The following is a 72,089-nucleotide window of genomic DNA, read 5'->3' as shown; positions in this document are numbered from 1 at the left end:
CAAAAAGATGGGCCATGGGCCCCAGACCGAGGAGTAGTCAAATTAGTTTGTTTTGGGAGGTTTGTAGCTTGGTCTTTAGTGTCATAGGGATGTTTGATAACCAAGAGGTACAAGCATATAGTCAAAGTAGGGCTGAATTAGGGCTCCCGCTAGAGTCTTGAGAGCACTTTTGTTGACAAACGAGGAAATTCTGCCCAGAAATGTTGTTCTTTGGTTAACTTTTTTGATTACCCATTTCACCTAGTTTGTTGTGAAGAATACAGCCAAGAGATTACTGGAGATTACTATGTCGTCAACTCTGACCTTGACATAATTTCCATTTACTTTACTGAGAGCATGTTTGGACCCAAAAATAATGGATTCAGTTTTTCCGAGATGTAGTGAGAGTTTGTTATCAGTAAACCAAGTTTGGAGTTTACGCTCGTCTAGGTAGCTGCTGATTTGTTCGTGAATGTATCTCTCTATAACCTTTGAGGTGGAACAAAGGATGGAAACAGGGCGGTAAGTTAAAGTGGCAGGTTCTAGTTTGTTTCCTTTTTTGTACAGAGGTATTATTACTCATGCCACTTTGAAATCCTGTGGTATTTGACACTGACTGATGGATACATTTGTAATGTGGGCTAGTATTGGAGCAATAGAGGCTGCCACTTCTCTGAGGAATCTGGTGGGGACGTTGTCATGGCCGTTGGCTTTGTTTTTTAGTACATCATCAGTTTTCACAGGTTTAAATGAGAATGCATGTTTTTGAGCTCCTAATTTCTCATAGTTAGTTTGGATGTGATCAGAACCGTAAAGACCTGGATGCAGGGGAAGTTTGCTCACCAACTGGGTGGCAATGGTGGTGAAGAAACTGTTAAAAACAGTTTCTCTCTACTCTACTCTACTCTACAGGAGATGCATGAAAATTATAAATGTGATCATTTCATTGGGAATGAAGAGCAAAGAAAAGCATGAGCTCACTGATGTGGTTAGTGTGTGTGTGTGTGTGTGTGTGTGTGTGTGTGTGTGTGTGTGTGTGTGTGTGTGTGTGTGTGTGTGTGTGTGTGTGTGCGCGCGCGCGCGAGTGCGTGCGTGTGTGTGTGTGTGTGCGTGCTGGTACTGATGACTGCCTGGTATCTCACTTAACACCCAAAAGCAACTAATAGCCACAATTTTCCAGGACTACACACACAAAAACAAACATGCACACGCGCGCACACACACACAGATTGTATATAGTGTATTTTGGGGCCAATTAAGCTTTTAGTGCTAATTGTCTTCAAATTGAACCTTGTCACTTCTTGTATCTGAAGGACACTCAATCAATCCACGCATGCGCACGCACGCACACACACACACACACACACACACACACACACACACACACACACACACACAAACACACACCTGTGTTGTACATTGTCGTGCAATTGGAGGGTTGTTTGAGTGGCAGGTGTAAGACATTTCCTGTTTAGGTTTCATTAACACACATTTACATGCTTCTGCATGGTTACCATGGAGACCGGCGTGACGCACCAAGCTGTCTTTTCAGGGCGAGTGTGTAAATGTGAGTATTTTATTTGATTGGGATTTTAATGTGCATATTTTATTTGGCTGTGAGTTAGCCCCATCTGTGACCTCACCCTCTGCTGTAGCTCCGGTATTCTGTTAACACTGCATTACCATCTGGCATAGAAGGGGACTATAGAAGGGGACTGGCGGAACTGTCTTTTGGTTGTTGTTGTTGTTTTTACGGATTTCTGAACATCGCATAACAAATATGAATGTAGTTCCGGGATCATACAGGTGTCTAGTTTCGACAGAGTCGTAAACATAACCACTTAAACCCTCGGAGTCCCTTAGGGCTCTACAGTACTGGGGTCTTTTCTGTTTTTTTGTTTTTTTACATACTGTGGAGGCTAAAGAGGGTTCAAAGAGGTTTCGCTCTTTGAATAGCGTGAACAGGTGAAAACAACCCGTTTGAAAACCTTAGACAGAAACAGTAGTTTGGAAATTGGCCTGTAATTGTTCAATGCAGAGGAACATGTTTTTTTTAAAGCAGGGGGAGACTATAGTGTAGTTTTGAAAAAGGGAGGAACACCTTGAGGACAGGAGTGAGGCAAGGTTTGTCACCTCCAGTGGACACCAATTGGACACAGTTAGATGACCTTGAGTTTGCTGATGAAGTGGCCCTTGAATTCTTTCCCACACTCATCGGCAAATGCAAGAGAAACCCAACATAGTCTCGTCAAACTCAATCTGAGAATCCCATCGTCAAATATTCGGGAAAACAGCGACCCCTGGGCAACAGTCATGAGAGACTACATCAAACTCAACACGCTTTGGCCTCACCATCCACAGAGGAAAGAGCAAGGTTCACAAGTTCCCTCCTCCTGCCTGCATCTGGGATCTCTCAGGCAGAAACGATGAACCCGGAAGCAGCGGGACAAAAATCTGATATCTCCATAATAAATTCGAGTTGTAGTCTTGTTAGGTTGTGTTTACATTGCGCTGTGGCACAGCTTAAATATGTCATAAGTCTCGCGTTGATCCCGCCTCTAGCGGCCCCATACAGCCGCATATCGCTCCGGACAGAATTGGTCCGGAGTACATCTTCTCTGCCTGAGAGATCCCAGACTCACCCTTAGCTGGCAGAATGCAAATGTTGTCCAGCAGGGGGAGTGGTTCTACCAGGCTAGCCCAGGGGGGCAGTCAGCCAGATATTTCGTGAAGCCTCATTTGAAATCGGTAGTTCATATAATGGCCTGTTGTGGCGCTGGACTGGACCCAAAAAGCCCCATAGCTCCATAGAGGCCCATGTATTTTGGCCCAACTTCACCTAGACTGTATTACCTTAATAAACATGGTCATGAATACTTTCTTCTTCCAGTCACTAGTTTAAAGTCTCATTTCTAATGTCATAATATTCTTTTTGGAAAATTATGGTCCCATTAATTAAAAAAATGACCATAAAGTCGCGTATGTTCTGAGGGGCGTGGCTACCGTTACAGTCTATGATCGGGATTCCCCTCCCACTCAAGAGTCTTCTCCTCCCACTCGAGTCAAAATAAAAACCAACGGAGAAGAAGGGGGGAAGTCCCGCCTCGTTGTCTGGGCAGCCAGTGACCAGCTGGTACAAAACGGAGCCAGCTGGTACCAAAAGATGGCGACTTACATCAGGAATTAGCATATCATTACAGGCTTCATTTTACGTTCATGTTAGACCCGGGGAACGCTTTGTCCATATTTTTTACAGTCTATGGGCTAGCCACACATACGGACAGCTGGAGAATCTGGCCCAGGACTGGGATGTCTGGAGAGCGCTTGTTCATGGCCTATGCCTAAAGTTGGGCTATAGGCGTAAGTAAGTAAGTAAGTAAGTAAGTAAGTAAAGAGGAGAATTTCATGTTTGAGGATCTGGGACATTCTGTGGAGCCCCAATAACCTGCTCAATGGTCCTATAAACAGAGTTCTGGAGTTGCAATAATTCTCAGAGATGAGATTGGAAAAGCATTTCGCTCTGGCTTCCTGAACTGCAACCGCATCATCGTTACACCTTTTCATAAGGTCTTTTAGCAGCTCATAAAATAGCCTACAAGTAGATTCGGAAGATTTCCATTTGGCTCTGATTTTCCTATATGCTCTGTGGTATTGCATTGTATTCTATTTCATTGTGCTGTTCATGCTGGTTCTCTAGGGATAAAAGCTGATTTTGGTTACTTTGGGATCAGCAGGTGGGCTGTGTGTGTGTGTGTGTGTGTGTGTGTGTGTGTGTGTGTGTGTGTGTGTGTGTGTGTGTGTGTGTGCGTGCGTGCGTGCGTGCGTGCGTGCGTGCGTGCGTGCGTGCGTGCGTGCGTGCATGCGTGCGTGCGTGCGTGTGCATGAGCGCTTGCATGCATGCGTGTGCAAGGCAATCCTCACCTGCAGATTGAAGTGATTATCTGGGGAGATCAATTCACTTCAGAATTTTGACATGAAGACAAAGACAGACAGATAGTATTACAGTAGTTGTACTTGTATGGCAAGGCTTGTGTGGTTGATCATTTTGTGTTATGTGCGCAGACTTTGCATTCTGCATCATTAGCATTTATTGTAATGAAACTCTACAGGAGATGCATGAAAAAATTATGGGAGAGACAGCAGCAGTTTTATTACTGTATTAACTGCACTTTAAGTTTGTGCGTAGCCTATGTATGTATGTTCACTATTAAACTCACACTGTGTATTCTGTTAAATTCAACATTAAACAAGTGATTTCTTTAGTCACGACTCACGAGTGTCTGAACGTTTACAAAGTACTTCCCAGACATAAAAGTACAGTACAGTACAGTAAAATACAGTAAAAACATGAAAGCAAACTCTAGCTTTCCATTCCTCCAGTATTTGCTTCTGTTACTAGTCTTGTCTGCGGATCTAAGATTATAGGGAGGGTTCATTGGAAAGGGTCAGACAGTTCAGAAATGTAAGGGTACAAAGCTGTTCAACAAACCATACCATTTTAAAATCCATTTTGAAAACCACAGGTAGCTCAGTGAGGAGGCAAGAACTGTGGAATGTGGTCAGATTTTCTGGTTCTTGCATCTATCTATCTATCTATCTATAGTATCTATCTATCTATAATGTTGCAGGTTCATTAGTCTCTTGAGACATACTGTATAAGGAAAAGAGGGTACTGTTTTCCCTTTGTTTTGCAGATGGGTTCCCAGATTGTGTATATATTTACTATGGATTGTACTGAACTGTTGCACTATACCTTTACAGGGAATCAATTATAGAGAGATAAACTATACATTATGCAGCCATCACTGCACTCACGTTGCACGCATGCAGTTGATTGGCAATTCCCCTGTGATTGGTTGGTGAACATGTTGTTGCACAATGTCCCACTCAGCATGAAGCACAACACTGGCTGTGTGTGTGTCATGACTTCAACTGAAAATTAGCCCATTCACTACAGGGGCCATGCACTCACGCACACACACACACACACACACACACACACACACAGTAGCATTCTCAGACCTGTTGCAACAGATTATGAGATGGACCAAAATCTATACGTCACCCACTTCCGGCATGTATTGTGTTCTGTTGCATCACACGTTGACGTGACCAGGCTCCCGTAAGTTACTGTGACTCATAGGTTGTTCATTTAACTCTGAGGCCCCTCTAACCCTTCCAACTATTCCAACTAAACATGTGGTTCTAGGAACCAGTGCAGTGCCGTTCAAGATTATTGGAACCGTGGTGCTTTCTGGCTTGGGTTTCCACCATTTAACCAGAGTTATTGTACTCTGGTTCAGTTGATGGTGCTAATGTGCCTAAACACCAAATAAAGAATACATCATACACTGAGGTCATTGCACAACACAAACAAGTAAACTGTATCCCAATGAGTTGTCCTGCATCCGTGAATGTGACAGCTGCCTATTTACACATCTGTACCCTTTTCACAAGTCTTGGTTTTGGTTGGATCGTTTCATTTTTGCTTCGGCAAAGTAAACGTATGTTTTTGAGGGGCGCTAGCCCCTCCTATATACAGGTTTAATGTTTGTTTTTAGTTCAATGTTTGTTTTAAAAACGCCATTGACAATAAAGAGAATTTAATGTTTGTTTTGTCACCTTTTGTTTTACATCACCGTTACAACACCTAATCAACATGAGTTAGACTTTCATATATTAGCGCCCCTCACTTCACACGGGTGTGATTTTTTTCATGCTTATAAAGCTATTTGGGTTTAATTAAGATGGCAGACCGTCTCTATATTACCTCGGAGCATTGGCATTGCTTATGTTTACATATTGCATCAGTGTCTTCCCTTTTCCAACCTGCTGATTATTGACAGGACCATGTATGTTTGTTATTGCCTATAGGCATTTGGGACAGACTGACTCAGAGGTGCTGTTTTTGAGGAGCGGCTATGCCTCCTATGTCCAGCTTTTGGTGTGTAACCCAAATTTTGTCCTAACGCAAACATTAAATGCCATTGACAATGAATGGACAATTCTTTGTGTTTGTTTAAACACAAACATTGCGTACCAAAACAACAATGACAAAGGTGAGGATGCAAATTGTGATTGGCCGGAATTAGATGATGTGTGATGATGTGTGATGATGTGCGCCCCTCACTTTACACGGGTGTGATCTTTTATTCCTTGATTTTTTTGCAGATGGGTTCTCAGATTGGTTCTATTAATAACAGCTTCGCAAGGCTGCTCACTTATGGGAGTTGACGCCCCCTGGCGTAAACACAGAAGCACTACAAATAAACTCACAGACTTTAGGCTGGGACTTTAGACGTGATGACGTTGAAGACCCCGCCCGCCGGGTGCACTTATAAGCGTCCCTCAGCGTCACGTCTCCATTCGTTTTTCTCTTCTCACGTGTATAACACGGCGCTACGAAGTCTCCCTCACGGATGAGTATCTGATTTATTTCCACAAGGACGAGAAGCCTTCTCGGTACCGCGGAAACTGCTTATCCCAGAGGCTTCAAGAGGAAGAAAGTCGGTGAGTCCACTTTCTTTAACTAAGTTAACATTAACTTGGAGGTAATTCAGTCCGTTAGTGGCTCGCGGCCCTAGCTGGTTTCTTTATTACCTGTGTGACGGTCTGTACCGTGGCTAGCAACAGCCAGGTTTCTGCTTCCACACAAACCTTCGCGGACCTAAAGGTCTCGAACGTGTGATGAGCCAGGAGCGTTACACAACCCTTCCTTGGTTTCCACACGTGTGGCGGCTTAGCGGTGGCTACTAACAGCCCGCTCCAGCCACACACTAATAAATTATTCTGTCTCGAACGTGTGAGAAGCCGGGAGCGTTACGCAACCCTTCCTTGGCTTCCACACGTGTGGCGGCTTTAGCGGTAGCTACTAACAGCCCGCTCCAGCCACACACTACGTCCCGCGGCTCCTCCAAGCCCCCGACGGTGATTTGAGCAGCATCATTTTATTCTGTTTGAGCTTTCACGCTGGGTGACGGTCTGATAAAGCTATCTTAGCTTTCTTTCAGCTTCAATTTACAATTTACAATTTAGGCATTTAGCAGACGCTCTTAATCCAGAGCGACTTACATTTAGGCAAGAACAAAAGCATGGGAATACATCACATAAAAGCATTTATCATGAAACATGCGTAAGCTAAGAAGGTAACAGTGGAATATCTATATGATGAAACTATACATACACTATACATAATAAACTATACATATTCACTACTATGCTATACATATGTACTATGGCGTGCTATGACTATATACAATACAATTATAGTGCTGTCTACATAACATGCTATAAGTCTAAGTCAAATGCTATCTAAGCCAACAGAAATTCTATCTAAGGGGTTAGGGTAAGTGCTATGGGCCATGATGGAGTCTGAAAAGGTGGGTTTTCAGGCTACGGCGGAAGATTGGGAGTGATGCTGCAGTTCTGACTGCAATGGGAAGTGCATTCCACAGTTTTGGAGCCAGAAGGGAGAAGAGTTTGGGACGTGTGGAGCGTTGTCCCGGCGTTTTTAGTGAGGGTACTTCCAGTTTCCCTGCGTTGGCTGATCTGAGTGCGCGGGAGGGTTTGTAGGGTTCAATCATACTTGTAAGATATGGGGGAGCCATACCTTTGGTTGCTTTGAATGCCAGCATCAGAGTTTTGTATTCTGTGCGGGCAGCGACCGGGAGCCAGTGGAGTGAGCGGAGCAGGGGGGAGACATGTGAGAATTTTGGCTGGTTGAAGACCAAGCGAGCTGCTGCATTTTGGATCAGCTGGAGAGGCTTAAGTGCACATGCTGGTAGGCCAGTAAGGAGGGAGTTACAATAGTCGAGTTTTGACAAGACTGTTGTCTGGATTAGGAGCTGGGCTGATTCCTGGGTGAGGAACGGTCTAATTCGTCGTATGTTATAGAGTGTGAACCTACATGATCGAGTGACAGCTGTGATGTGAGCTTTGAACGAGAGCTGACTGTCCAGGACAACACCAAGATTCCTGGCTGTTGGGACAGACGTTACCAGGGCGTTGTCTACGGAAATAGTTAGCTCCTGCATAGGGCAGGACTTAGCTGGGAAGAAGAGAAGCTCAGTCTTGTCTGGGTTCAGCTTGAGGTGGTTGGAGGACATCCACTGTGATATGTCAGCCAGGCATGCAGTGATGCGCTCTTCCACCTGAGTGGCAGAGGGGGGGAAGGATAGGAACAGTTGTGTGTCATCGGCGTAGCAGTGATAGGATATATTGTGAGCAGAGATGATAGTGCCAAGGGATTTAGTGTACAGTGAGAAAAGGAGGGGACCAAGTACAGATCCCTGTGGGACCCCAGTTTGGAGGGTTCGGGGGGATGATAGCAGACCTTTCCAGGAAACCTGGTAGGTCCGATCGGTGAGGTAGGAGGAGAACCACTTTAGTGCCGTTCCACCGATGCCTAGCTCCGCTAGGGTTTCTAGGAGCAGCTGGTGGTTCACTTCCACACTTACGTCCCGTGGCTTTCATAAGCCCGCGACCGCGTGGCCCTCGAACGTGTGTGCGTGTGCGTGTGAAGAGCTAGAAGCGGTGCAACCCTTTGTTAGCCTCCACACGTGCGGCGGCGTTAGCGGCGGCTACTACATAGCGGTGTTTACTAACAGCCCGCTCCAGCCACACACTACGTCTCGCGGCTCTTCCAAGCCCGCGACGGTGTTTTGAGCAGCTTAATTTTATTCTGTTTAAGCTTCCACGCTGTGTGACGGTCTGATAAAGCTATCTTAGCTTTCTTTCAGCTTCCACACATACGTCCCGTGGCTTTCATAAGCCTGCGACCGCGTGGCCCTCGAACGTGTGTGCGTGTGAAGAGCTAGAAGCGGTGCAACCCTTTGTTAGCCTCCACACGTGCGGCGGCGTTAGCGGCGGCTATTAATAGCACGCCCTTGCCGACACACGTACGTCTTGCGGCTTTTCAAGCCCGCGACGGAGTGGTAACCTAGGCAGGATATAGTAATATTTCTGTTTGGCCACCACTTTGTGTGACGTCTCTGATGTGTGACGTCTCTGATAGAAGCTAACAATAGCTCTATTCTCAGCTTCCACACGCACTGGCGTCCTATGCGGTGGGTGGCAACACCCACTGCATCACTGTAACGTGACGACCTACCAACTCGGCGCCTACAGGCACACAGCCTTGTAGAACTGGTTATTGGAATTTGAGGTTACGTACGTAACCCGGGTTCTTAAACCAGCGAGCCTTGTTCGTGGCTTGTTTGTCCACGTATTTCTTGGCTTTACAAGGAAAAAGTGACGATCCATTCGCAGCAGCTAGAGATAGCCCTGTCCTAGCTTCCACTTACGTGGCTGCCTACTAACCTGAACAGCACTTAGTGATAATACTGTTTGGTTTCCACGCTGTGTGACGTCTCTGATAGAAGCTAACAATAGCTCTATTCTCAGCTTCCACACGCACGTGGCGTCTTATGCAGTGAGTGGCAACACCCACTGCATCACTGTAACGTGACAACCTACCAACTCGGCGCCTACAGGCACGCAGCTTGTAGGACTGGTTATTAGAATTGGAGGTTACGTACGTAACCCGGGTTCTTAAACCGGCGAGCCTTGTTGTAGCTTGTTTTGTTCACGAATTTCGTGGCTGCCTGCTAACTCGGCCCCTCTTGCCTCGTTTTTGCTTCCACGTGCATCTTAGCTTCTAAGATGTCTGAGTCTCCGACCAAGGCCCGTCGTCGACGCCGTCGCGCCCTAGCGGACGCGGCCCACGCCGCTGCAACATCTATTGCACGGAGGGCCTACAACAACGCTCTGAGACAAGGAGCCAGGCAGTGGTCCGCCGACATGGACGCTCCACTCCCCGACGCCCCTGACGTTGTCATTCTCGCGGATGACAACGCAGACGTGGTGCAGGCTCCAAGAGTGGACAACGCTGAGATGGACTCTGGGGAGTCCTCACCTCAGGACTCAGCATCCTCCTACACCTCCGATGAGGGGGAGGATGATGAAGAGAGCAGCGACGAGGACGACGCCGAGGTGGCAGAGCCACCTCCGGTCGTCATGGCCGCTCAAGCGGCCGTTGTCGCCGCCCCCATTGCAGCGCCAGTTGCTGCTGGAGTTGCATCGGCCGACACCGTTGCAGCTCCGACGGCTCCAGCTGCTCCGCAGCTCCACTATGACAACACTGACATAGTCGATCTGTTCAAGAAGGCCACGATCCGCTGTGGTCTGGTCTGGCCAGCCAGTCTTGAACCTCCGGTGGCTAAGGACACCCTATGCGAACAGTTTCGCAAGAAGATTCAAGGCAACCCAGCGAAGTCCCAGGCCAAGGCTGAGATCCCCGTCGATGACGGGTTCCTGAAATCCCTCATGCTATCCTGGGGACAGCCTGGCCTCGAGGCCATGCCGCCGATGGACAAGTCCTTTGCCGGATGGCTCATGGGTGTCAACCCCAATGTCTTCCACGAGGACCCGGACTTCTCCTTGCCTTCGGACAAGGACGACTCCAAAATTAATAAGGCTGCCTATAAGTGCGCCTCAACTGCGGCCAGAGCACTGAACGCCGCGACCCTTCTGCAAGGGTCCGCGTCTCATGTCCTGTTGGAAGCGGGAGACGAGCCTACCCCCGACCACATGGCTGAATTGAGGCGCCTGCACCTTGAGCTCCTCCGTCTCACTCAGGCCCAGACGGAGATGGTGGGCGGAACCATGGCGAGACTCCTGGTCCTCGAGAGGGCCAGGTGGCTGGAGCTGTCCCCCAAAGTGGGACGTACCCCTCTGAAACAGAAAGTTTCCACATCGACACTCTTCGCGTCCATGCTCGAGGAGATGCGCTCCCGCGACGGACAGACGAAGAATGACACGGAGGTCATCGGCGCCTGTCTCCCGGCGTCTGGAGCACGACCCAAGCAGGCTCAGCCCTACAGGCCGACCTACGGGCGCACCATGGACAGGGACGATCGTTCCAGGTCCAGGAGGAGCGCCTTCAAGGTCCCCGCTGCTCAGAGGGCTCCGTCAGCAGCGTCCTCAGCTTCCCGCCCACCTCGCAGCCGCAAGAAGACCGACAGGCCCAGGCGCCCCTCGGCTTCTCCGGCCGGCGGCCCCCGCAAAGGGGCCAGGGCAAGAGGGCCACCTGGCGGGAAGGCGAAATAACCAGACCTGCCCCACGGGGAGACATCGGACACTGTCTCCCCCACCCTTCCCCGAGTTTCTCTGAAGCGCAGCATAGTGGCCACGGGCCTCATGCCGGAAGCGCTTGGTGTAGGCGGAAAGAGGACTTGTTTCTTGGAAATAAATGTCTCTCCAGTTTTTTCCGTGCCACCACTTTTCTTAATAAAGCAGTGTTCTCTACTGGAAACCGGTCTTTTGAATCGTCACTCGAAACTCAAGGGGATGGGCCAGCAGCCCGGGCCCTCGAGAGGGCCCAGGGCTGTCGGCCGAAACACAAGTGTAACTGCCGTGGTCACAGCCCCAGAGCCCCAGGTCCATATTGCAGGACAGAGGCCCCAGGCCCGGGTTCTGACCGAAGGGGGCGCCGCTCCACCACAAAAAGGTGCAGAGCTGGCTTCAACCCCTCTGGCACTGTGTCTACAGGAGTGGAATCGTTGTGGTGTTCATCCGTGGGTGTTGAACACCATCTCGAAGGGTTACAAACTACAGTTTGCCAGAAGACCTCCCACTTGTGGGAACGTTCTCGCAAGCGAGTGGTCAGGCAGCCGAGGTTCTCCAGGGCGAGATAACGTCTCTCTTGGAGAAGAAGGCTATACGTGTGGTGCCCATGGAGCAGAGCAACACCGGGTTTTACTCCCGCTACTTTCTCGTGAAAAAGAAAGGGGGGGGCATGCGGCCCATTCTAGACCTACGGGCTCTGAACGGCTATTTGAAAGCGTTTCGCTTCAAAATGCTCACGAGCAAGGCTCTGCTGCGCATGATGCGTCGAGGGGACTGGTATACAACTCTCGATCTCAGAGACGCGTATTTCCACATTCCCATCTACCCACCACACAGAAAGTTCCTGCGGTTCGGCTTCAAGGGACAGATATACGAATATCTGGTCCTTCCGTTCGGACTGTCACTGAGTCCAAGGACTTTTGTGAAGTGTACACAAGCAGCCGTCGCCCCGCTGCGTCAGAGGGGCGTTCGGATAGCAATGTACGTGGACGACTGGCTGATTTATGCGGACTCGGCGTCAACACTGCGACTACACACGAGTTGGGTGGTAGATCACTTGACGTCTCTGGGTTTCAGCATAAATTACGCCAAGAGTGTGTTGGTGCCGACGCAATCGATAGATTACATAGGCATGACGTTGAACGCTGTGTCTTTCACGGCGCGTCTATCCAACGAGAGGATCCGCTCTTTTCAGTCGTGTCTGGCGCTGTTTCGGACGGGCAACAGGGTCCCGTTCCGAACCTGTCAGAGATTGGCGGGTCTCATGGCCTCTGCAATATCCGTTGTTCGGCTAGGCAGACTGTACATGAGACCATTTCAGAGGTGGATGCAGTCACTGGGTGTAAGACAACACCGTTGTCATCATCTTGTGTCCGTGTCGGTGGGTTGCTTCGAGGCATTACGCCAGTAGAGAGGCGCTCAATTCCTCTCGGAAGGCGTGAGTATGGGGATGGTCGTATCCCGGAAAGTACTCACGACGAACGCCAGCCTGTCTGGGTGGGGTGCCACCCACGAAGGCAGGACGGCCAGGGGGGTATGGAGTGGCAGCATCAGGTCTGCCCACATAAATTACCTGGAGCTGATGGCGGTAATGTTGGCATTACAACATTTCGAACGTTTCATCAGCGGTTCCCATGTCCTGGTCAGGACGGACAACACAACTACGATGTGCTATATCAACAAGCAGGGGGGCCTACGGTCCACCAAACTGCATGCGCTAGCACACAGACTGACGTTATGGCGCGACGAGCACCTTCTTTCAGTCAGAGCCTCCCACATTCCGGGACTTCCGGGAGCGGATCTGTTGTCCAGGGGCCGATACCTCTATGCGGCTTGGTCACTGCACAAAACAGTGGCCAGACAGTTGTGGGAGAGGTTCGGCGAGCCACGGGTGGATCTGTTTGCGTCGGAAGAGAACAGCAAGTGTCCTCTGTTCTTCTCCATAGCAGGGACGGCTCCGCTAGGTTTGGATGCCTTGGCACATCGTTGGCCCCAGGGCCTACTTTATGCGTTTCCCCCGTTGTCTCTCATCCTTCCCACGCTGGAGAGGGTGAGGACACAGCGCCTGTCAGTAATCCTGGTGGCCCCAGGATGGGGCTCTTGGAGGTCAGACATAGTCCCTCTCCTGTACGGTCGGCCCTGGCAGCTTCCGTTGCGCAGGGACCTATTGACCCAGGCGGGAGGCGAGATATTCCACCCACGGCCGGAAGATCTAGACCTCTGGGCTTGGCCCGTGAGAGGTTGAATCTTGGCGCGGAGGGTCTTCCCCAGAGCGTCATCGACACTATTCAGTGTGCGAGGGCGCAGTCGACCAGGGATGCTTGAGCACCAGTAAGGGTCGTTCTGTCGTTCCTCCAGGATCTCTTGGACAAAGGCAGGGCCTTTAGTACTGTCAAGGTGTATCTGGCTGCTATCTCAGCCTGCCACATCGGGTTTGAGGACAAGACGGTGGGCCAGCTCCCGCTGGTGCGCCAGTTCATGAAGGGGGCTAGCCACCTTCATCCGGTGACCAAGTCTCTGGTCCCCTCGTGGGACCTTGCTCTGGTTTTGGACTCTCTGTCCCGGCCACCGTTTGAGCCCTTGGAGGGTTTGGGTATGAAGCTATTGTCGCTGAAGACAGCGTTGTTATTAGCTTTGGTGACCGCTAAAAGGGTCAGTGATATCCATGCTTTGTCCACAAGTGCGGAATGCATGAGGTTCAATGGGGATGCAAGGGTGGTCATTAAGACCAATCCGGCATTTTTACCTAAGAGCCGCCTAGCTGCCCCGGTTCCGGTGGACTTGGCGGCGTTCTGTCCGCCCCCCTTTGCCTCTGAGGAGGATAGGAGGAGGCATAACCTCTGTCCGATAAGGGCATTGAGGTTGTATTTGGACAGGACTAAGGTGACGAGGAAGACTACACAACTGTTTGTCTCCTGGGATTCCAAGACTGTGGGACTGCCTATCTCAAAGGTTAGGCTTTCCCAGTGGATCGTGGAGGCTATAGAGCGGGCCTACTCTGGTAGGGATATGGTGCCTCCCGTAGGGTTGAGAGCGCATTCCACGAGAGGTATGGCATCATCCTGGGCCCTCTGTAGGGGGGTCTCTGTTCAGGATGTTTGTTCCGCTGCAAGTTGGGCGTCGTCTTCCACCTTTGCCACCTTCTATAGACTGGATGTGACGGCAGCGCCAGTGGCGCATGCGGTCCTGGGCGTGGCCTCCAGTTAAGGTGGAGAGACTTGGTTCCCCGCGGGGGACGTTGGTCTTCTCCAGGGCGTTATGACGGTTGTTCTGTCGGCCCCTCTTAGGCACATTTGCAGACTTAGGTCTGATTGGCCTTCCCGTTGGGGTGCAGTAGTCCTGTTGAGGGACGTACTGTGGTCCTTTGCTCACAGATAAAGGTACGGGCCCTAGGGGTCCAGACTTCGTGATGACAATAAGGGAGTTAATGAAGTCTCCCATAAGTGAGCAGCCTTGCGAAGCTGTTATTAATAGAACTAGGGGTTACGTATGTAACCTAGGTTCTATAAACAGCGAGCAAGGCTGCTCACCAAGATTCCCTTCTTGATTGCTTGAGAAGAGAACAATTGTTCGAATGGAGACGTGACGCTGAGGGACGCTTATAAGTGCACCCGGCGGGCGGGGTCTTCAACGTCATCACGTCTAAAGTCCCAGCCTAAAGTCTGTGAGTTTATTTGTAGTGCTTCTGTGTTTACGCCAGGGGGCGTCAACTCCCATAAGTGAGCAGCCTTGCTCGCTGTTTATAGAACCTAGGTTACATACGTAACCCCTAGTTCTTGCCTCCTCACTCTGCAATGGCTACCTGTGGTTTTCAAAATGTTTAAAATGGTATTGTTTGTTGAACAGTCTTGCACCTGCTTACATTTCTGACCCCATACAACCAGGCCTGGATTTACCATTGGGCTAGGGTGGGCTGCCCACCCACCCGCCCGGCACGGCATACAACCCTCTCTATAATCTTAGATCTGCGGACAAGCTATTACTCTTTATCCCCAGGACAAGACTTTTGTAACAGAAGCAAATAGTGGAATAGTGGAAAGAGGAATGGATTGTTTTCATACCTAATGTTTGTTTTGACTGTATTTCTTGGTTGATCTGCAAATGGGATGGATGGATGGATGGAAACATGGGAGCAACTCTGTTCCCATGTGGATCCTGAGTTCCACATGATTAGATGTTTCTGACGGAAGTGAGTGAAAACAGTTGGTGAAGTGAGTGAAAACAGTTGGTGAAGTGAGTGAAAACAGTTGGTGAAGTGAGTGAAAACAGTTGGTGAAGTGAGTGAAAACAGTTGGTGAAGTGAGTGAAAACAGTTGGTGAAGTGAGTGAAAACAGTTGGTGAAGTGAGTGAAAACAGTTGGTGAAGTGAGTGAAAACAGTTGGTGAAGTGAGTGAAAACAGTTGGTGAAGTGAGTGAAAACAGTTGGTGAAGTGAGTGAAAACAGTTGGTGAAGTGAGTGAAAACAGTTGGTGTCGCCTCTGCTCGAAACACCAAACAAACTAGACTAAGTAATAGTCCACATTTCACAATGACTGTTCAGACAGATTTAGACAGACAGGACAAATGCAACGCATGCACACACGCATGCGCTCACGTGCACACACACACACACACACACACACACACACACACACACACACACACACACACACACAATTTTTCTTGGTGGGGTTGTAGTGCAGTTTGTCCTTGACTGAGGTCACTGCTGGAGAAATCGATGCAGAGCAATGGACAGACAGATAAACAGACATTGGAAGGTGATGAAGGGATAAAGGGATATGAGAGAAAGATAGTCATCAGGATTATCTCAACATAATAGGCACGCGCCTCAAAAATGCGCGTTTTCACACGGAAAAGTGGCTTTTACTTTCCCTCTCCACACGCAAGTTATATGAACAAACTGACAAAATGCATCATAAAAGGCAAGGCATGGGCCTATGTAGGCTACACATGACATTGGCAAGGCGCCGATATCAAAACATAATAAATTATAGCCCTATTATACAACAGACGAGCTGACAGCGCAGCGCACTTGGGCTCGGCGACCCGGGTGTTTTATCGTCATCATTCATATAGATAATAGATCCCTCCCCGTCAGAATCTAATATCTAACATTAAATTGCAGCAGCATTCAGCAGTTCAGTTGGCACAGCGGCCATAGTAATTAGTTAAATACTATATTATTTCTCACTGCAATAGTGACTATTAGAGAAATAATAGTTAAATAGTTGGCTCTAATGTGTTTCATTTAGAAACGCAAATGAATTAAACGCATTAGAGTTATGGACCAGAGCTAGTTAAATAGTAAATGCTTTACCTTAAACCCCAAATGTGTTCTTGCGCTCCGGAGGGGGTGGTTAATTCCCTCATCATGGCATTTACTGTATATCCAACGTGTGATACTTGTCCAGAATGTCATTATGTACGTGAGGGTAAGGTAATAACGGTAGTCAGCTGGCTCATGGCTGCAGGTGCAGGGGCCGTGGCCGCCCGGGCGTATAGACTCCAGCTCGGCCCCGGCTGAACACTGCTGCTGGTGCTGCTGCTGCTGTTGTTATTTTTATTATTGTCCGACGACGACGACGACAACTTCACGACAATGTCCTCCTCAACGTTAGCACTCCCCTGCTGAACACTGCTGCTGCTGGTGCTCTTGAAGGGTTCATGAACTAGACTTGATTTGGGCTTGGACCCACCAAAGAAATCACTCATTCTTTTCTGAGCCATGTTGACAACAACACTCACAGTTTGGCTGTTCAAATCCGTGCGCCCCGTAACCGGGAACCGGAAATTGCGTCAGAGACGACGATAAATATAAAAACAAACCAAAAAAGTCACACAAGTGTAGTTTAAGAATACTATTTATGTTATCCTCCAACCAGTCGATTTTTTTTTTATATAAATAATAACGTGACATTTCCATTATTCATATATTTTTTAATGTCCTTTTTCTTTTTTCTTCCTCCTGTTCGAGGGGGGAATTAAAAAACTTCAGTGCACTGTGCCTACACATGTTGCGACCGCACGTCGCAACATGTGTAGGCACAATGCAAGGAATAAATGCATTCGCCATGTATCCGAAGGAAGTCTAATCCAATCATTTTTTGATTTCTCCAGTTTAATCCTGAGTTTAAGTTTTGTTGTGTTCAAGATCTGATTTTAGGCATGTTTAAGCCTCCAGGAAAATCCGTGTTGAGGTTCTTAATCCACTGTTTTTCATTAAAACGTCTTTGTCCTACTGTCCAGTTGGGATTGTGTTGAAGTCCAGCGCATTTTAGAGCTTCAATGCCATGAGCCATGAAATGTTGCACAAACCTTGTGGTTGTCTTTTTTCCATTGTTAATATTGTACCTGTGTTGTCCCAGCCTTGTACCTATTGTTTTACCCGTTTCTCCGACATATTGTAAACCACATTTGTCACATGTGATTAAGTAAATGCAGTTGCTGGTTCTGGTTGTTATTTGTTGTTTAATCTCTAACACACGTTTTGTAGTTCTATTTTTGACTAATTGTTTGGGTTTGAAGTATTCTGGTCCCTGGCGTGCTGGTGTGTTGATTTCTTTTAGCTTGCTGTGTACTAGATAATCTTTAAGGTTTTTGTTTTTTCTGTAGGCCGATATAATTTTATAATCTTTTAGAAGATCATCCGTTCGGTTCTCAAAATTCCTTTTTATTCTGTTGTTGGCTAGTGTGCTCTGTGTTGAATAACTGGTTATCAGGGCCAATTTAGGGCCTGGATCTCGCACTCTTATACTTCTAAGAAGGTACTTTGAGCTTTCCGGAGGAATGTCCTAGTGTAACCTCTTAGTCTGAGAGCCTTAAATAGTGTTTTACAAGCTATTTTGAAATCACTTCTTTGCGTGCAAATCCTATGGAATCTTAGTAGTTGTGATTTGACTATCCCTGTGTAAGAGTGTGTCGGGTGAAATGACGTTTTGTGTTCGAGGGGGGGCTGTGCCTGGGGGGAGGGAGTGCTTCAGCCCCTCCGGCATGATAGACAATAGAAACAACCATAAAAAACATAAGTTGCACACATAATGGGGCACTACAGCAGTGCAGCAATGTTGTTTATACCTCGAAAATCTGAATAACCATGCAATATTCTTCTGTGTTTATGGGAGCAGTCCACTGGAGGAAAACAGAGCAGGGTCATGCTTTTATTTTTTAGTCCAAAGGAGGGTATAGGCCTACTGTTTTATTAATACCGATCCGATATTTATATTTTACATAACACGTTTATGCCATATCACAATAGTACAATATCCAAAATCACAGACAATTTCCAGTCTAATATCATGATAGGCCTATGGATATAATGTTGATACTAGGTGTTGTAATCTCTAAATACTGGACCGTCTGGTTCTGACAGACAGGTAGTGTGTGCAGGCTGGGTGGTATGTGATAATCCGGTTGAAGTATTCCTGATAGGGGATTCACACTATGGTCCCGGGTGCGCACTCGGGACCACTTGGCAGATGTTGTGGTAGTGTGAATGATGCGTACCGTTCCCGGGAGCGGATCGCCCAACCGTCCCCGGGACCGCATGGGGGGCGGGTCTCTGGACCGTTGAAGTGTATTCAGATACGGATCGTTCCAATGTGAATGCATGCGTACCTAAAGAAGGAAGTGGACTGTTTTTTTTTAAAGAACGTGACTTAATCTCTAGTCGACGAGCCAAGCCTCAACAAAAAAAACACAGCCGCTGCACGACGCGTAACACCAGCGCATTTCTCAACGCCGCCCGTCTCCTGTTGAATCTGCGTATACGCGCAGCACCGCAGTACGCGCTGATCTTATTCTGCGGACTACACGTGGCTCTTGGGCTTTGCTTGGCACAGTTTCCAAAGTAAAACAAAATAATAATAATGCTGAAGTAGAATCCATAGCAAACTAATACACTGGAGCACAGAACTGACTGACACAGTGAATAGCAGGCAGGCTGACAGTGAAGTAGTATAACGGCAAAAAGCCAAAGAGGCAATGCAATGCAGTGTGTCTGGATTTATTTGAGACAATGTCGCAGAGTTGATGGTCAGTGTCCGTGCGCGCCAGCCATCAAACAAACCGCCGTCTGGAGGATTAAAGTGTGTTATGCAAGTGTACCCGGTGCGCTGTTGAATCTCGGGCAATGTGAATCATGGCCATCGGGGACCAGGCAACCGTATTCGGAAACGGTTCCAATGAAACGGATTCAGTCCGTCTCAGTGTGAATCCCCTATTAGTTTCCTTTGGTACAGCGACTGTGGCGGCAGGCCCGGGAGAACAATAACGCGACACGAGACAGTATCACGCTAAAGGTTATAGGATATTTTGAGGCCTATGCAGAATATTATGTGCACTCTGTGGTATTTGGGACGTGTGGCTTGTGTCTGGTGAGAAACCACGCGCGATGGGACACTGTCTGTGTCATTCTATGCACATTGCATAGGATGCACATTGTTATAAACTCAACTAACCATAGAGTGATGCCAGTAGGTCAGACTAATCACACTCTCTCACACACACACACACACACACACACACACACACACACACACACACACACACACACACACACACACACACACACACACACACACACACACACACACACACACACACACACACACACGTTATATTCAGAACTAATAACGAGAGTGGTTGCAACGATCTACAGTCATATCTGGAGTGTCATGTCTGGAGTCTTACTCGGAACTGTCATCTCATGGAAGTAAAGCTGTCCAACTCTGTTACTTTTATTGAACTCTAAATGTGACTCCTTAGCAACTAATAAAGATTCTTGCTGAGTAAATATACGCATCCTGGGACTTCTTCTTCTTTTCAAACGATTCTACAAGGTTCACAAAGTTTATTACACAAACAGGAACATATATAGTGCTGGATCATAATGACGTGACCACAAGATATGAGACAAAATAACGTGCCTACTGCAACAAGGCTGACCTTGCTGTCGCTGAGATGTCTCTCGTAGCCTATCTATAAAGTATGCTACCGTTCAGGCAGTACACAATACATATCAAGTACACTGTGTCTCAAGTGCAAGTACACAGACATGGGCAACTCATGATTATTATAACACTAGGGATGTCCCGATCACATTTTTTGGCTCCCGATCCGTTTCCGATCATTTGAAAATTACGTGATCGGCCACGATTTCCGATCACCCTATCCGATCAGGACAACCCTAGTTTGTTTTATATCACCATTACATCACCTAATCAACATGAGTTAGACTTTAATATATTAGGGCCCCTCACTTCACACGGGTGTGATATTAGCGCCCCTCACTTCACATGGGTGGGATTTTTATTTTATGAATAGATTTTAGGCATGCGCATTCTCAGTTCAAGTAAAAGAAAATGCAATTCACCAAAGATCTCAGTTACCTGAGACGTTACACCAGTTACACCAACATTTTTATAGACCATCATTCGTCATAAGTACGTTATCCAAGGTGGCCCAGAGTCGCTAACTGAGGGCAACGACAAACACTGTACGATATACAAGAAAATAACAACTGATCAATGCCCCTCATTAGATCAGAGCAAAAATAAAAGAAAATGGGCAGGCCTATGTGGAAAAAAACAGGGAGTAATGTGTCACAGGGTGTTGGGTGGAGAAGGGGGGGGGGGGGGGGTACTGTGTCATGGGGTGGTGTGGGTGGAGATGGGGGGGTACTGTGTCATGGGGTGGTGGGTGGAGATGGGGGGGTACTGTGTCATGGGGTGGAGATGGGGGGGGGGGGGGTACTGTGTCATGGGGTGGTGGGTGGAGACGAGGGCTAGTCTGTAGGAGGTGAAGGGTCTGGCTTCCGTTGTCGTAATTCTGTGGATTGGACCACTGTCTCAGCCACAATCACGTTCTTCCCTAAAGACTGGAGAGACACAATGCTTTTACATTACATTACTTACTAGCATACAGTAAGTAAAAGTATCAATACTGCAGTGTAGAATTAAACAGTCAGGAATTTAGTACAAATGTATTGCTATCAAAATGTCCTTAAAGTACCAAACGTGGAAAGTACTCATTATGCAGAATGTCCCATTTCAAGTTTTCAAATGTTTGAAAATATTTTGAAAATAGCAGATCTACAAGCTCACAATGCGTGAGCTTGTGCATCGGCTATTTTCAAATGGCCGAAATGTAGGCCTGAAGTGGTTACTGTATGTTTTGTAATAATAATCATACTAACAGTAGTAACTAAAGCTGTCAAATAGATGCAGTGGAATGGAAGTACAATATTTGGATCCGAGATGTAGTTGAGTAGAAGTAAAAGTATTGGAAATACTCAAGTAAAGTACACCACTGCATAAAACCACCAGGCCTTTCAAGGTTAAGCTATAACTTAAGCTTCAGAAAGGGATCTACGCATGCACACTGTCTGGAACAAAAAGGATGCTCTTCATTCAATTATTTAATAAAGACCATGTACAGTACAGTACAGTACAGTACAGTACAGTACAGTACAGTACAGTACAGTACAGTACAGTACAGTACCACTCACTTCTTTATACACAGGTTTAATGTTTGTCTTTAGTTCAAAGTTTGTTTAGTAAACGCTTTGACAATGAAGGGAAGATTTACGTCATAATGTGTCGGTTACATCATATTGTCTCTTTATTGTTAATGGCGTTTAATGTTTGTGTTGGCACCGTATGTTTATACATCACCTAATCAACATGAGTTAGACTTTAGCGCCCCTCACTTCACACAGGTGTGATTTTTAAGTTCCAGACAGTGTACATGTGGGAACCCTTTTCTTTGATCATATAGATCCCTTTCTGAACATTCGGCCCCCTCCTGGTTGTCCTATGCACCTGTCACTATAACTTTTAAGGTGTCCATCAGCCTTATTTCAGTAACCTCCTTATTTTTTATTAACATGCCCTGAAAATGCACACAGACCACCCATCTGACCTCCCAGACAATGGGTCAGTGGGTCACAGATTTATTTTATGAGTCATGACTCACAAATAAATATATATATTTTCTGTTGCCTACAATTTTCAAATTAATTCAAAAGATTTTCCAGAAAATATAAATAGAATAAAATCAAGCGCTCACCGCTGCATTTTGAGCTTGTGGATCTGCTACTTTTGATGCTTTTGTGTGACACTGTAGTATGATCAAGTAGGGCATTAATTTACGAAAAAACTCCAAAAGTTAGAATGTGGAGATAAGAGATTGCTGCCAGACATATATACTGCAGTTACCTGGTTGTCTGCCAGGGCCTCTTTGGCCATGTAATATTCTCTCTTTATCTTGATCTCCACCTCCTCAGGGATGTCAGGAACCATCAGGTCGATCATATGGCCAATGAAGAAGACCACATGCTGACAATCAACCAGTTATTAGTAGAACCCAAATGCACTCTGCCAGACATGCAGAGCATCCAGCAGCCCAACACAGTAACACAGTAGTCACTTTGAGCGCTCTACCATCAGTTTTCCTTCCACTGTGATTTTGTATAAACAAAGGTATATACTTGTCCTAAACTCTTGTCCTGAATCTATAAAACCCTCTCCAAAAGCACCTCTTTACAGTTTTCTACATCTAAGGATCCACAAAGCGCTTCTTTTTCTTTTTTCCCCCGAACATAGCACTGAGTCGGCTTTTGCAACATTCGGCACGGCAACTCGCTTTAGCTTGCTCGGTGGTTCCTCTTTTGGCTCAAGTGTCAATGGTTGGATTACATAATGTTTATACATTAAATTATTGAATTCTTAGTTAAGTTTGAATAAATTAGTAAGCCTAAAGTTAGTATGGGGCTGGGTTTTATTTTATCCCTTGATTTTGTAACCCATTTGTCACCCGATGCCAATTGCCTAAGCTATAATCCTGGGCGCTACTCTCCCTTTGTCAACCTGGGGAGAGCCCCGAACTGAGCTCATCCTTTCTTCAATGCCTGAGGAGTGAGCAGGCCGCTTCTTATCCCCTGACAGGGGGAGTTTCCGCGGTAGGACGTACCTCGTGGAAGGAACACGCTATAGAGCACCGAAGTCTGACGTCAATATCGGTAAAGGGAGCTAAATCCACAGGTTCATGTACATTTTGATTTGCATTGTAATCCCCATAGGGATTACAACGTGCGTGCGTACGTGGGTGCGTCCGTGCGTGTGTGTGTGTGTGTGTGTACACGCACACACCCAATCTCGTGCAATCTCACCTCAAATACGATAACAAAGGTGAGTCGAATCGCCAACAGATGAAAATATTCAGGCAGCAGGTCTCCATTCTGATCCCTATGCCCACGATACCTAAAAAGGGATCGATAACAGAATGACTTATATCTGTCCGTCTTGGTGTCTGACTGTCTGTCTCTGTGTCCCTTTTATGCCCATATGGGGAAAAATGCGTTTTAACAGCGGGCAACAGCCATACGAATTGTCCGGAAGTGCATTATTTGTAAATGGGACCCGGCAACTACTGGCGATAGCAGGTGATAGCCAATGAAATTCATGTGTTGCTTTGTTTGTTTACCTTCCATACCACCTATACGAGGACATAGGTAATGACAGCAGGAACGCCCAATAGGCGATTTGTATCGCCCAGAGTCGCGTTGTCGGGAATTGGCTTCTCTGATTGGCGGACCCAATCCATCTACAGAAATTGGTTGAGCATTGTGTGACATTTGGGGGCTACACACGTTTATTTTGCCATTGACTTGAACGCCAAATGCTGTGACGGAGGGGGGAGTGAACCTACACACAATGCCACGAGTTGGAGCGGTTAGCACCACACCGCTCAAAAATATGTAATCTTGACTAATAATTCTAGATATTGCGTCCTCAAAATTTGAGGACGAAATGTGTGGATGGAATGTGTCCGCAGATATTGCACGCTGTGATTGGCTGGAAGGTGTGTCGTTCCGCACTGTGATGGGGGACACCGTTATAAGTGGCAAATAGAGGGGGGAGAGAGACAGAAGGGAGAGAGAGAGATGTCATATCCCCCGAACGGATATGTACTAGTATCAACAATGTATGTTTTCGTATGTGTCAAGGTGATCTGTCACAATACTTTTTCATATTTTCATATTTTATAATCTTGCCAATCAAAATTGGCATGTGTGTGGGTGAGCGGGCATCACAAATCTGGTCACGTGACATCCAGGCATGGTGTCGCTGCAAAAATGTTACAAATGTGACCAAACGCTGGACTGATGAACAGCACAGTTCTCGTGCACGCTCTCCATAAACAGGTCTGCTGCTGATATACCTGCAAGGTGTGCTGGAGAAGTTTCCCGGTGCTGTTGAGAGGGTGAAGTTGACGTAACCATGGAGACGGCTGTTTGTGGTGTGGGCATAGTACAGACGAGGAAGGAAGGACGTCGTGAACGCTATCAGGAACGCCTTGGAAAAGAATAATAATATAATAGACATCAATACACACACACCTAATGTTGCACACACATCACACACACTAGAGGGAAACAATGAGCCTGATGTGTCCCGGCCCAAATCAGTGGGTCGGGCTCAGATCTTTTTTTATGATCAGCCCTTTATTTGTTTTGTTTTTTACAAAAAAAAAAGAAACAACGGAATACAAATATGTGTGTACATTATATATGAGCATAAAAATATAATATAAAACAAGGATAGTAAAAAAAAAAGAAATAAAAATTGTTTACACGACCAATAACGGTCTGAGGGAAACTTCGGCAGCCCATATCTACAGTATCTACTGTATCTACTGACCCACGGTTGTCCGCCACAAAAGGCCTCTTGCCCCGGGATCTGGACAGGGCCCCTGACCCCCTGTCCAGGGTCCAAATATGGAGCTGGTCTGTTCTGACATCACAACACTCCATATTTGGGCATGCCTGACACAGACCTCCATATAGGAATAAAGGGACACAGAGAGACAGATCCAGAAATCTCCATATACGGGTACAAAGGGTATTGCATAGCCAGGTGGGGCATGAATCTCTAACTTCCATCGTTACCAACTCGGGTGCTCTACATCTGGGCAACAGTCTAGTTATAATAAAGTTTAGAACACAAAAAAGTAAACATTATCTTGTTTTTGAGGGGCACTATCCCCTCCAATGCATGGCCAAGTCTATGGACGTTAATGTTTGTTTAGTTATGATGAGTTTGCTAGCCAAGTCTATGGACTTTGTTTAGGGCAGCAAATGAAAACGTAAGACGTCATCTGGCTGATATCTTGGTAAATGGTAAATTCATATAGCGCCTTTATCCAAGGCGCTTTACATAGATTGTGCATTATATGCATTACATTCACCCATTCACACACACATGCATACACCGATGGCGGCGGAAACCATGCAAGGCACCAACTAGCACATCAGGAGCAATTAGGGGTTAAGAGTCTTGCTCAAAGACACTTCCGACACTTTGCGGTTACCATCCAGCCACTCTACCCCTGAGCCACCGCCGCCCCTTGTATTAATTTTGTTTCATACAAGAAAGGATGGACAAATGAATGAAACCATACAAATCAATGTGGAAAAAGCTTCACACAGAGAGAGAGAGAGAGAGAGACTCACGTTGGTGATGACAGCAAGGTGTGTGATGACCTGCAGGATGTCCAGCCAGATGCCGATGCCTTGAGCCCGCTCCACCACCGGGCGGCGATACTCACGCACAAACTTCTGAGCATCCAACCTCACCTCCACCCAGTTGTTCACCAGGGCAAAGACTGGAGCCAGAGGGCAGGCTGCTACGAAGATGGTTATGAAACCAAACTGTAGAACTGTAGGAGAGGAGAGGAGAGGAGAGGAGAGGAGAGGAGAGGAGAGGAGAGGAGAGGAGAGGAGAGGAGAGGAGAGGAGAGGAGAGGAGAGGAGAGGAGAGGAGAGGAGAGGAGAGGAGAGGAGAGGAGAGGACCATTGTGAACCATGTGTGCAGTACCTTCAGTTGTCACGGTGATTATATTTTACTTGACGATCATAATTGTCAAACAAATAAATAATTGTAATTGACGATTTAATTGTGTTTTATTGCACTGAACTTGTACCGAATTTACTGGAACATAATACAAATAATTTTGATTGATTGAATACTTTATTAGTCAGAAATGTAAACAGTATGTGGTACAGTACAGTCAGACATTAAGGTTAAAGGATGACACAAAAAGGGTACCTTTTCGGCAAAATGCATTTTAGGCTTTTTAACACACATTGCACAGGGCAGACAAATGACTTAAATATATGACGATTGTCGTTGAATATGTCAAATAATCACGATTAGGCCATTTCAATTGTGTAATAACTGTGACAGGCGGCCATTATTAGTCCAACAGTAGAATATCCTTACATTGAAACTATAAACACTGTAGCCAGATGCCAGGTCAATAATGACCTGGCATCTGTCTACATAACATGCTATCCAAATGATATCTTCAGACTACGGCGGAAGATTGGGAGTGAGTTCATCCCATAGTTTGAGAGCCAGAAGGGAGAAGAGTCACTATATACTGCTTGGTAGCCAGTGTTTGCTATGCAGTACGCACCCATCTCCAGGTACTCGTCGAAGAGTCCCTCACACACCAGCAACTGGTAGTCCCTCTCCCAGGGTGACTGCTCTTCTGGTTCCTCTACAGGTGTCATGTTCCTCCTATGCCACCAGGCCTTCAGTTTCCTGAATGTGGTTTACAAACTTTACATTACACAATTTAAATAATATATATAGTTGCGGGGTAACTATAGGGGTAAATAGTTTTAATCGTATTTTTTCATATATCAATAAATGAATTACTTGATCATACAGCTTCACACAAAAGCATCAAAAGTAGCAGATCTACAATCTCGAAATGCGACACGAAGCAGCACGTTTTGAGCTTGTAGATCGATTGAAATCGATCGATTGAAATCGTCGAACGATTTGAATTGATCGATTGAAATTTGACGATTTAAATCGAACGATTTAAATTGATCAATTTAAATTTGACGATTTAAATCGACCTTAGCTGCATGCATAGCTTCTGCTATCATGACTTAAGCTTTCTGAATGTGCTTTACATACCGTACATACATACAGTGGGAATACTTCACTGGTTATTTCATCTGGTTTTGTTCAAGATCTTACATTTACATATTAACCATGCACGTTCAACCTGGTATCACTATGTTGGTTAGTTGTTTCAAACTTAAAGTTTGAAATTCAAAGTGCAAGGTATTTGTTTATGGCTGTCATTTATGAGGCCATGTAAATGTAAACTTACGGTGAGATGAATTCTTGGACGTTGTTGATGATCTGTTTCCCAACCATGATAACGAGCAGCTCCTGTGCCAGTTCTATCAGACAGCCTCCAGGACCACACTACAATTATATAGGGGGACATAAATTAGTTGATGATTGATTGATTGATTGAATACTTTATTAGTCAGAAATGTAAACAGCACTTGGTGCAGTTAGACATTAAAAATATATGCAATTTTTTACTATTTTGAAAAACATTTTAAACTAGAACTGCACTCTGTAGAGTGCATACTTGCTTGTTGCACACTAGTAGGTCATAAATGGCCTACTAGTGCGCAAGCAGAGCGTGCAAGTACTTTCGACCGCTACAAACTGTAACGTGTTGAATTATTAGGTTTAACTATTTGCTACCTAACTACTTTATGCATTTAGAAAGTAGTATTATTAAGTATGGTACAAGTTTCTATCTATAAAAGAAATACAGTTTTATCGATTTAGAACTATTCTGGATCCCTTTTTAGTTTCTCAAAGAAAAATAAATCATCGATATCCGATGAAAGAAAAAGGTATATAAACTGAAATATAACTTGATGGTTATATATTTGATGGGGAGCCAGTGGAGTTGGTGTAGTACAGGGGTGATGTGACTGATGACAGGGGTTTTCATAATAAATGCGAACTAAATACAACATAACATAAATAATATAACTGAAACTATCAGGAGGCAGGGGTGGAGCTAACATCTGTCTTAAAAATGTAAATGTAAAACTTTTGTCTCCATAGACCATACAAACATGCAAACAGAATACACACTCACATCTTCATTGCGTATTCCAAACAGGGTGTGATACTTTCCAGGGTAACCAATGAACCTGGAAAATATAGAAACAGGTCAGCAGGATGCTGTGATTGAAATGATACAGAAATAACATACTTTAAACACTTTTTACACTAGAAATACGTTTTGTGTCTTTGTGTCTGACCTTCCCTTGAAGAAAGCGATATAAACAGGAGAGGAGTAGAAGTTGACAAACTGGAAGATGAAAACTTTAAGGATGAACATGTCTTCATATTTGGATTGAGTTCGATGCATCTCTAGAGCAGAACAGAAACACCAATATGAACTGGACATAGTTTTCTGTAATACAAAATGTAGATTAGAATAATAAATTATTATGAATACCTGGCTGTCGTAGTTGGACGTAAGGGAGTTAAGCATGTGGAAGTGTGAAAGGAATGGAGAAGATGAGGAGGAGAGGAGGTGGAATAAGGAGAAGAAGACGAGTAATACCGGTAGCACACTCCAACCGAACAGGGACTTTAACTCACCCCATTGTGTGAGGAAGTGTGCCAGGGATATGTAGACTCTGGACAACATCAGAATCACCAAGAGATTCAACACGGAACCTGAAATGCTGGCGATCCTACCTGCCTACACAGACAGACAGACAAATGTGGAACCAGATATATATGAAACTAGAATACTAGATGAAAGAAACAAACTGTATATTGTGTGTAATGTATGCACTATGTGTAAGATACTCTAGGGACAGTGCCCTCATTCAACACCCTCAAACTACTCCACTAGAGGGAGCAACAACAACGATCTGGTACCACCCACATTTAGAATAACTACTCTGCCACCAAAATGTGGAATTAAAGGGTGTAAATGACTGGTTTCTTTCAAAATTGGCCTGAACAAAACAGCCAGGAGGAGACCATAAGCGGAGGTAAATGTAAATTCCCTTAGAAAGGATGTGTCATTCACTGCCACCATTTCTCCATTTTTTTCTCCTTTGTAAATATATTGTATTTGTTCATGACATGTATTATTGTTGTGTACATGATTCATTGAATACATAAGACCACAATGGAAACAAGTCGCCAGGACATTTATCCTTAATGTCTGACTGTACTACATGCTGTTTACATTTCTGACTAATAAAGCATTCAGTCAATCAATACGTGTGCTGTGTGTACCATTTGCATTGTGTGTACTGGTGTGCAGTGTTTGTACTCACTGACGACATGAAGAACTTGGCTTGTGATTTATGAATGATGATGGACAGAATGGAGCGATAGAATATGATCCCCACCAGGAAAATCATCACCACAGCAATCTGCAAATAAAGCCAGTTCAATCACCAGTTAAAGCTACACTATATGCAACTCTACTGGGGTGAATATTATTTTTTAACCATTCTGTGTGGCAGGTAGAGTATCTCTGCTGTCGGGCAGAAACCACTACCAGTGGTAAAAGTTCACACACACACACACACACACACGCACGCACGCACGCACGCACGCATGCACGCACGCACACACGCACGCACGCACTTTTTGTAGGTCCCTTATCGTACATCACTGCACCTCCACTGCCAATGTCTGAGAGGCTAAATGTCATCAAGCGATGGTTCGTGGCTCATATGCCGAAATATAATGGACCTTGATATGAAAAGGGTTGAAAACCACTGCGTTAGGGCTCAGAGTCAGTCTCTCACCATAACAATGATGACCATAACACTAGTCAGTTTCTCACCATAACAATGATGACCATAACACCGGTCAGTGTTCTGTTGAATCGTTCTTTGCCAGGAAAGTAGGGCTCCTCCGCTCCGGTCACCGGGTTCCTCGTGGTCATGGGAGCCATCGCTGCGAACTCTGGCCTGGGACGCTCCTGTCAGGAGTCACAACCTGTCACCTTTTAACCTTCCACCTCTGACCTTTACAGTTCTAAATCCTAAATCCTCCTCTCTGCACCTGAACTAAACTGGACGGGGTGTGTGTGAGTGTCTAGAGACTAGAGAGAGAGCTCTAGAGAGAGAGATGGATGGATGGATGTTGCTAATGATCTGGGGACCCCCCCAGAATAATTTGGGGGACCCCCCCCCCCAGAATAGTGTGTATAGGCAGTTTCCTTAACCATTTAAGCCATACTGTATACGTTGTGGTATAATAAATAACAAAAATGGCCAATCTACAAGCTCATGTTACATCGTGATTCAAATTAGCCATTAGAGCTAAAATGTTCAAACATTGTAAACATAAAAAGGAGAAGAGTCCCAGATGTCAGACCTCAATGTCGGTAAAGGCAGAACAGTCCCATCGATACGTCAGAGTGGAGCTTCTTCTCTTCCAAGACTCCAGGAAGCTCACAGCCCACAGAGACATGAACACAGAGAAGAACACTGTCCCTCCGTTATCAAACAACAGGCCTGCCTATACGGTACACACAGGTGGAGAAGGTCAAATAATTGCTTTGTGTGACAAATGAACGTGGCAAAAATGACCAAAGTACTGGTCCTGTGTCGTGTACCTTTGGACTACATTCACTTTATTTTTTGTGGGGACACTGTTGAGTGCTCAAAACCCATAACTTAGTCACTAAGTTATGAGAGTAGTGAGACATGTTGTGAAACAGATAGTGAGACACACAGTGAGACAGTGCAGCACATCGCTCTGCGCTCAAAGTATACAGTAAATTGACCTTTAAAGTCTTTGACAGACTGGAAGTGTGCCAAATGAAATGCCTGAATATTTTTCATCAAACTATTCAATGCCTTCCATATCCATACAGTTGGATGCTTTTATTTGTTAGTGAAAAATCAACCCTATTCTGAATAGAAATTGTGTTGCTTCATCACCGCTCTGAGTTACAAATCATTGTTTTCTATGGTGGAGAAGCTTTAATAGTATAAGATATATTTAAGCTTTTTGGAATGAGTGTTTTTGCTTATTTTAGATATGCTGTATTATGTCATGGGGGCAGAAATAGCACCGAATACTATAGGGAAGACCCCAAAACCCCTTTCTCTCCATTATTAGACAGATACAGTACCTTGTATACATGGCAGATGCTCGACAGGTTCCAGTAGGAGCAGATGTTACAGAGGGGACACATGACGAAGCTGTCCCCACTGGCACACAGCTCCCTGCTGCAATACACACACACACACACACACACACACACACACACACAGGATGGTGTAAAAGGTGTTTCAAGAGATTAAACCACACCATGTACACACACACACGAACACGCATGCACACACACACACACACACACGAGTATACTCACGCTGGGACATCAGTGTTCACGAGCCAGATTCCAAACATGAAGACCAGTAGCCCAACAACAGAGACAGGCAACAACCATGCTGTATAGAACCCTACGCGCACACGCGCACACACGCACACACACACACACACACACACACACACACACACACACACACACACACACACACACACACACACACACACACACACACACACACACACACACACACACACACACACACACACACACACACACACACACACACACACACACACACACACACACACACACTTGATCATCATTAGTTTTGTCTCCTTTGCAACCCTGTAGAATAAGAAGTATCGGTACTATAGACGAATAACAGTTGAAGTCCACACTAATTATCCATAATGTATAAATGATGGATAAGGGGTCAGGACAACGATCGAGACCTTTTCGTGGAGGGGTCAGAATAAAATTTGGACTTGTTACTACTGTAGCTGTTACTGTTACTGTTACTTTGACAGACCTGTGTTGTTTAGATTAAACACAGCAGCACCTGGGAGGAAGTGGACTATGAAAGGGGAAGAGACAAAACAAGTTCATGTTCCTACACAAAAGATTAGGTGGTGCCTCATTTGCCTGGTGTTATTTTTTCTTCCCCAGAATGTGTATTAATCTATAAAAACTGCTAAAACATAGCATAATTATGGGCACTTAATACCTTTGTACATTGTTTTTGTATGGTTGTTTTTATGCTTATTTCCTAGTGTAATGTGCTTCACTGTCTGCCTGTTATTCTTTTATGTTTTATGTGGGGACTGCAGATGTTAATATGCAATGTCCTGCATGTGCAAAAACAAATAAAGCTAAAAAGATTTGATGAAAAGGGAAAGAGGCTGTGTTTTTCACTAGGGATGTCCCGATCACGTTGTTTTTGCTCGGGGATCGGGGCAGCCCTAGTTTTCACACAGTAGTGAAATTTAAACTTGTATATCTAATCTGAAGTAGATTATAGATAGTATTATAGACAGTATAGAATCACATCTTCATATTACAGTATCATGGTTGGTAACAGTGGCATGCATGATCCTACCCAGCCAGGCAAAGTACAGGGCTATCTTCATAGTATACAGTATCATGGTAACAGTGACATGCATCCTACCCAGCCAGGCAAAGTACAGGGCTATCTCCATAGTATACAATACAGTATCATGGTAACAGTGACATGCATCCTACCCAGCCAGGCAAAGTACAGGGCGATCTTCATAGTATACAATACAGTATCATGGTAACAGTGACATGCATCCTACCCAGCCAGGCAAAGTACAGGGCGATCTCCATAGTATACAATACAGTATCATGGTAACAGTGGCATGCATGATCCTACCCACTACCCAGCCAGGCAAAGTACACGGCGATCTTCATAGTATACAGTATCATGGTAACAGTGGCATGATCCTACCCAGCCAGGCAAAGTACAGGGCTATCTTCATAGTATACAGTATCATGGTAACAGTGACATGCATCCTACCCAGCCAGGCAAAGTACAGGGCGATCTTCTCTCCATAGTACTCTCTGATGTGGTCCAGGGGCTGGTACCTCCTCCAGCGGGACCAGCGAGCCCAGTACTCTAACAGGATCTGTCTGAGAGACAGACTGTCTGGAGGCACCGCAGGGCCTCTCGGCTGCTCACAGGGACCCTGCAGACAGACAGACAGGCAGACAGACAGACAGACAGACACACAGACAGAAGGTTTTACTTAGCAAATGTATTGGTTTGATATATCCGGCTAGTCTCGTGAGCCCGACTGTGTTGCCCCCAACAATTTTCAAATGCTGCCGTCATACAGTCTGGAGCATGGAAGCTCTGAAAAATCTAGACTTGCTGCTTAGAATTAATGGGACTTCAAAAATATGTTTTAAAGATATTTTAAAGCTTCCTTCCGTGGCTTTCGTAAGGTGTAGTGTGGCTAGCGGCTACGCAAGACTATTTCCCCTCCTGGTCTGTTTGTGCATAAGCCTGCATTGTTTATGGGAAGCAGTGGTGGAAAAAGTACTCACATTTTGTACTTAAGTAAAAGTATCAATACTGCATGTAGAAATACTCGATCATTACAAGCAAAGTCCACAAGTGTGTGTGTGTGTGTGTGTGTGTGTGTGTGTGTGTGTGTGTGTGTGTGTGTGTGTGTGTGTACCTGGTGCAGGGGGAAGGCAGCAGTGAAGACCTGCTCACTGACCAGCCGGTCAATTCCCACCTCACCTTTCTCCACGACACCATACGGAGTTCTGGCTAAGATCTCATACAGCTGGCAGGCAGGCACGCACAGACACAGACACACAGACACAGACACAGACACACAGACACACAGACACAGACACAGTCACACAGACACAGACACACAGACTAGCCTCGGAAACCAAGATGTTTACAGTCACACACACACGGCACGAAATTCTTTTTAATCCAAATAGCTGCAACGCATTGCAGCATGAGAGCTTGTAGATCTGCTACCCTTCAAATCCATGAACTTGAGCTCCACAATGCATGAATCACTGACTTATTATTTAATCCCCCCTGGGCCCCGTCGTCGAAGCATTGAATTTGTCTCGTTTTTAGGGCTAGAAGCTTCGACTTTAAGAAAAAAACGAAGGTGAGGCCTACTACATAGTATTAGCTAATAATAATAACCAATTGGTTGTAATTAACAGATGTAGTAAAAGAGACACTCACCACTTGATGTCTCTGGGTTGGTTTGAAGAATGTCTCCATGTCCCTACTGCCAAGAAACCTGTGTACAAATGTAACATGTAACATGCAGCTACTGCCGCTAGCACCATTAACCATCACTACATCATTTTGGGAAATTGTAAAGTGTGCTTACTCCTGTTTACTGTTATCTTTGTATCCATGGCACGTGATCATCATAAATTGTAATTGTGTGGAAGCTTGATTCTGTGTGTAGGAAAATAATTTGGAATTGGAAAACTCCTAAGATCAGCTCCAACCTTTTCCCGTCATAAAACCGCTGGTTGCCTTTCTCTACCTAACTTTTTATTATTGGGCATTCCAATTAAGAACGATCTGATTTGGACATCAGCTGGTTCTCAAATTACCTGTCAGGAAGAACACAGGCAGTTGTGTTGTTGCTGATGGTTCTAGAACCAGCTGTCTTTCAATTAGTAAAGGTGTCCCACAGGGTTACTGGCTTCCAAGCCACTACCACCAGATCTCTATGCACCAGATGCATGTATCTGTGAATTGCAGTGGCATGCTGTGAACTCTTCCATTGTGTGACCTTTATCTTACACCCTAACCATAAATGTAGTCATGGGTTAAATTAATTACTATTAGTTAAAGCTACAATCTGGTTAGGCTTGCTTGGGTTTAGTGTGGTTAACTATACTGTAAGTTTCACTGACATTGATTCATAATCAGATATTCAGAGTATTTGTCTCGGTTTGATTGTTGACTCTACTCTTACCTGAACCTCTCCTGTGTGTCATTGTCATTCTGCAGTTGCTGCTGACAACTGACTGTACCTCCAGCTGCCAGTAAAATTCAAATGTGTTGCTCTTTATCATGTGCCCACATTCACTAAAGAGACATTGCACACACACAAGGACAGGTGCGTAGGGAGGACATTTCTTACATAAGTTGTCTCGGACCAACTGACCTTTATCTGATGATGATGGTTCGTTGGACTGAAACAATGTTCTGTAGGCCTATTCAATAAACATTTGCATTTCCCATTCAAACAGTTTAGATTACAAATCTGTATCTCTTCATATGACAAATAGCAGAGGTAGCAGATCTACAAGCCCATTTTAAACACTGTAGATTGACTGTTTTCGCTATGTAACCACTTGAAACCCCAGCATCCATATTCCGGGCACTAACGTTTTGCGCCATGACATGATGTGAGCTTTTAGATCGCCTATCTTGGGCGATAAGATTTGGTGTAGATGGGGGAAAAACGTGGTCCAAGCACAGAGCCAGCTAGCTCTTGATGTGGTTAATGTGGTCAACATTCTATTTGTAATAATCAAACATAAATGTCAAACATAGCAGACAGTCTAGTCTACTTTTACCAAAAGGAAATGCATGTATTGAATTGAGTCTGACTAGAAGCAGGGATGGGGGGGGGGGGGGGGGGTAGGGGGGGGGGGTGTATGTGGGTAAAAGCAGAGGCATGGCATTCCTAACTTCCCAGCTGGTTTCTTAATCAGGTGACAATCAGCATTAACACCCGGCATAACAAACCCATAGGCTACTGGATTTCTTCTCCACTTACGGTAGTCTAGTTTTTATTTGTTGACACAAATGTCAATAATAATTATTATTCCCAGTTTCATCATAGCTTAATTTTTTATTTAGTATTTGCCATTGAAAAAAGGTAGTCGACAAAAAAAATCATCATAGTTTTAGTCAACAAAATGGTGTAGTAGTAAGGTGGAGTCTTACTTCTCCATCTTGTTGTTTCTGAAATCACAGGTGTAGTGGTACGGTGGGGGGTTGGGAACGTCCTGCCTCAGCAGGTTGGGAAGTGACAACTTCTCCAGGACTTCCTTGGTCCAGTTGAGTTCCGGGGGCGTCACCACCTGCACCAGTACACACTAGTTAGAATGGACTGTACCTCTGAAACTGGAACTAACTTAAACTTAAACTAAACCTAGCGGTTAAGCAGGATACATCCTACCCTATCTTCTGTTTCAGGTGCCCCAGTCTTTTTTTAATTGAAAATGTTTTTTCTCTTGTTTTACGGATTGCATATCTTCCTGACTTGTGTTATGTATACCCATGTCTCTTGTGCGCACATATACATACAGGCACATGCACACACACGGATTTTTGTTATTATTTAAAACACTCACATTGGCACAGATGCACTCACACACACACACACACACACACACACACACACACACACACACACACACACACACACACACACACACACACACACACACACACACACACACACACACACACACACACACACACAAATGTATTTTAAGGAACTGCAATGGAAATAAGCCGTTGAACTTTCTTGGATTTATCCTTTTGATGGTGCATGGTGTATAATTATTATATGTGTATTTTCTGTGCATGTAAACATTGTCAATAAACATATCAATCAATCAAACCTGCACCAGTACACACTATAGTTAGAATTATCTGTACCTCCTGCACCAGTACACACTAGTTATCTAATGATCTGTGTTCAACAATATTTAACATAGTATAACATAATTGTACATAGTATATTAGCATTGTTACGGGAACTAGGGTATACTGTGGTTAGGATCAGGGTTAAGGGTTAGGGGTCAGACAGCTTACCTCCAGTGGGACACGGAGACTGATCTCTTCAGCAAAGTAACACAGAACACTCCAGGGAGCGCTAAGGAGAACATAGCAGATCTTGTTCTTTGCCTGCTGAACTTCTGTCTGAGAAATGGAAAGACACACACACACACACACACACACACACACACACACACACACACACACACACACACACACACACACACACACACACACACACACACACACACACACACACACACACACACACACACACACACACACACACACACACACACACACACACACACACACACACACACACACACACACATCAGACTATATAAAATACCTAGTAATAGTAGATAGTAGTTGTAGCAACAATTTGCAATTTAATACATAAAATGCAGAGAGACATGGTAGTGCCACTGCCTCAGAAAAATAGGATCCCAGGTAAACCAAGAACATATGGCATCCGTCAACGATATACGATCCAGAAATAATCTGTACATTGAATTTAGGAAACCATTTGTGGTCAAGAAAACTCAAGCCAAAGTAACACAAACATGAGAACAAATGACTACGGTATGTCTTCATGGTATTCATATCTAGGCTGAGGTTCAGTCTTGTCGACTAAATGAGCCGTTAAAGTCTAAACCGTTAAAGTCTAGCTTGTAGATCTACAGTAGCCTACTATTTTCACTATTTTGGAAGATTTGTTTGACTATGTGTGAATATTCTTTCCTGTAATTAGCAAGGCAAGGCAGTTTTATTTGTATAGCACATTTCAACAACAACAAGGCAAGTCAATATGCTTTACACCGAACAACAAGCAAAGGAAATACAATAGGCTATAAATAACAGATACATGTACAGTGCAGGAGAGAAATAAATAGAAAATAAAAGCACCTCAATCAAAGGCAGCGACAAACAGAAAGGTCTTTAGTTGTGTTTTAGAATAAATAAGTGTAATAACCAAATAAATCACACCCGTGTGAAGTGAGGGGCACTAATACGTAAATGTTCCCTTCATTGTCAATAGCGTTTTTAAAACCAACATTGAACTAAAAACAAACATTAAACCTGTATATAGGAGCGACCCTCAAAAGGGAGACATCGGGTTGATAGTGGTTAACAAGTGGCTAACAACTGTGTCTGCTGTGGATTCTAATTCACTGCGGTGCATCCGGCTTTGGCGACTGTCTACTGTATATACAAACACAGTTTGCATATACAAACACAGTTTGTTTATACAAAGCAGTGACACACTCCAAATCGGCATAATAATAATAACAATAAAAAAAAAAGAGGGTGAAAAGCAAGCACTTAGCTAGAGCATCAATGTGATGACATTTGGGTTCTGTTCAAGCTTGTTGACACAGAGTCTTACCAAGGCATTAATTTTATGTTCTCGACATTCCCTACTCTACCCCGGTGTCCTGGTCTATGACATTAATTGGTTGATTCAGTGACTTATTTATTGACACAGATCCTGTGCACAACGAGTGCAAACATCAATTAAAAAGATAAACACTAACTGGGTTTTAATGTGTGTGTGTGTGTGTGTGTGTGTGTGTGTGTGTGTGTGTGTGTGTGTGTGTGTGTGTGTGTGTGTGTGTGTGTGTGTGTGTGTGTGTGTGTGCATGTGTAGGGGTAGCAGAGGGAATTAATACAATAGCAAAACATGTGTATCATCAAATAAATATAACCGATAAAGGTCAATAACAATTCAGTTAAAAAAAACATATATTTTCACTTTTCTGTGTACCACACTAGTGCAACACACTAGTATAAAAGGCTTCATCTAAATTATTAACAGAGAAGTCTATAAATAACCACTAAAGAGTCAGTCAGCAGCACCTCATGGGCAGCAGCAAAGTCCATGCGATTCCCTTATTTCACAAACTTTGTTAAGAGCATGTCATTTGCTTCCTCCTCCTAGCTCCTCCCACAGTGCTTCACTCCCTGGCGTCATCCATGACCTGCAGGAGGCCTCCGTAGAGGTCTATGTTTCTGATGTAGTCCACCCATGTGACATGCGCTGTGAGCATCCACTATACAGCAGTACTGATTCTACTTTCGCCATGAACAGCTGCACCTTGGGGTCATGTTCCTTCTCAGATTTCCACACTCCTCATTCTGTAATCCGTACAAGGCATTACCGGCGATTGCACGCCAGACCTTCTGATCCCGTCTGTCGAGGCAGTCCAGGCACAGAGAGATTTGAGATATGAAGCATCGCCCTGCTGGAAGTGAAATTGCCAATCTTCCTGCACTCCTTTTTCTATTGCCAGTAATAGTTCCCAATTATTTTCTCTGCTGTGTCCGAGTCAGACTAGGGCAATGCCATTACATCTGTATAGTCGAGGTCTGTGATCGCGATGGGATGTATTCACCGAGTCTTCCTCACGTGTCAGCGGGTGACAGCCAAATAACATTTCCAGAAGTGCATTATTTGTCAATGGGGCAATTACTGGCAATAGAGCGTTGCAGTCCCGCCCCCTTTCAGAACGACGAATGGGCCCAGGAAATGATTCTCCATTCATTTTCTCCATAGGCTTTTCAAAAAGTATTTATATAAAGACGGTTACGCTGCAGACAAAGCCAACTCGGATCGAGACAAATCATGACAATAATTACAATGTTTTGGGCCGATTAAATAATTAGTTAGAAGAAAAACAAAACAAATAGTGTTGTATCCTGCCTTTATTTTCTTCTTTCAAATTATTTGATCGGCACAAAATATTGTGTTTGTTGTCATGATTTGTCACGATCCGAGTTGGCTTTGTCCGCGGCGTAACCGTCTTTATATAAATACGTTTTTGAAAAGCCTATGGAGAAAATGAATGGAGAATCATTTCCTGGGCCACTCGTCGTTCTGAAAGGGTGCAGGACTGCGACGCTTTATAGCAGGCAAGTTGATAGTTGAAAAGTGGGCGGAGGAACGCCGGGAGAATGTCTTCTCCCTGCCACTGATTGCGAGCAGGGCATGTTTCCGTCCCGGCAATAAACAGGAAAGGGTCCAGCGTATCACTGAAAACGCCCAAGAGTATGTCAAACTTTTCAGTCTCACCATCGTGGGTCAGAACTTTGGCTCGAGTCAACTATACTGTAGCTTGCCGCAGTCATAGTGTTCTCAGGAACACCATACAGTCCCTGAGTTTCCCCCAGTGTATAGTGGCAAAAGCTTTTTGGAAGCCAATAAAGGAAAGGTAATTATTTGATTGAGTATTTACTGTATTTTTATATATATTTTGTCTGTCGGTGAGCAATCTCGTTTTCTGCTGCACTCATATTGATTGAATGAATACTGTAGGCTATTAGTCAGAAATAAACCGCACGAGGTACAGTACAAAAAAGTCCTGAACTCCGTTCCATTGTGTTCCTACAGTATATGCATTCAATTCATCAACATAGCATACAAAATGTACACAATAATACTGTACATGTCATCCACAAATACTTTAATGGGTTCTTTAATTCTTTAATGGATGATATCAGTGCATTCCACATTTTGGTAGCAAAATAGTAGAATTAAAGTTTTCTCAAATCTAAAATTTGGTAGTACCAGACCGTTGTCCCTCGCTATAGTGTTGTGGCTCACTTTGGAGAAGTAGTAGTCAGGTATGCAGGTATTGAGGGCACTGTCCCTTTGACTATCCTTCACTGCCAGATAAACAAGAATTGATTACATAGTCACAATTACCAGCTGCGTTATTATATCTGCAGAATTGTGGGTGAAATTAATTAGTTAGTTAGTTGTTGCGAGAGTGAGGTATAGCCAACACCAACTCGGGATTCCTGGATCGCTGCCCTCCACAAATTCCTATCCAACATCAGGTTCTTGAGCTCTGCAGGACTATGTCCGTGACCCGTGGTAGGTCCCCATAGAGGTCCACATTTCTGATGCGGTCCGTCCATGTGACACCTAGTGCCATTCGTAGCATTCTTGTGTAGACTGCATCCAGGGCTTTTTCCTGTTGTACTGTGAGGGTCCATGTCTCGGCCCATACAGCAGTACTGACTCCACAGCAGCTATGAACAGCCGCCTCTTAAGGTCTTCTCCCATGTCTGATTTCCACACTCTCCTCATCCCGTGCAAGGCTTTCCAGGCAAGTGCTCTCCGAACCTTCAGATACTCTTCAGTTGAGGCAGTCCAGGCCCCGAGGTACTTGAAGTCCTCGACTCGCTCGAGCACCGTCCCGTCTGCAGTGGCAATGGTTTTGTCCTCGGTGTTGACTGTCATTACCTTTGTTTTCTTGGCATTGAGCTTGAGGCTGATCTTCCTGCACTCCTTTTCTACTGCCAGTAGTAGCTCCCTTTCTTTCTCGACTGTATCCGAGATTAGGGTGATGTCGTCTGCATAGTCGAGGTCATTGACCAGAATACTGAAATTAGTTTCCCCCGGTGGATGGTGTCGAAAGCCTTTTGGAAGTGAATGAATGTGATCACCGCTGACAGTTTGCACTCCCTTACCCCTTCCAATATCCTCCTCAGTGCCAATATCTGCCCGACTGTTGTTCGTTCCGGGTGGAAGCCGTTCTGTGAGTTTCTCAGTAGAGGGTCTAAGATTGGTCTAAGACGATTGAGGATTATCCTGTTAGCGGGTGAAATAACTAGTTGGTTGTTGTTGCAATTTGCTGGCTGCAATGCAATGCTATCCCATTGGCTGAGAGGTCGGCTGTTAACACTACGGCCTGACTCTGATCGGACAGTGGCGTAGTTTCCGAGTAAAGACTAGCCATAGGAGAACCTAAATATAATAGTAGTCTACGCATGTGTGAGCACATTCTGTACGTGTCGGGGAGAGCAAGGCATTGCCTAGCAACCGGCTCAGGGCAAAAAGTTGTTTTTTAGTGGTGCCATTTCAGAGCGATAAAACACGTATATATACGTCAATCGCAGACAACCGATGGCTATTAAAATATATATGCGTCTATAGCAGACAATGTTTTAAATTAAATACCAATCACTTGCTTACCCGTTGTTGGAGGACACCAACAGTTTGAAGTTCAGCCAGGAAGTCCTCCCTCATTTTCCGGCGGTGAGCGGCGGTGACATTCGTTTTTCCTTCAGACTGCTCCTCCCAACTCTCCTCCCACACCAGGACAAAATCTATCTCACACACACACACACACACACACACACACACACACACACACACACACACACACACACACACACACACACACACACACACACACACACACACACACACACACACACACACACACACACACACACACACACACACACACACACACACACACAGAGAGAGAGAGAGACAGTGTAGTGCAGTAATCAGTATATGTAAATCAAGAACAACAAGTATAAATACATCCTTCAACATGTGTACAAGGAAATAGCCTACAGTAGCTCAGTTAATCTAATATGTAAACTAATATGTTTGTTTAACTCTATGGTTTGTTTGATGTTTTTGTTTTATCTTGTGGGTGGATGCATGTTAACAGTTTGGCATGTACCAACAGGACTGTTGGTAGAAGGTGAAGAATGTTGACATAACAGGTCTGAGTCAATATATAGTACATTGCACAGAATGACAGCATGTGTTCTGAGAGAGACAGGCAGGCAGCTATAATGAATTGCATTTTTATAGCATTTTTCCAAGTGCTCAAAGCGCTTTACAATGGTTCATTCATTCATCCATTGGGAGGTGAAGCGGCGAACAGACGCCAGCGTCCTCACTTCCCACATTCACACACCAATGGTGGCGAGCTCACACCGACTGACTCAGGAGGCAATGTAGGGTTCAGTGTCTTGCCAAAGGACACTTCGACATGTGGACAGGAGGAGCCTGGATTCGAACCGCCGGCCCAGGGATCATTGGACGACCTGCTCTACCTCCTGAGCCACAGCCGCCCTATGGTAAATGGTAAAATGGTAAATGGTGCATTTATATGGCGGAAGCCATTCAAGGTACCAACCAGCACATCAGGAGCAATTTGGGGTACAGTGTCTTGCCCAAGGACACTTCGACATGTAGACAGGAGGAGCCGGAATTCGAACCGCCGACCCATGGATCATTGGACGACCTGCTCTACCTGCTCTACCTGCTCTACCTCCTGAGCCACAGTCGCCGCAAGTTATATCTAACTTGAACAAACTGTACCAAAATGGATATGTGCTATGTGCATGTACTGTATGTAGATACAGTATAGTCTGTAAACCTGTGATATAACAATAAAAATATACTCTAATTCTCCAACAGTGTTTAGCTGGTACTGGTAATCAAGTAATTTCCATTCTATTTTCATTTTCTTTCTACTCACCGATTATACACGTAGTTATTCCATCACTGAACGTGTTCCTGTCCTGTTTCTGGGGGAAAGAAAAGCATTATGGAATATTTGTTAGTTTATTTTACTCTTTTCAAAGAGATATTGTCACTTAATGCAGCACTATGTAACCTTCCTATACTTCTACACCAGATTTGAACGTGGTTTCCCATGGAAGTGCTGTTTTTACCATTGAGCTAATAAAGCCTGCCTGCTTGCTCAGGGGATAAATTGAATCTTGACCATCAGGTCAAAATTCTGGTGTCTAGTTGGTGAATATGTCTAGGTGAGACATGACCTCTATAATGTCTCAATAGAAGAGAAAAATACAACCACCCAATACAACCACCCTCTCCCATACAGATTGGACAAAATTACATTTTGATCCTAAAAAAAAGTTGAGTACATATTGAGGCTTTAGTGCTCTATTGAGTTTTTTTTTAATACATTTAGATTTTGCCCACTAGAGTATGTTAGTAACTTATATGGAGTGGTTGTATTTGGTCTCCCATGCTCCCATGCAAAAGTAGCAGAACTACAAGCTTGAGCTTGTAGATTTTAATTATTACTATTTCAAAACATTTAAAACAAATCCTGAATTAAAAACAAAATTCAATATATTTCTTTCCGTAATTAAAACATTTTAAAAGTAAAAGAAATCAACGAAAAATTGAAGAAATTCCATAAATGAGAGAATAAATGTTTAAGAAGTAGTGAAAAAAGCAGATCTACATAGATCTGCTACTTTCACTAGTTTGGGTCCCGGGTCAAATTTCTCTTTTGGGTCACAGGATAAAAGGTTTGGAAACCACCAGACTAATGCATCCTGTAATCAGCCAGTAGCTCTGTTGTTGTTCTAGTGACTAACTTCCTGTTTCTGTACCGACAGAACCGATGACAGACAGACCTGCTGCGTGTTGACACTCCCATAGTCATTATGGTCTGGCTCCGTTGCCATGGCGATGAGAGTAGCACCATCGCCTTCCTCTGCTTTTCTCCCTTTGACCATTCTGTACACACGTCACACACGCACACACACACGCACACTTCAGTTAGGATACATTTAGCTCCATATGTGAATAAAACAAATTTCACCCACTTCTTCAGATCTGTAAACCTGTGATGTGACTATAAAATTGCTTCTGATACACTTTAATCTTCAGTGTGCGACGCTCAGGTTTATGGAATTGATCTAGTTTCTTGTATATTTTAAATGTTTGTAAAGTAGTTTTCCAAAGACTATACTGTGTCAGATATTGGTGAAAACAATGGAAGGCTGTGAAGGCTGATGGTGGAACATTATTTACAATAACTAACTACACCACCTGCACTGCAGTATTGTATATTCCTTAGAAATACTTCCATATATTATTAAGTGTTCTATATCTCTGGTGGGCCGCTAACTTTAAAGACAGCACGCATGCATTGCTTAACACCTACACTACAGGTCACACAAAGGACCATTGATCATCATGGCTCATTCCTATGTTAATACACACGCTGGTGTGACACTCGGCAGCCTTTGTAAACGTTGTTGAGGACCTTAAAGGGCCACTTCACCACTTTTGCAACAGATCTTATTTGAACGATGTTTAGGCCAACAGAAACACTTTCCTAGGGTTTTTATGTCAATTCAATTCAATATGTGTGTAATATGTGTTTTTAGATATTGTAGTCATAACTCCATCTTCACAACCAAAATCTTTCATGAAAATGTTGTCTCACTCTGCAATCCAATCAAACCCTAGTCAAACACACAGACCATTCTTTTTCTGGCCATGGGGTGCAAATTTCAAATTGTTATCTACTACAAATACTAGTGACTTCAGTTTCTTCCAGCTGTGAAATGCCCCTTTAAGGGTTGTTCTTAATCGATGCATGCATGTGCTCTTGAAAAATCTCTAGGGACAGTGGCAGACGACGTGGTACGTGTGCAATGACCAATGCAACACTGCAAATATTATAGCAAACACAACATACCAGAGTCTGGGTCATCACATAACAAAACTAGAACTGCACTCTGTCGAGTGCATACTTGCTTGTTGCACACTAGTAGGCCATAAATGGCCAACTAGTGCGCAAGCAGAGCGCGCATGTAATGTTTTCGCCCGCTGTAAACTGTCAAATCTCAGTATCTCTGTGAACGAACGTTTGAAATGATTAATGTTTAGATGTAATTATTTGCTACCTACTATACATGTAAACATTTAGTATTAAGTATGATTCTAGTTTCTATCTATATAAGAAATACTGTTTTATTGTTGTAGATATATTCTGGATCCCTTTTTTGTTTTTCAGAGACAAATAAATCATTTATATGTGTTGAAAAAAAAAGGTATATAAACTGAATTAAAATATGTTATACAGTATACTTTTTCTGTAAATGGTGGAATCTCAATATCTCTGTGAAGGAACATTTGAAATGTGTAATTATTAGGTGTAACTATTTACTACCTATCTACTTTATGCATGTAAACACCTATAAAAAAAAGTATATAAACTGAATTAAATTTTTTATTTTAATTTTAAATCTATTTCATGTTGGACTATAGTGATATTAATACTAAATCATGATCAGAGTAATATGTGTCTCTAACTTCAATTTCTATACTAATACTTTCACATTTGTTAAAATATACATGATCTAAAATATTTCCGTAATCTGTAGTTGGATTTGTATTTAATTGTTTAAAGCCTAATTTTGACATGTAGGTCTTTATACTTCTTTCTATCTCAATATTATGGTCTTCATTGAAATCTCCTATTATCAAAATTGCAGAAGTCGGAGATGATATATACTTTACCATGTTTTCGAGAAATGTGTTTAATTTTGAAAGGTCTGTTTTAGGTGATCTGTACATAAGTAAAGTACATAAAGTAGAACATATATATGTATGACAGAGCTAGTCATACACATACACACCACGTACTCTGGTCCCAGCAGATCAGGCACAATTTGATATTTTATTTTTTATTGATTATGTATATAGTATACGTATGACTAGCTCTAAATGATGACGTAAGAAATATATATAGTATATATATATAGTATATAGGCATATACTATATATGTATACATATATACTCTATACTCTATACTGTATAAAGTGTGTAGTTGTAAGTTGATTAGCGGTATTCTGTGGTCACTTTGGTCCAAAAACCGTGACAGCTGTTCCGCCATTTGAGGCTTACGCAGAAAAACATCAAATCTGTGCCCGTATTGCTGGACCAATGATGACGAAATGACCATATTTCTTACGTCATAATTTAGAGCTAGTCATACACGTATGTGTATGACTAGCTCTAAATGATGACGTAAGAAATACGTGTATGACTAGCTCTAAATGATGACGTAAGAAATATGGTCATTTCGTCATCATTGGTCCAGCAATACGGGCACAGATTTGATGTTTTTCTGCGTAAGCCTCAAATGGCGGAACAGCTGTCACGACAAATGAGACAGGCCGACCACATTACTTGCGCGCTCTGCTTGCGCAAGTAACTAGAAACTATAAAATAACATACACATATTATTTTTTTGCTCTGATGAAGGCTTCATATCCGAAACACGTAAGCGTTCCTTTTTGGTGTGTGCCAATAAATAAATGGAAATGTGAGTACTTTGTCCGCCATTTATTACATTTTTGGATGTGCTACCTTTTTGGATTTTTTTTTATTCCTATTTTCTTAAACATATTTAGAAGAATCTCGCTGTCAAATTGAAGTCCAAAACACAATGGCTATGTTTACACTGGCAGCTGAGAATCTGATTATTTGGACTATTAGTCCACTTGCCAGAATGTTTTGCTAGAAATGTAGAGTATGGGTCCCCACCATTTAGAAACTGCTGAGTGCAAACTTAGATATGTTGGGCAATTTTCATAATAGGGGGTTATATGTGACCATACCATTATTCATACATTTTCTGCAATGTCTGAACACGTAAATCTAATCTGATTGCTCTCAATGAACAGTTTTGACGGACACTCAGTCCTAAAGATCACAGCTGAGATTTGTCTGCAGTGTGAACACAGCCAATGAGACAAGGAAATCGTCTCTGTCAGTGGAGCCCTCATAATGTCCAAAACTGTTACTCTTCAGGATTCAAATAAAAAAAATAACAAAAGTAGCAGATCTACAATCTTGAGGATCTGCTACTATTGAGATTGTTGTATGATAATGTAGGCAGTGGCACTAATTTACAAACAAAAAAAACACAAAAAGTTACAGTTATGGTTTCTGCCCGACAACAGCAAAATGCTCCTTCAGTTCGTGATGATAGAAATTACCAAAGAGATTTTGTTCACTAACAGGGGTATATTTGACTTTGATCCAGCTCTTCAGTAAACAGAAAATACATTTTCAGGTTAATCAAGTGGAATTGGAAGTGATTACAGAAAGAGATGAGCAGACACAATTGGAACTGGAACACTGTAAAAGTGAAGCTGTTAATGGGTACTCTCCTGATTGGCTGAAAAGGTCACCTACCTGAAAATGTTTTTTTCTGTTAATTAAAGAGCTGGAGAGACGGGGAGACTCCTGTGAATGAACAAACACTCTAAATTACTATTAACCAAAACATCCTACCTTTAATGTGCAACTTGACATGACTGTACAGTGAGTGTTAATAGGAGTATAAAGATCATAGTTTACCTAAACTTATCCACTCAGTCCAAATGTCCACACACTTCACTGAACTTGCAAAACTTGGAGCAACGATGCAAACCACTTGTTCCGTTGAGTCCAGGTCACACAGAGACCAAACTACACTGCAGACCAGTCCAACAGTCCAACAGGCTTGACATTTAAATTCACACTCTCTTCACTTCTCTTCTCTTATCTCCTCTCTATCTCTCTTGGCAGCTCCCGGTAGATAACAGTAGCAGAATGTGGCTGTACAGTACTGTCTGCAGGCAGGGCTCTCTCAAGTGTGATCGTGTGCATCTGTATGAGTGTTAGTTGGAAGAGCTGTTGTGTAGCTTTGTGTCATGTCTGTCTGTCTGAAATCTGAATAACTGACTATCTGACTCTGTGTGCTACCAGACAAGGAGGTGGGGTATGTTTGTCTACCGTTCAGCCCATACCCACAACTCCAGAGGAAAGCTCCTGTATCCTGAAACTAAGTGGGTGTGGCTTAATTATATACTTGACAAAACCTTTTCCTCCGAGGTAGAAAGCCTGGTGACGTGAGGTTAGACAAAACCCTTTGTAATTGTTGCCAGTCACTGGCCATGAGACAAAGTGATAGCAAAGTGTTTTCATGAACTGTAAAAGATGGCTTGTGTTGAGAGTCACTGTTACGGCCAGCCATAATTAGGTTATTTTGTATTTGGTATTATCTGTTGTTTCCTGTGTTCTGAGGTGGAGAGTTGATGAGAGGAGAAGGAGACCTGTGTCATCATGAGACTGATTACTGGAGAGTGCTTGCTGCTGTGGGGAACTAGTCCTCTCCATGGATTGGCCGGCTCTGATGAGCCCTATAATACCAGCAGTGGATTTGGTGGTGGCCACGCCCGATCTATAAAGATCAGTCACAAACAACTCTGTTCAGCTTCAGGGCAGCAGGGAATCGGTCCCCCTGTCCTCTCACCACTATCCTGCGACCATCATGTCCACTTCTTTATTTGCGATAAGTTTTGAGTTCTGTTTTTGATTTGTGTTTGCTATGTTTGAAGTTGTGTTTTGTTAGTTTAGGTTTATTTGGGTTATTGTATATTGTTGTAAATATTCCTGATTTTGGGCTGTAAATAAATGCACATTCCGTTTTATTGCAATTGTCTTTCTGCATAGACTAGACTAGGGGGCGTAACAGTCACATAATTATGTTGATGGAGAGATGTATCATTCGTTTTTAACTGTGCCGAATGTAGTTGCAACAATGAAGGAAGGAGGTCCGAATAAAGCAGAGAAATGTTAAATGAGAGATGTTGGATGTCATTAAAAAAACAGTGTAAGCAGTTCAACCTGCATACAAATGAATCACACTACAATACAATACAGATAGCCATGTTCCAGTATTACAGATATGCTGGTTAAAAACAAATACATACTACATACATCTTTGTATTTGAGTTAAAGTATACTGCAATGTAGAAATGCTGTTACAAGTAAAAGTCTGGTAATTAAAGTTCACTTGTATGTCAGCTTACCAGTTTATATAAAGGAGAGGGTCATGACTTTCAGAAATCCTGTGCCCCCTCAGTGTCAAGTTTATGTGAGATAAATTACCAGAGTTATTTGTCTTCAGAGCAGACACCTCCTTCTGCAAGGCTGTAAACACATTTGTTAAATTTGCATTGATTTAAATAAAATTGTAAGATAGCAAACAGAGCACGGCAACAATAGGGCAAATATGAAAACGATTGGGTACACGTATGTGTTTCAGTACATGCTTGAAATGTATGTTTATTGTTTAATACCTGTATTCCATGTCTCCAGCATCTGAATCCCACTGGCCTTGGCCTGCTCCAATCTCAATATCCAAACAGAGGTCAGAGGTGGAGATGGCTTCTCCATAGCCCCTCTCGGAACCCTCCATAAAGCTTTTCTGAAATTTGGATGTCACTTTATGTAGGGTCCCTGTGCGTATCTATATTTTCGTATGGGAATGTTGCAACGCGGACATAAATATGCTCGGTAACATCGTATCTGCGGCGTTTGACGGCCTCTTTTTGTTTGAGTTATTCTGAATTTGTGAACTATAAGTACCTACTGTATACATACCGCTGCGAATATCTCCTGTGTTTGTATTGAGTTTGTGCTTAAAATGTACTGTAAATTCTACAAACTGTTAATAAATATTTCAATCAATCAATCAATGTGGCGCGGAAGCCGGTAAGTATTTTTAATCTATGCTTGACCGATTTGGAAGCTTGGATTCTTCTTGTTTATTTACCGTTCATTGTACCGCCTCCCGATGTGCGGTTGGCTTGTGCCGGCTACGTTCCTGCCTCTGATCTGCTCTGTCATAGCTATAGCGCCACTAGCTAGCCAGATAGGCGGTACAATGAGGTGTCAATAAACAAGGAAGGAAAAGAAGAATCAAAGCGACCAAATCGGTCAAACAAAGAAAAAATACTTAACGGCTTCCGCGCCACAGGAGATATTCGCAGCGGTATGTATAGGTACTTATAGTTCACAGATTCAGAAGCCCTCAAAGGAAAAAAAGTCCTCAAAGAGCGCAGAAGGACTTATCCGAAGTTGTTTACGTTAATTTATGTGTGCGTACCCGGTGGCAGGGTGGAGCTGGAATAGGACCCAATGCTCTGGGTCTACAAAATGTCAGAAACTTCAGTAGCATTGGGTTCTGCTTGTAGGGCTAGCTTCTCCATAAACTGGATGAGTGAGCTTACATCCTGTCCATGCCCACGTACTGTCCTAGCTAACAGCACCACCAGGTGGAGCAGTGGAGTAACAGCAGCCTTCATCCTCAAATCTCACTTGGATGGTTCAGCTTTATATAACTAAGCAGCAAGGTCATGAATATTTAATTTGTATCAAAGTTTGTGGGAACTACCTGTCAGTGGGGAGTGTTGGCTGGGAGGAGGAGTAGGACTAAGGCCCTATATGTCCTATCTGGGGGTGGGGGTGGGGGGGGGGGGTTTGGCTGATGAATGAATATCAACATCCTAATACTGGGGGGTCAAATTATGACAGGCAATTCCTGCTGTCAAAATATAAGTACACAAAATGTGCACAGGCTGGGCAGCAACATATGTGGTAGTATTGCTTGAAATACAGTGAGACAACCGTGAAAGAAAAGTGGATTTGAGTACCTTCATGTTTAGTCTGTAGTTTTCAAAAAGCTCAACGGTTAAGAATTAACCTGTGATGTCATGACATACTTTTTATTTGTGTTTTTTTCTATTCACTTGGTCATTAAGGTCCACAGAATGAGAGGTCTGCTCTGCCGGAAACATAGAGAAAAAAAAGTTATGGCCAAAATTGGGTTTTTTGGGGGTTTTCTAGTAGTGTATGTACGGATTTGGCAATCCGTGTTATTTCACCGTGTTTGGGTGAGATCGTGCTGGAGGAATCATATCTCACAGTTAGATTGCGAAGTTATATTTGTACCACGTATGTGCGTAAATCTCCAGATCCCAACTCGACTTTTCTCTCCATATAATTTCAAAATGATAGACACTTTACCATTGCTCTGGCGACTTGGCAAGTCCTGCACAGAAATTAATAGCATAGTCAGACCTATAGAAGTGTCCACAAGTACAACCAGTTGTGAGCTTGTAGAGTGGCTATATTTTCGAGCTGTATAATAAATGTCACGTTATAATGTAGGCTAATACAAGTTCACGCGCGCACATTGTCAGCATGGCAGTAGCCTGGGGTCCACCCTACTGTATGCTTTCTATGGCATAGGCAGCTCCCGGCCGGATCCGCCGGGAGAATCTAGACACAGCTGCGCGACATGACACTGATTAATTAGAGCGACAGAGAGAGAGAGGAGTGTGTGTGTGTACATGTGTGCGTCAATTTAACAAAGATGCCGACAATCCGAAATCAGCAGAGTGATCGACGTTTGCGCTACTCTATGCCGAATTGAAGTGGACTCGGACCCAGACTTTTTTTTTCCTCCCTGGAAATAAAAACGTCTGGGTTTCCGAGGCTAGCATGGCAGTGACATGCAGTCAATGGTGCACCCTTAATTACCTAAACATGAGAGAGATGTGCCATATATGCGCACGCACGATGTGATTCCATTCACACCTCTCTCTCTCTCTCTCTCTCTCTCTGCACCCTCTCTCTGTAAAGACAATAATCCGGAGAAATCACAAACTGGCTTCCTTTAAATACCAGAACACTAATAACTCAAGCATCTTAGCTGTGTTGCCCATGTGGACTCAGTCCCTCAATCAACTCAACTCAACTCAATTGTTGTTAAGGAATGTTTTATTGTTCACTTGTTGTCTGAGACCATACACAAAACCATGGTCTAAATTGGGGTCCGGGACCCCTAAGGGGTCCTCAGAGATACTGCAGGAGGGCCGCCTGTGTGATAGAAACTGTATTTGTTTTTTAAACCCTCATATCACAACTCTGGGGGAAACAGACAAAATCTCAAGCTCACAGCACGTCACAGACATTGCAGATTCAAGGCTATTCTCTGCAAATAGGTTTGGTTTAGAGGGAAATAAGAGCAGGCCAAGTACCAAACCAAAAGGTCAAATTTACAAAGCATTGAGGATTTAAGTCGTAAAATGTTTGAAAACCTTTTTCATCTCTCTCTCTCTCAGCAAGGGGTCTTTGGCCTGGAAAACGTTGAAGACCCCTGGTCTACATTAATGGGGTCTTGTAACAAACAGTGCTTATCTACTGTTACTTATCTACATATCAGCTGTGCATGAGCTGGCCCAGATACCGATGATGGTGATGAAGCTGACTGATATGAAGATGATGTAGAAGATGAAGAACAGGCGATCAATGACGAAACCCACCTGGAGCCACTCCTCAGAGGTCTGGTTCCCTGTTAGCTGCTGGTCCACCTGGAGGCGGATGGCCTGGAGGTCTTTACCAAGCCTCCCCAGCTCCCCTGGAGCTTTGTCCACTGCCACCAGAGGGCAGGCATTCACTTCTAGGAAACAGGTATGCACATGTCATGATGTATAAAATAGCTCAGCTGGGCATACAGGGTAAATAGACCACTGGCTTTGGGTGAACTGGGTGTATAAAAACAGCCAAGTTCTGAACTGACTTCTGGTACATTCAGGTAGCCTACATTAGTCCTACTCCTAGCTAATTCAGTGCATGTATGCTCAGCTAAATGTGCTTGCTATTCCTGAATGTTATATGCCTTGTGTTGTTTATGAGAAGTTTGTTAACGTCACCTGATATAATCAGATGTATAGAAATGTGGACTTGGTTAGGCTACTAAAGTGGAATAAAACGCATATATTATTATTGAATATAACTCATACAGTTGCAGGGCGTTGCTCAAAATGAGCACCTGTGCTCAGCTACTTCCCTAGGTAAATAAATTATTCCCATACCTGTGTTAGTTCTTTCTTTGGGATTTTGAGGAAGGCCTACAAGAGGGCCCAGTATATGTAGGACCGACACCTGGACCCACCGGGGGACCGGAGAGAGGTGCCCACTGGAGTCACACAAGAGATTGGTGATGAGGATGGTCTCTAGTAGGCTGGCCACCATCAGAGCCAGACAGAGACAGAAGAACTCATCTGGGAAGAAAGAGAGAGATAAAAGGGAGAGCAGACGGAGTGATGCACGTTACTGCATCTGGAAGTCAACACGGTAGCACATTTGAAGGGTTATATATTCCAAACAACACAGAATGGCATTCCAGTTAAGGTGTACAGGCTAGCTACAAAGCCATGGTGCAGTAACTACAAAATAAAGAAGGAAAAAAAGGACGATATTGGGTTTAAAAGTGTTTCAACTGAGATATTGGCAAATATCATGAAGGCTAATTTGACCTTTGTGATAGGCTACACACAAATAAGTCAGTGTCCAAAAATGCGTTTACTGCACGTTGGCTTTATAGGGCAGTATAGTCCCCCGGCCTTTACAACTGGACAGCTTCTATTACTAACTTATGAGAGGTATGCTGCTTCCAGTGACGGGCAGCAGGTCATTCATCATGAGCAGGAAGACGGTGTAGCCCAGGATGAGGGTCATCTTGAAGGAAGAGCGGTCGACACCCTGAGGAGGAAGCAGGGAGCTGAAAAGGTCCACTGTGGTGAGGAAGCAGCTTGGAAGGATGAGGTTCACCACGTAGAGAGTAGCCCTGCGCCTCAGCCTGATCTACACAGGGGACAAGAAGGATGAGGTTCACCTCGTAGAGAGTAGCCCTGTGCCTCAGCCTGATCTACACAGGGGACAAGAAGGATGAGGTTCACCTCGTAGACAGTAGCCCTGTGCCTCAGCCTGATCTACACAGGGGACAAGAAGGATGAGGTTCACCTCGTAGACAGTAGCCCTGCGCCTCAGCCTGATCTACACAGGGGACAAGAAGGATGAGGTTCACCACGTAGACAGTAGCCCTGCGCCTCAGCCTGATCTACACAGGGGACAAGAAGGATGAGGTTCACCTCGTAGAGAGTAGCCCTTGTTGTGTCGTTCTTGCATTCAAGGCAGGCAGGGCAGGGCTTGGCATAATCTAGTTGCCATTCAATCATACACGTACAAGAACAAATCAATCCTGCGTTCACTGCATTTATTTTTTACTACAAATAATTTAAGAGATAAATCGCTCGTGGAGCCTGCCCACCACCGTGGAGCTTGTGGGTTCGAATCCACCGTGTCGTGGTGCATCTGGCTTTGTCGCGCATCTCTAAGAAGTTGTAAGAACACAATTTATATTTTGTTGAGGGTGATATTTGTCACAGTCACTGCACTTATTCCTACAGGTTGGGACGGCACCTGTCAGCGGGGAGTGTTGAGCGTGGGGAGTAGGACGAGGGCTCCACATCCTCCCGGTGGGGGCTCCGCATTGGCAGGTGAGTCAATTGGATACAACAGCAGTGACAACACACAAATGTCTGTGCGGAGGAATTAATTGGCCCAACGACGAAAGAGCAGAGAAAAGGAAGAAAAAATCTAAAATTAACGTACATGGAATGCAAGCTCTTCGATGCCTCCAATAGAATAAATCACTACATATTTAGTGTATGTGATGTCCATCAGCTCCCACTCTCCCATGGTTGTCATCACCTCCTTGGAATGCTCCAGAATTTTGTCCAGTGATTTTCCAAGTTTCAATCTCACCTCATTCTCTGAGAGGAGAAGAGATCAGGCAAGGAAATAAGAAGAAAACGGTAAGTTGTAACTTGTTCCTGTCAGGCAGAAACCTCCTATCTCCACATTTTAACATTGTTTTGCAAATTAACACCCTACTTAATCATGCTACAGCGTCACACAAAAGCATCAAACTAGCAGATCCACAAGCTTAAAAAAAGCATTTTGAGCTTGTAGATCTGCTACTTTTGATGCTTTTAAATTTGAATCCTGAAAGGTTTCTGACACAACTGTATAATGTTTCCACCCAATATGTCCATTATTCATTATTATTAGTATTACAAATACATGTGAGAGAACAACCAAAAAAAAATTGTTTCTGAAACAAAAATAAATGTGACATCTGGGTGCTGAGGAGGAGCCCTTCTTGAGCAAAACGGTGCACCTCACCAAGGTACATGTAGGAATTGAAGGTGAGGGTGCACTTCTGGATGTCAAAGGGGAAGGTGTAGATTTCAAGGTTACAGGAGCTGACTACCCTCATGGGCAGCGCCTCATTTATCCTGCCGTGATGATAGGCAGTCACGTACGGGACAGACGGGGCGTTGTTCTCCTCCATGCTGCAAGACAAGAACAAAGCAGAACAGCAGGTTCATCACTGGTGTAAAGAGACATATACAGCAGAATGAAATGTGGTCATCATCAGAAGCTTTTCAGAACAACTCTACTTGTTAACTCATTGATGCCTGATGCAGAATCTGGGAACTCCTTCTAGGGCCTGACCTAAAGTTTCTGAAAACCTTCAAATTCAGATTAATTCTTTTTTTTAAATAGTTATGTTGCTACATGTATAGCAATAGCTGATCAGAGAGTGCAGTGGCATCAGAGGTAGAACAACGTAGGTTGCACCAGGCGTCAATGAGATAATCGTGTAGAAAGTACATGTACGTTTTGTAACGGAACTCACAATTCGTTGATCACTACATCTGGTATCCAAAACTTGTTTCTGGGTAGAGAAATCCTGTCGGTGCCACACTGGACCGGGTCCCAGCTGAAGAACTCATTCCCCCAATACTAGAAGGACAAGCCAGTGTTATTGTGCAGTACACAAATCAGGCCTGCAGTAGGTTATATCTGGATGCTGTGTTGTACCATTAAGACCTGAGATCGATTCTACCAATGTCTTTAACAGTATTCTGAAATACTTGTGTTGCTATGAGTGGTGATCAAACTTTTTCATGTCAAGGACCATCCAAATTATGTATTTGGTCTGTCGGTAATTGTTTGCATTGTTAAAATACTCACAAAATCAAGCCAGATGTATGTAGTCAGAAGTTGAGCTTTTTCATCCTGTTTTTTTGTATTAAAAAGAAAATAATGATAATTAAGAAATATATCATTCATTATATTAGGAACTATTATTTTACAAAAATTAAACATCAGTGTATCACTTTAAGACGGCTTATGTATCACAAGACAAAGAAAGACAAACCAGCAGAGACAATTGACAGATGAAAGTCCATCCATACTAATACTGATAATAATAATGGATTTTATTTATAATGCGCTTTACATTCCTCAGAATCTCAAAGTGCTACAGTAGGCATTAGGCAAAAATATGAAACAGTAGGCAAAAGCAAAAAAAGAACATTACACGATTAAAAGCACACAGTTTAGCATCAAGAAAAAAACAACAGTAATTGAACATGAGGTCAAGGAATAAAATCAGTGGGTTTGGGGGAAAGCCTTATTAAAAAGGTAGGTCTTTAGTCCTCTCGAAGCAGTCGATGTGTGCTGTGGCGCTCTCAAGTGTGCGGGGAGGGTATTCCACAGTTCAGGGGCAGCTGTGCAGAAGGCCCTGTCACCCATGGTGCGCAGGTTAGCCGTGACGGGGTTGAAGCAGTATGTGTTTGATGAGTGGAGGGTGCGGGTCGAGGGTTTCAGGGAGACTAATTCTTTGAGGTAGAGGGGGGCATTTCCGTGGACGCATTGGTGGGTGAGCAGGGATATCTTGTATTGTGTCCGGAAGGCGGAATGTGATGGGGAACCAGTGAAGTGAGCGGAGGATGGGTGTGATGTGTTCTCGTTTGCGCACTCTCATCAGGATCCTAGCAGCGCTATTTTGGATGTATTGGAGCCTTTGAAGGCTCTTGCTAGGGATCCTAATGAGAAGTGCATTAGGCTACAGTAGTCCAGCCTGGACTACAGTAGTCCAGCCTGGAATACTGAATAATTAACAACACTTGAAATACTATAATCCCCTTGTCTGGGTGTCTGGAGTGAACGGTCGGAAACCTTAGGAACGGGTGCCAACATTGGCACAGGGAAGTGTGATCACTGGCACATTGGCATAAGTGTGAGACATAGGTTTTCTGGTTTAAAATAAAATATTATTTATAAAATGTATAGTCAAATAAATTAAGTCCTCTCACATTTGTATCCAAATGACACCCTGCATATAATTCTACATTCATTCAAATTTGGGTTAGGGAGGGAGTCAGGGAGATAGGTAGGGGGTCTCAAATAGAATACTAATTAAATAAAAAAGGTTGTTGTATTTATGGACAATCAAAATCAGTTGGAAATTATTTAATTTTATGTTGTGTTAATATGGCACACTGACTATCAAAAAAAAAGAAAAACATGCCACTTCAAGTTCATGTCAAATGGGTTGCTGGCTTGTAATAAGTATATTGTGGAGAACAGAATGTTCACTGAAGGACATACCACGCCGAGAATGCTGTACAGGGTGAAGGACATGTTGAGATAGGTGGGTGTGGACATGTTCCTGACGGGTCGTATGGCGCTCAGGTTGAAGACTGGTCGCAGAGCCTCCAGGAGAGCAGGGGGATCCGGACGCGTACAGTTCAATACAGTGTTGGCATCGCATGGAACTGTGGGACAGACGACTCATGCTGTGGTTATTTGTGAACTCATTAACCACTTAAACCAACCTGGTATACTTTGTGGTACAATGAAGGTGAATATACAAGCTCACAGCATGGTGAATTGGGACACATACGTTTGTGAGCTTACTTTAATATATTCTGTTATTATCAGGGGTAGGCAACCTTACCGTAGGCACGGGTGCCACTGCCAACATTGGCACAGGGCAATGTGATCACTGACACGCTGGCATAAGTGTGAGAGACGGTTTTCTTTTAATATTAAATATATTTAAAATAATTACATTCATTCAAACTCTGAATTCTGAGTTCTGACTGGGGAGGGAGTCTGGGAGATAGGTGGGTTATAGTCTAATCCTATTTCAAAAGAAGAAGAAAAAATTAAGATTGCTGTATGAACAATCATCTGAAATATTTTATTTTGATGTGTCATAATTCTTAATGTTGATATGACACACTGACTATCAAGAAAATAAAAACATGGCACTCGGAAAAAGGTTGCCGAACCTAGGCTACCACAATTTGTGGAACAAGTCCCAACATTTCACTGGTTGTACTTGTATAAGTTAGTGACATACAAAACCACCAAGATTCTTGTAGATAAGCTTTTTTCTCTATTTCTGAACATTGTGAATGTTAGAGCCCACAGGTGGATGCTGGGGTGGTGATTGGAGCAACATAACAATACAAATTAAGCATAAATATTAAAAGACCACTCCCTTACCTTTAATGACGCCGAGGGTAATGATGCACAAAATCACAAAGGACTGTACGGATGGCTGGAGCAGCTAAAATCGACATTAACAAAGTTAAAGGACAACTTTAGCTTTTTTCAACCATGGTCCATATATGTTTTAGGTTATTAGAGAAAGTAAAAGATGAGTGTTTTTTTTTTCATTTGCTGCTTTCTTTAATGTTAGGGATTTTAGCTATTTTTGACAGGGGGGCGGGGGCATTCAAACATAAATAAATATGTATATTTTTACAAAATATTATGGCGATTTCTTTATTATTATTTACTATAGTCCTAATAGACCACAAGAAATTACATTATTTAATTAAGCCTTACTGTGTGTTGTAGGCTCAATATGTCAATCTTTTGTAGCCAGATGTAATTTCGTGGGGTCTGGTATACTATAGTTAGTAAATAATAAAAATCACATCCTTGTGAAGTGATGGGCGCTAATATATTAAAGTCTAACTCATGTTGATTAACTTGATTAGGTGATGTAATGGTGATATAAAACTTAAATTCTCTTTATTGTTAATGGCATGTTTGTATTAGGGACAAGATGACGTAAATTTTCCCTTCATTGTCAATGGCGTTTTTAAAACAAACATTGAACTAAAAACAAACCTGTATAGGAGACGCCCCTCAAAAAAGAAATCGGTATAAAAATGTGTAAAACAGTACATGTTCAAATGCTCCCGCCCCCTGTTAAAAATAGCTAAAACGAAAGAAAGCAGCAAATGGAAAAAAATAATAACACTCATCTTTCTCTTTCTCTAATAACAACCTAAAACATGCACCTTGGTTGAGAAAAACTAAAGTTGTCCTTTAAGTAATTACGGTAACAGTAAAATATGACAAGTGTTGATAACAATCAGAGCTTAATCATTTTTTTGAGGGGCACTATCCCCTATGTCCAGCTTTTAGTGTGTGTGCACAAACTGTCCTACACAAACATTAAATTCCCATTCCAATGAATGGACAATTTTACGCCATAGTGTAAACACTAACATTGCATAACATATACAGTATATAAGAGGCTTTCAACTCTCAACCGTCAGTAAGAAGTCGGCAATGATGATGTACGATGATAAGAGCACCCCTCACTTCACACTGGTGTGATTTTTGTCGCTACACAAGTACAGTATGCACCATGAAAACATAATTTACCTTCAGTTTAGAATTATCGTCCGCCATCACACTGTTTTCCAGTTTTTAACGGTCTCAGAGTGTAATGCTTTCTTCAGTTTCCAAATGGCTGGAGATCACAGATTAATTTATAACCAATGCAAAGGTATTGATTGATTGATGTGTGTAGACTGCGGATGGAAATGAGCTTCTATAGCCATGTTTACATGAGATAACTTTCAGCTGATTGAATTGTATGTTCAGTAATGTACATGAATCCTGTCCAAATAATGTAAAGTAAAAATAAACTTTCCCCAGAACATTATAGGATCATAGTTTAACGATCCAATTTCATCATACGAATCAATTATTCAGAAAAAATGATTGCGGAATTGTACAATGTTTCTAAAACTATGCAGAAGGATATAATCCAATACTTACAAACTCTTGCTAATCCCAAATTAACCTTGTGTTATCAGGTTTAATCAAAATATGTAGTGGCACAGACAGCATAAGATAAGCCAAAGCATGACTTGGGTAAAACCTTCAGCAAATCAGGTGGTTTTTGACATGTCTGTATTTACCTGTACGTGTATGAACAGCAGTGTTCAGTTGTGGTGGATGGCTGTGGTCATTCTGCGTGTACTCTGCACTCTGCAGCCAGGTGGAGAGAACTTTAACCACAGTGGAGTGTGACTCACACACACCGGGGGGAATTCAACTCTTCATGAAATAGCAGAAGCTGCAGTGATGGAAGAAGTACTCAAATGTTTTACTTAAGTAACAGTATCAAAATCCTATTGTAGGAATTGCCTGTTAGAAGTACAAGTTCGGTATTCAAAATGTACCTGAGTAAAAGTACAAAAGTTTTGCCATGAAAATGTACGGTACTTAAAGTATAAAATGTACCTTATGCAGAAGGTCCCGTTTCACACGTTTTAAAATGTTTACAAATCCTTTGAAAATAGCAGATCTACAGGCTCACAGCCGATCTCGTAGATGTTGCTGTTTCAAAAGTATACTGTAGGTCTGAAGTGAGTTTGTAGTAATAATCAAAAAACAGCACCCCCCGTTGGTAGTACTCTAAATCCTTGAAGTGGTTGCACCACTTAAAAATTAAAGATCACTATAGCACCACCCAATGTTTGTGGGTTTCATGTCTAGGCAGGGTGACATAGCCCACTACCATATTGCTGAGTAAAAAAAATGACTCCATGGTTAGGCTATTTCTGCGATTTAATGCTTAAAACGGTCCTATGAACGGCCCTATGAATAAATCAGTACACTAACAAGAAGGGACCAAGTGGACTCTTAATAATAATAATAATAACAAAGACTTGCAAACAGAAGGACAGAACCAGAAGTGTTTATTCCCTCCTTAAGAAGACTTGACAGGAAGCAGAATGTCTACATTAAATATACTGTAGTATTCTGTTTGTTATTTTCAACGACAATAACTAAGACAAACCGTGTTGTTCCGTGAAACATAATTCCACAGGTTCTGGTTTTGCTTCCATTCACAATGGTTCAAGTTTCAGATAAAAGGTTCTCAGAACCTAATTTGGTCTGTGCTCTGGGGGTATAGTACTAACCACTGAGTTCTGGGAACCCAGAACAGAACTTATACTTTCAACATTTGAAAATAGCAGATCTGCAAGTAGATCGTCTATTTTCACTTTCTTTTTTATGAGCTTTCTTTTGTATGACATACCTCCCCCTTCAGCGCTGGTTGTAGCCAAACAAACTCATTACAGAACGTCATGGGTTCTTGAAAGGTTCAGGTTCTAGGGTTAACCCTTCATAGTTGAAAAGGGCCATGTTATGTCAACTTTATCCTTTAACCCCTAACTGACAAACATCGACAACGTGAGACGCCACGTGGTCAATATAAATACATCTTGTGACTGATTTTGTTTTATACAATAATAACAATGCATTCATGTCACGTAATGTATACAGTATAGTGGCAGTGAATCTGCAATGAACGTGGCAGCCACAGTGGGCACCCCTCACATCATACGAGTGTGATTTCTTTAGACTATTTTTGACTTAAAGCCATAGGCTGTATAAGCTTAAAGCGAACATTGAGCACGTGAGCTAATGTTGTGAAGTGTTGCTCATTACGTCCACACAGCACAGCAGAGCAGGTATGATGGATAAATACCATAATTATTATAAAAGGTGAGCAGCAGCACTACATGGCACGGCGAATAAGGTTGTTTTTGTCAGGCTCCAGGAACTCCTCAACCAGAGTCTCCATTACTCGGACAAGTTCCTCCTGCAGGCTGGAGATGTCACTGTAACACACAAAACAACAGCAGTATATAATACACAATAGAGCAACTCCGGTTTCTCGTAACGATTCCCTCTTATACAGTCCGATTCCTTAATGGTTCCCTTTAACAATTCCTTTATATACCGAGCTCACTGCCAAGTGAGGTCCAGGGACCCTCTGGGTTACTTGAGGGGGTTCCAAATGGACTCTTACAGGTCTGTAACTATGAGAGTGTACAACGGGAACCAAAAAGACCCCAATGTGTCCATTTGTACACTATCAGAGTAATGGTGATCCTTGAAATTAAAAAGTTTGAGAACCACTGGTATTGTAATTGTATAGCAGACGTGAAGTCTACATACCAGATCTGACAGTGTGATAAAAACCGGTTCTGGAAACGGTTCCAAATGTGACCGAACCGATTCCAGTTCGTCAATGTTGGATCCGGTTCCTCCGATTCAGACTAGAGCCTACCTCTGTCCCGGTGCAGCGCAGTGTTCCGTGTAGAATTTGATCTTGGGTTCCGTGCCGCTCGTTCTCAGAGTGGCCACGATGCCGTTCTGCAGGGTGAAGGTGATCATCTGACTGTTCTTAATCACTGGAAGGACCTTGAGAAAACACAACAGCATCATGACTCACTGAAAGAACATTCTCAAACACACAGAAGAACCTTTTGAAACCACAACTTCAAGAAACATTGTGCCTACTGCTACTTTTGTTTTTAACTGCATAAGATGCTGTTTCAAAATAACACGTACGCACCTACATACAATGATGCCAACATTCAAAATAAAAAAAAATTAAGCAGGATCGTAGGGTTATAGTCAGAATTCTTTATATAGAGATGCTAATTAGCAATTGACAGAATCAAAAGTAGACAGTACACTTCACTGGTAACGCCTCTCTCCCTGTCTCTTTCCCTATCAAATAAAATAAACAGGCACACAAACTTAAACCAACAATCAATAGTTATTTCCCAAGCCCCCCAAAGTCAGCAGAGAATAAAGTCCGCGTCCGTCATCCCCCTCTAGTGGTACACGCAAGTGTACAACGCAAGTGTACAACTGTCCCAAACTTCCAACGCAACGAAAAGTTTCTCTGCTCAAAAATTGTCCAACGGAAACATGAAAACGCTCGGGGTACCCCTATATTTATGATCCTTAAAGAACACTTTTGGAACGGTCTCACCGGTAGTAGCAGTATCCCTGTTAGCCTCCAAACACCGGCAGGTAATCCTCAATTCCAACGCCGATCCCCGACGGCAGCGGCATACGTGATGCCCAATCCGATGGGCCCGACTGTTCCTTATAATTTACTGTGGCTGCAGATACGCTCGTTTAAACATTAAATAGCTGTCTCAATGTAAACGCTATCTGGCGCCTGGAGCTCCTCTCCTCCTCTGTGCAGGCCTGCACTCTGTTTGTTGTGAGATCTCCCCTCCCCGTGTGTCACTTCCTCTACTAGTAACCTTGGGTGGTGACAATCAACCAGTCACTGACAGCTGTCAATCACCCCTGTACCAGACCCGTTACCTTTCACATATGAATAGAAGATAACACTATTTAAATACTCAGCATCACACGTTACATTTCTTTACATAAACAAAAACCTGCATAGGTAAAATAAAGCAGAAAAACATTGAAATGTGCTTCGTCACACACTGCTTTACACCTAAACCAAAACTGATTCTGATTGAAAGCGAGAGGCTTGGATGTTTTCACCGTGGCTTACCGAACGCTGGTCTGGTTGGCTGCTGTCATATCCAGTGGTAACGTCTCTGACATGGCTGATGCTGTAGCCACCGCAGCTCTGGGGATACGAGCCCTGCTCATTGTAGTTACGGATGCGGCTGAAGATGGCCTCCACTTTGGTAGGGTCATGGCATACCACGTATGACGTCCTGGAGATATGGTAACCATACCTGAAAACATGAAAACACACCAAGTGTTAAACTTTATTAAAGTGTATTTCCAGTAACGTCTTCATTTCAAAAATAGTCTTATCTGTCCAGCCATGACAAAGTATAAATACAAAGTATTTCTGTTTTTGTCATGACGTGGCTATTGTGTACATACAGTATGTTGCCACAGTTTCGTTAGTTTTGCTGAATGTCAGTAAATAAAGCCACCTACATCATTGACAGCATTGAATACACATAAACTGTATTATGTTCAAGAAACAATTGCTCTGCCAGAATATGTTTGCCATGGGACCTAGAGGCTCTTTAAAGGTATATTCAGTGATTTCACTTAATTCAAATATCACTTATTTTATTTTGTTGTGATAATCCTCTCTACTATAGAGTGTGCTGACCATATAAGGAGTTCCTCCCTGTCCCCAGTTAACCCCTGGGGGTCAAAAAACCTTAGGTTTCGTTTTTGGCTCTCTATCCTGATTGGATAACCTATAAGGTTCTTTGAGTGAAATCACTGAATATACCTTTAATATTGTCTCAGCAAACTGACAGTCAAAGACCATGTACAGTAGTATCACTGAACAAAGCATTTCAGAGAAAATAGGCTACTTAGTTTACTGCAATGTTTGTCAATTGTCATACCTACTTGCTGTAAAGCTTGTAATATAACATGCTTGTATAACTTCTATAACTATGGCAGGCACTCAGATAGTTGTGTTACATTATATTTAAATAAAACAAAGAAGAAATCAACCTGCTTTACTGCAGGTTGGTAGGGATGCCAGTAGAATAGAGTATGATGATGTTTTTATGTTGGTAGATGATGTAGGGTTAATTACTTATTTTATAGATTCGTTTTTCTTTTGACTTATCCATGCTTACATTTGGTAGATGTTGTGGAGCTGTTGAGACAGACTGAGGTTGTTCTTGTGGAGGTAGGCTGACATCTCAGCCACGACCACAGCTGCACTGACACCATCTTTATCAGGAACTATATCACCACACAGAAAACCTGCACACACACATGCAAAATATATTTGTGATTGTTGACATGAAAGGTCAAACCCTAGTCATGACCTTCAACACAAACATTAAACCGTGTTTTAAATGAAAGTACTAATCACACAAAAACAAAACAAGCATCTAAAAGCAGCTAGCATCCACTAAAAGGTCTGTGCTTTCTTAAAGCCGATGCTTGCAGAAAATAGGTGATCTGCAAGCTTAACAACTTAAGTGTTGTGAGCTTGTAGATCTGTTATTTTTAGTATGGTTATTTACTCATAGATGATTTGCTCACATTGCATCACGTTACAGCTAGTCTCTCGAGACAGACAGATTTCCAAATGTTTCCGTTATATTCCAGTCTGAAGGACAGACGCTCTGAAAATGATCAAGTGATAAAGCGGATGCGACGCCTCCTCCCCACTTCCGTAGTTCCATTTCATCTTTACAGTAGCGCAAATTTATCCGAAAGTCATTTTAGCATACCTTGCTACTTAGCAGAAATGGAAGTTAGAAAATGCAATGTAAAGATATTTCAAGATATATTTTAGTGAACATAAATGACGAATAGATGACGGCTCGACGGATTTCGGGAGGTGTAGTTCCAGACTCGATATAGCATTCGGGGATTGTGGAATAGTCGTCTGGCTACAGGAGACTACACCGAAACGTTTGCTTTTTTTTTTTTTTAAGATATTTTTTTGCGGCTTACGCCTTTTATTGATTTTTGAAGGGACAGACAGTAGGCTGACAGGAAACGGGAGAGAGATGGGGGGATGACATGCAGTAAAGGCCGTGTCGGGTCCGGGAGTCGAACCCGCGGCACACTGCGACTGGATTACCAGTCCGGTGCCCAGACCGTTACGCTACGGCCTGGGCCAACGTTTGCTTTTTAATTGCACTTTGAGCACAGAGAACTTTATGAGCATGATAAAATAAAAGGAAGGAAATGTTTTCTTAAGTCTCGGTCTAAGGAGTTTTCCTTCTTTTTTATACGGTGAGTGAGTCTTTTTCTGTCAAAGTTCACTTCATTATAATCTATAATCTCTTAAATGTCTTTCGCCAAAGCCCAATATTGTGTCACTGACCAATGGACTCCTCGAAGGCGAAGATGGTGTGTTTCCCGGTCTTGGCCAGCTCATGCATTCTCTTTCCAATCCATTTGAACCCGGGCAGAGTTTCCTGTCCACAGACAACATGGTTGACACACGTCATCACATTCAGTGACTTTGTTCAACACTACAGTGGTAGAAAAAGTATTCAAATTTTGTTTACTTAAGTAAAATTCTAATAATAAATGGTACTAATATCAATAATGCAATGTAGAAATACTCTGTAAATAGAGAATGCACGCACTAACCCATTTAGACCTGGTGCAACCTATACGTTGTTATACCGGGAGCTACCTCTGTGTCTCGTTATAGTTACATGTAGCAACATAATTATTATTTTTGAAGGTTTTCAGAAGGCGTTAAAAAAATTGGCCTCAGGTCTAAATGGGCTAATTTTCCTATAATCAGCAGAAGTGAGAGTATTCCTTGTGGCATGTGTGTTTATAGTGTATATACTGTAGATTAATAAAATAAAATAAAACATGCTGGAGAGAAGGCAGTGCAAAAATAAATAATAGCCTGCTGCAAATAGTTGCCTGGTTCTATTAAACGCCCAGGGTCCAAATCAATTTTGCGTATTAAACATGCAAATGTTCCCAGCCAGGTGTGCTAACATTCTTTAGACATGTATTTTAGTCTGTCAATGCATTGTTATTTTGGAACTCAGAATTAAAGGTCATTTACAATGTGTGTGAACACAGCAAACATGTATTCCTCTACATGTGTTCACATATAGGCTACAGTGATACAGAATTATACTAATGAAAAACAATATTTTTTTTAGGGGTGCACGATTATGAAATGATGACCGATATCCGATCTCCGATTATTTGCAGGACAAACAAGCCTAGGCACTAGGGGCTTGGCCCAAAGCCTGTTAAGTATTCAATCAATCAATAAATAGCATATCGGTCATTCTACAAAAACGTGCCATTTTGTATCCATCAGAACAAAACAACAACATATTGTAAATATGAATAAAAAAAAGACAAAATTAATAATAATAATTTTGTTTCTTGATGTGTTTTCATAACATAAGAACAATAAAGTGTGTTTCATTGTTTTATAGGGTTATTTACACACTTAAAAAAAAATCTTTATTATCTAAAGGTTTGACCAATGCTGGTGTCAAAGTGTACCCAGGCACATGATGATGCTCAGTAGTCGAAACATTAGAATGTCTCTGGCACCTGAATTTCCCGCACAGGATCAATAAATGTATCTTATCAGTCGGGCACTAGAAACAACTACTCTACATTGTTCTGTGCCAACTTTACTCTGTTGTACACCATCCCATCCAAGGTAGTAGGTACCTCAAAGTGGAAGCCCTCTATGCGAGCGAAGGCCTGTAGTATTTTGGAGGAGACCGTCGTCGCCATCATGTAGACGTCCTGCATGTCGCTGGGGTCAGGGTGTCTCTCTTTCCAGTTAAACAGCATCCACCAGCCCAGTAGAGCCGCTAACTCGTTACCGGTAAACACCTTCCAACCACACCTAAAAAGAAACATGCCGGTTTCATTTGGGGAGCGTTCAGAAATACATTGGCAGAGAGCTGGAGCGCTACCCAGGTGCTCTCTAGTCCTAGAGCTGGAGCGCTCCCCAGGTGCTCTCTAGTCCTAGAGCTGGAGCGCTCCCCAGGTGCAAGACATTGTAAACACATTCAACCTAGCATCCCTATTTTGTGGATGCCATTATAGTCTAAAATAATGTTATTAGATTTTTTTCCAGATCTACAGTACAATCTCACAATGCATCGCAACGCATTATGGGCTTGTAGATTGGATATTATTGCCATGAATGCCCATCTGTGTGCCTTGGGCACAAAATGATTGCAAACCACTGCTGTATAAAACAAGTTGTGAGGCTAACCCTGGTGCATTTAGTGCCTTGCACTAGACACTGAGCTAGACAGGGAATGGAACACATAACCCCAGGGAGTGTTACTGAGCTACAGAGGACCGGTGTGCCTTTGAGCAATGACAGCTGTTACCCGTTAGATTGTTCAGCGACAGCCAGGCGGTCTGCATCGGGATCCGTTGCCAAGACTACCCTGGCGTTCTCTCTCTCTGCCAGCCGAAGAGAGAGTTCCTGAAATATACAACACAATGTCAGAACGTAACCACCTACCTGGCAATACATTCAGAGAAACTGATCTAGAATCAGCAGTATGTCTGTCACACTCATTTGCATAATATAAACACCTACCTGTCCTAATTTATATATAGAGAGCAGATGACCCAACTATTCATTTCAAAGAAACCCAGAAGTACGTCTACTCTACTACACACTATCGTTTCGCGCAGTAGCATCCCAAATGCGGAAGTCCTGCAAAACCAGATTTGGCTACCAGGCTTCTTCTTTCTCGTGCACACAGTGTGTGTGTGTGTGTGTGTGTGTGTGTGTGTGTGTGTGTGTGTGTGTGTGTCTGTGTGTGTGTCTGTGTGTCTGTCTGTCTGAATGTGAAGCAGGGCGTTCTTAGAAAAAAAACCCTGGGTAGATAAAGTAAAGAGGAAAAGAAGTAGCAGTAGTAGTAGTTACCAGAACAGACTCTCCTTCCTCTGGGTTGGGACAGCTGACAGAAGAGAAGTGGGGGTCTGGGTCTCTCTGTTCAGGCACAGCAATGGGAGGAGGAAATCCAAACGCACGGAACGCCTGTTGAACGTACGGGTGACCAACACCATGGAAAGACGAATGGACAAATCTCAGAGGAGATTTGCTGTTCAGGTCGCTGTATGACACAAAGGAGACAAACGGACTGACTGACTCCAACTCGGGACTCCTGAATCGCTGCCCCTCTAGCCTCTACACCCTCCTATCTAGCACAATGGTCTTAACCCATTTGACCTGAGATCAGATTCTAAAAATGTCTTCTACGTCCTGACAGTTTTCTGAAAAAGCTATGTTTCTATGTCAGTCGTTCTTCGATTTTTCAAAAATAGCAGACCTACAAGATCGTAGCGCGCCAGGCGCGCTATGAGCTTGTAGATCTGCTATTTTTCAATAGCTAAAGCATAACATAATGCTAACACCAAAAGGGGTCCCCGCCCCCCAAATTGGGTTAAGCTCTGCAGTGTTGTTGGCAAGTCCACACTCTCAAATTGCATCGATTGATGGACTGAATAATTAATGAGCATGCTGCTGCATCTTGGTAAAACCACTGATGGAGTAAAGTTTGATAGAGAAATCAATGACGTGCTGGTGTTCACCACCTGTGAAAGCAGAGCGTCTTGAGGTCCTCCATGTAGGAGCTGGTGACCTCCTCCAGGGGGTCTGTGCTCAGAGAGGAGGTGTCAGCCAGCTCCTCTGTCCAGCAGGAGTCGCTCCATGGCTCCAGGCTCTCGTCAATGCACCTGAGGATCTCCGTGTCGTGAGGGCTGGAGATCTGAGCACCGTTACACCAGTACACCTGCACGGGGAACCAAGACATTATGGGTCATTTAATTCAAGTAGTTCACGACCCCCCCCCCAAAGTAATCATATTTGAACTGGGGAACCCCCACCCCGACAAGCACTTGGAATTTTAGGCATTACATTAAATTTGACTTTGTTCGACAGATAAATATTGTGAAAGTAGCCGATTAATCTACAAGCTCACAACGCCTCACACAGTGAGGCATTATAAGCATTATGTATTTTGTGCAAGTGTATTTTAATGCCAACATATTCATGTGAACCAGTAACCTAAAAAGTTATGGACTGCAGCTTTAAACAGTGTTGTCTGTAGTGCACCTTGTATCCGTTGTCCTCTTTACGGTTGTGTGATGCCGTCACCATGACCCCTGCAGCTGCACCAAACTTCTTAACAGCGTACGGCTGGAAAACACAAATACACTTTGGACTGATGTTCTGCAAACAAGCACAGGCGGGCGCAGCTACACTAATAACTTTGGGGCAGGCCCGTCTAGAGTTTAAATAGACAGGTATCAGTCACAAAGGAGGAGGTTTGAGGTGAGGTCAGATGTAGAGTTGCTGGCCAATATTGATGACATCAGGGATCTCCATATAATATATATATATATATATATATATATATATATATATATATAATATGATGACATCAGGGATGTCACGTGATGTCACATGCTCCATCCCTGATGATGTCACGTGCTCCATCCCTGATGTCACGTGCTCCATCCCTGATGATGTCACGTGATGTCACGTCACATGCTCCATCCTTGACGATGTCACGTGATGTCACATGCTCTCTCACCTGGGGTTTGACCAACACACAGGAAATGCGCGATTCCATAGTTAACTGCGAGGTATACACTGCAGTGCATACTGAGTGCTATGTATGTTACAGGTTTAGCCTATGCATAGTTGCATACGCCTGTAAGGCCTGTAAGGCTAGACACAAGCACACACAAGCAGATACTTTTGATCGGTTCTTACTCACCACAAATGGCGTGGGGACGTATTTGGAGAACAGGTAGACAGGAATGTCTTTACTGAGCATCACGGCAGCAGTCAGTCGGGCCAGTCTGAACAAGAAACACAACTGCACCGTTAGCTGACCGCACTGGTTTCCATGTACATGCAGAATTCTAATGACGCTAACATTTACAAACAAACCATTCATCCCCAATGTACTCATTGCTTGTGGAATTAACCATGTCACTGAAAATGTCTGTATGGCCAGGTGTGAAAGGAGTGACTGAAATCAGTCGTGGCGAATGAGAACTATAATCCAAAAAAACAATTCATCTCCAATTAATCCTTTCAGTCATTCGAAATGCCATTGGCTACGTTTAGGGGTGTCGCAACAATTGATTGAAATCGGGAAAGAAATCAAGTCATTAAATCAAATTAAATCCAAAACCTTAACAATCAAATGTCAAGAGAGTGAACGGCACCTGTTTGATGTGAATAGTGCAGTTACGCAATAGAAGAGCGACTACATGGCAGAAGGTACTTGAGGTTCCTAACCTGCAAAAGCCACATTAATTAGAACTGTCAATGTTTTCTTTTTAAAGTGTGATTGATCTACATAGATTCTTATCGAACATCAAATAAATTCAATCGTAGATTTGGAGCATCGTGATACTGGTAATAAACTGATTAGTGATTACAGATACAGCTGTATTTTATTAATGTATTGGTTCATGTAAACAATGTTTTCTAAACATCATATTAATTGTAGTTATGTGTATTATCACTGCTGTTGCATCCTACTGACTCACCTACCAGTCAGGAGCCCACATCGGGGGGGCCTTGGTACCTCCGTCCTACTCCTCTTGCCCAAAACTCCCTGCTGACAAGTGCCGCCCCAGCCCAAAGGAGTATGTGGAGTGACAAATATCCCCCGAACATTCGTTCATATAGACGCTCAACAACCTTACCTTTCAAATATGCTTCCTACACCTTTCAAAAGTATATTTTAAGACAAACTCTCATGTTCATGATTATAATAAAAGACATAGCCAGTTCTCCATTAAAGACAGAGGTTCTTTACTCTGGAATACACACACACTTATTGCCAACTCCTCATCTTCATTCAGTAACTTTAAACATAGATTGAGGGCCAGCATGATGAATCTAGCCTCTCCACTTGCTTCTACCATATAATGAAGCCTTACTTCTGCATACACACATACGCACACTCACACACAGACGCACACATGCACCCACACTTACAAACTTGTGTAAGTCCTACATGGGTTTCCTTTCAACTGCGCTTATTTCTGTCTTTTAACTATAATATAAAAATCACACCAGTGTGAACCAAGTGGTGCAACTCCCGTCTATTGGTTCTCTGTATCGTTCCAATTTGTATCGTTCCAATTTCTTCTCTGTATCGTTCCAATTTCTTCTCTGTATCGTTTGCGTCCAGCAGGTGGCAGCCATGTCACATACTTCTCTCGTTCCAATTTCACGCATGCGCACACCACTCGTGCTCATGATACATGATACATGATACATGCGGACATTGCTGGATGTAGAAGTGGTTGCACCACTTAAAAATGAAAACTAAGCCAGATGCACCGTGGTGGATTCAAACCCCTAGACTCTGCAGTAGACAACTAGACACCATTGAATGTTTAATTAACTGTTATACTAAATGATTATTATTATTTGTACTGTAGGTACCTGAGGCTGGTGCAGCCACTCTGCTCCTGTGCTCTGGTGTCGTATCCCACAACCACTCCTCTGCTGGACAAGTCTGGGAAGTACTTGGACAGGTATCTGTACATCCCCTGAACACACAGACATAGCCAACGGATAAGATCTGACCGACAAAAGCCATTTCATTTAATTGGTTCTCCTGCACGTTCAATCAGTGAGAGTAGTCACTTTGTGCCTTATGAGATTTCTGCCATTCGTTTTCAGTAGCCGCTCCCCGGGCAAACGGCACATGCCCCGGAGGGAAAAAAGTGTGAATTATAGTGTCGAAGACCCAGGAGGTCTGGG

General features: G+C 43.4%; 3 protein-coding genes across 5 annotated transcripts in view; all 3 read right to left on the bottom strand.

Moving 5' to 3' along the window:
* Positions 1–19,944: 19,944 nt before the first annotated feature.
* Positions 19,945–47,694, bottom strand: ano7 (anoctamin 7). 3 transcript variants are annotated; one of them, XM_083774113.1, is made up of 26 exons: positions 47,561–47,688; positions 47,396–47,446; positions 43,815–43,917; positions 42,902–42,950; positions 41,593–41,726; positions 36,648–36,755; positions 35,772–35,908; positions 34,041–34,098; positions 33,505–33,615; positions 32,841–33,009; positions 31,346–31,436; positions 31,106–31,202; positions 30,343–30,486; positions 29,807–29,944; positions 29,289–29,387; positions 28,597–28,699; positions 28,251–28,362; positions 28,085–28,139; positions 27,290–27,387; positions 26,579–26,706; positions 25,614–25,819; positions 24,323–24,456; positions 23,271–23,361; positions 22,318–22,437; positions 22,169–22,219; positions 19,945–20,978 (listed from the first exon to the last, which is right to left on the bottom strand). In XM_083774113.1, exons 3-26 carry the CDS (start codon positions 43,914–43,916, stop codon positions 20,886–20,888), a joined length of 2,628 nt encoding a protein of 875 aa, XP_083630239.1. In that variant the 5' UTR covers position 43,917; positions 47,396–47,446; positions 47,561–47,688; the 3' UTR covers positions 19,945–20,885. The 3 variants fall into 3 exon arrangements, with proteins under 3 accessions (XP_083630239.1, XP_083630238.1, XP_083630240.1); XM_083774112.1 differs by lacking the exon at positions 47,396–47,446 and having other exon boundaries at positions 47,561–47,694; XM_083774114.1 differs by lacking the exons at positions 22,169–22,219; positions 47,396–47,446 and having other exon boundaries at positions 47,561–47,694.
* Positions 47,695–52,245: 4,551 nt separating this feature from the next.
* Positions 52,246–59,446, bottom strand: LOC310864528 (5-hydroxytryptamine receptor 3C-like; the record flags this gene model as incomplete). Its single annotated transcript, XM_083773216.1, has 9 exons — positions 52,246–52,493; positions 52,909–53,097; positions 53,470–53,680; positions 53,813–53,872; positions 54,491–54,651; positions 55,064–55,233; positions 55,581–55,687; positions 57,341–57,445; positions 59,420–59,446. 9 exons carry the CDS (start codon positions 59,444–59,446, stop codon positions 52,246–52,248), a joined length of 1,278 nt encoding a protein of 425 aa, XP_083629342.1.
* A 1,281-nt stretch (positions 59,447–60,727) lies between these two features.
* Positions 60,728–72,089, bottom strand: part of pgm2l1 (phosphoglucomutase 2-like 1) — a 19,148-nt gene continuing 7,786 nt past the window's right edge. Inside the window, exons 4-15 of the mRNA XM_083772810.1 lie at positions 71,769–71,875; positions 70,078–70,162; positions 69,411–69,494; positions 68,891–69,087; positions 68,220–68,409; positions 67,672–67,769; positions 66,995–67,175; positions 65,658–65,751; positions 64,450–64,579; positions 63,384–63,573; positions 62,127–62,260; positions 60,728–61,674 (exon numbers count right to left, since the gene is read on the bottom strand). Coding sequence (XP_083628936.1) covers positions 61,572–61,674; positions 62,127–62,260; positions 63,384–63,573; positions 64,450–64,579; positions 65,658–65,751; positions 66,995–67,175; positions 67,672–67,769; positions 68,220–68,409; positions 68,891–69,087; positions 69,411–69,494; positions 70,078–70,162; positions 71,769–71,875 — 1,593 coding nt within the window. The 3' untranslated portion in view covers positions 60,728–61,571. The remainder of the gene's footprint in view (positions 61,675–62,126; positions 62,261–63,383; positions 63,574–64,449; positions 64,580–65,657; positions 65,752–66,994; positions 67,176–67,671; positions 67,770–68,219; positions 68,410–68,890; positions 69,088–69,410; positions 69,495–70,077; positions 70,163–71,768; positions 71,876–72,089) is intronic.

Source organism: Protomyctophum parallelum, assembly GCF_964188405.1.
Source record: "Protomyctophum parallelum genome assembly, chromosome: 9".
Lineage (NCBI taxonomy): Eukaryota > Metazoa > Chordata > Actinopteri > Myctophiformes > Myctophidae > Protomyctophum > Protomyctophum parallelum.
The sequence above is the reverse complement of the archived record's forward strand: the minus strand, read 5'-3'. Positions and strand labels throughout refer to the sequence as shown.

What these genes read in the sequence shown, in the direction of transcription:
- ano7 (XM_083774112.1), bottom strand. Translation starts at nt 43,916, where the DNA reads ATGGTCAAAGGGAGAAAAGCAGAGGAAGGCGATGGTGCTACTCTCATC. An exon ending in AATAACTACGTGTATAATCG is followed by an intron (nt 41,727 to 42,901) that starts GTGAGTAGAAAG and finishes TGTGTGAGATAG; the next exon opens with ATTTTGTCCTGGTGTGGGAG. An exon ending in ACCTTGCTGTCATCACCAAC is followed by an intron (nt 24,457 to 25,613) that starts GTGAGTCTCTCT and finishes TTCTTTTCCAAG; the next exon opens with GCGTTCCTGATAGCGTTCAC.